This window comes from Pituophis catenifer, unplaced genomic scaffold, assembly GCF_029215685.1.
Source record: "Pituophis catenifer annectens isolate HBS135680 unplaced genomic scaffold, rPitCat1.0.hap2 SCAF_17, whole genome shotgun sequence".
In the NCBI taxonomy this organism is placed as follows: domain Eukaryota; kingdom Metazoa; phylum Chordata; class Lepidosauria; order Squamata; family Colubridae; genus Pituophis; species Pituophis catenifer.
In genome coordinates, this window is record NW_027256897.1 from 12,539,608 (window position 1) to 12,608,899 (window position 69,292).

Sequence of the window (69,292 nt, forward strand, 5' to 3'; positions counted from 1 at the left end):
CCACGTTCCAATAATATTGGTGCTTTCCATTTGTCTGGATATTAACAGAGTTGGAAGGGACCTTGGAGGTCATCTAGTCCAAACCCCCCCCCCCCCCGTCCAAGCAGGAGACCCTACACCATTTTCTGAAAGATGGCCGTCCAGTCTCTTCTTGGAAGCCTCCAGGAATGAAGCTCCCACTACTTCTGAAGGCAACTTCTGTTCCACGGGTGGATTGTTCTCACTGTCAGGAAATTTCTCCTTATTTCTACGTTGAATCTCTCCTTGTTCAGTTTCCATCCATTATTCCTTGTCTGACCTTCGGGTGCCTTGGAAAATAGCTTGGTCCCCTCCTCTCTGTGGCAGCCCCTTAAATATTGGAATGCTCTTGATGCTCTTACAGTCAGGGCCAGAAACCAGATTTAGTTCTTGGCACGTCTGACACTTTGTTGGAGACCCAAACATAACATACAGTGAAGAACTTTCATCTCTTCAAAAACAGAATGTAGTGTTCAAACCAGACATGATGTTGCAATTTCACATTAAAATCTAACATTTAAATGCAGCTTCCAATTGCGTTTAAAAATACAAATGGAAGCCGCAAAGGGAAGGACTCTAAACTGGACATAAGTTTCAATTCTGATTAGCATTTTTGAGCTGCTCTTTGCTTTGGGAGGAAGAGATCCATGTGGCACTTACCTTCATTCTCCTTTATTGACACATTAACAGATATCACCAGTGGGAGAGAAGGTTTAAATCTCCCCTCTTCATGTCCGTTGACAATATTGTTCTTACCCCAATCTTGGACTGCTGTTTGATTTTATAAATTCAGAAAGCACTTGTAGACCAGCAGCTTCTATAGAAATGCATCTGGAGGAGCCAAAATTACATAAATTACAATGATGATTTCAGTGGGATTCCCCTACTGTGAAATATAAATGCTGTAATCAGAATGCTTGGAGGAGTGAGCTATGCAGAGGGTAAAACAGACATGCTAAACCAGGAAAGCTGTCAGGCTAATAAATGTTGCTTAACATCTCAGAAGACTTGGATGGGGCTTATACCCATTAATTTTCTTGTACAAATTAGGGTAATGCCATGCGAGCTTCATAAAGGTCATAACAAGCCCATCTTCTGGAGATGCATGACTGCAGATGCATGACAGCAGGACTTTTAGCTTGCAACAGGACTGCAAGATCTCTGAAGATCTCTCTGCTTTAAAATGCTCAAGAACACCCATGTAATCCAGGGACAGTTTGCAGCAAAAATGATCAGATCTAACAGAGCTGCATGAAATTTTAGAAGGCTGTTTTGGACCTGGGGGTTGAAAGTAACTCTTTATGAATGGATTGAATTTGATCGCAACCAATCTAGCCAGCCCTAGAAGGCTACTAAGAAATGCTGAAAACACATCCAAACAAAAGATTTGCAATTTTAAGGAACAGTAAATTGTGGAGAATGTTTAATGTTGGAACTGGGCCCAAGTAGCCTTTTGAAACTCTCTTCAATTTTTTTCCAGGGGAAGAATACATTCTCCAAATGAAGTCATAAGCAAGTTATCCCTTTTGTAACAACAGAAGTATTTGTAATAGTCACCAGCAGGATATTTATTTTAGCATTGCTCTATGGTGCTTCCACCAACCTGGAACTCTTAAGTTTTCAACGGGATTGGAATGGTGGGGAGTGTCACTGCTCTTGGCTGGTGGACAGAGAAATAAAATCAAGTCTTGGGAATAGATCCTTCGCATCAAAAGCTTCTCATTTCTTTTCTCATTCTCAGCTTCCAGTTCCTGCAAGGATTAAAAAAATTCAGGAATCTCAGCAGTCACCAAAGCAGAAAAGTTCCTACATTTCTTGCTCAACCGTCAGATATAACCAAATTGATCTGCTGGTTTCTGATCTGTAGCCAGAAGCAATGAAGCTCCCAAATTCGTCCCAGAAGCTTCAAAATGTTCTTGCTACTTTTTTTTGCAAGCAACGTGTCTCATTCCTTCCCTGGGATGAGGGGAATTCCTCCAATGGCTTTTGGGCTTGGAAATATTCATAAATAAATGGTGCTTCCTTTTTCTTGTACTTATTGCAACTCACGCTGAGCGTGGACTCATCTTCATGGAGGTAAAATCTTTTTTGAATGTGTATCATTTTTCAGTACAGAGATTGGATGGTTTTGCACAACGTTTCACCTGATTGCTCCTATTTTTCTCGATTCTTAATTGTACATTGAACCATAAATTCAGCCAGTGGGCTAGCATTATTGCTTGGGCACACATAGAAGACAAATCAAGGGTACCTCTAAGCAGCTTACGTAATTGTGTGAATGCATCCAGGTTTAATTTTTAGGTTATTTCACAGTTGGCTTATTAAGAACTGGTAGGGGAGGAGAAATATAAGTAGCATATATTTCTACTGGACGGTGTCACTGACCTCAGGCTGGCAATCCTTGAGAGCAGGCTTACTCTAGAACAGGGGTCTCCAACCTTGGCAACTTTTAAGACTTGTGGACTTCAACTCCTAGAATTGGAATTGAACTCTGGGAGTTGAAGTCCACAAGTCTTAAAAGTTGCCAAGGTTGGAGACCCCTGCTCTAGAACATGGGTGTCAAACTCGATTTCATTGAGGGCCAAATCAGGGTTGTGTTTGATCTTGGGGGGCTGGAGGGGGACATGGCCAGGGTGGGCGTGACCAGCTCAACATCACTCGTGTCAGGGGCCCTTGTGGTGGCCTGAGCGCCCTGGGGGTTGCAGGAGGCCATCGCAGCCGAAAACGGAGCTTGGGAGCTGCGCATGGCCTTCCCAATCTCCGTTTTCGCTAGCAGAGGCCCTACGGGCTGGTCCGTTGCTGTTTCCAGGGCAGCCCCACGGGCCAGATCTAAGCACCTCGCAGGCTGGATCTGGCCTCCGGGCCTTGAGTTTGACACCCCTGCTCTAGAAAGAGAAATGGAAGTTTATGGAAGTGTAGGGAGAGATCCAAGGAGCAGAAGCCCTTGGCTCCAATGGCATGCAAGAAAATAAGATGCTGGATGTATACCACTAGGATGGCCAGTTTGGTGTAGTAGTAAAGCCACCAGGCTAGAAACCGGCAGATGGTGAATTCTTGCCCCTTCCCCTTGGGACAGTCACATCCACAAAGCTCTAAGAAAGAGGCAATGGCAAACAATTTACAAGAAAGCTTTCCAAGAAAACTTGTCCGGGCAATTGCTGAAAATCAATTATTGGCTGACACATAGATCATTGGAAGGAGAAAAAAAAAAGAAAAAAGGCAGGAAGTTGACTGAAGTATGAATTTGTTAATTAATAATTAAATTTTAATGATAACATTTATTACCACTGATTATAACCTTCCGTGATGGAGTACCCACAACTTCTGGAGGCAACCCTTCCACTGATTAATTGTTCTTGCTGTCAGGAAATTCCTTCTTAGTTCTAGGTTGGATCTCTCCTCCAGCTGTTACTTCATGTCCTGCCCTTAAATGCTTTGGAGAATAGATTAATCCCCTCTTTTTTACACAACCTATCACATATTAGAAGCCTGCTATTATGTCATCCATAGTCCTTCTCTTCATTAGGGTAGACCAGGTCCTGCAAGTGTTTGTTATATTTATTTTTCAAATAAAAAATAATAATAAACCGAAAAGGGACACAGGCAGGAAGTGGAAGATGGACGCAGGACTCAAAAAAGTTTCCACCTTTGGGATATACGTTTCCCAATTTCTGTCCCTCGGCCCACCCTGGGAATGGCAAACCAAAATCCCAATCCTGCTCTTCAAAAGAAGAGCGGAGAGTTCAAGAAGAAAATCAATGTACAGGCAAGTGACAAATGCCAGGAAATAATCTCTCTACTGTTAGCCTTGGTTTGTTGAACTATGATTTACTAAATGGACGACTGTCAAGGTTCATCATGCTGTCAATTCTCCAAGCCCACATTAACCTTGACTCCAATAAGTCAGAAACAAAACGGGAGAATATTTATAGCTCAGGGATGACTTGACGGAGTCCTTGGTGCTGTCTGAGCTTGGTTGTTTTCCTTTGCTATATAGACGTTTCATGACCCAACTAGGTAACATCATCAGTGCTAGAGTGGAGGGGAGATCAATAGGATCCCCACCTGTTCAGAGATTGGAATTATGAGGTCCTTGGTGCTCTCTGAGCTGGGTGGCTTTCCTTGCAGACGTTTCATGACCCAACTAGGTAACATCATCAGTGCAAGAAGGCAGCGGGGCTTCCTCTCATTTTATAGTCCAGTAAGGCGAGCCACTTGCATTAAAACAAAAAAGCCAACTTCACTCCCTTGCAGCACTGATGATGTTACCTAGTTGGGTCATGAAACGTCTGCAAGGAAAGGAAAAACGAGACCCCCTCAAAAAGCAAAAGCGGAGGAAAGGGCGCCATAGGGGCCTGGGTGGGTGAATGCAGATAGGAAAAGGAAAGGAAGGAAGGAAGGAAGGAGGGAGAGAAGAAGCCCCAGGAGGGGAGGAGAAGGAAGGAAAGAAGGAAGGACGAGAAATGGAGGGGAAGAAAGGAGGGGGCGGGTCCGCCAGGCCGGCCGGGAGACTAGGCCCGGCCGATGGCCTCCCGGTCCCGCCCCCGTCCGCCCGCCCGCCGCCGGCCCTCCCTCCCTCCGTCCCCGCGGGCGGCGCCTGTCCTCGCGGCTGCGGCGGATCCCGCGAGGCGCCATCGCGGCCCGGCAGGTGAGCAGGAGGAGGCCCGGCCGGGAGACCGCGGTCGCCATGGCAACGGGCCCGCCACACGGGCCGGGTCTCCAAGGCGGCGCCCTGGGGGTGTCTGTGGTGAGGAGGCCCCGCCGGCGGTGTCGGGAGAGGGGCGGCTGGGGTCCGGCCCAGCGCCGCTTCACCCGACCTTGGTGGGTTGCAGGGAGGGCCGGCCAGCAGCTGAGGTGGCCCGGGGGGCTCGGAAATTTTCGGCCGGGGGGGGGGGAAGCTGAGTTACGGGGCTGGGTCTCCTTCGCAAATTGGGGGAGGGGGGTTTCTGGCTCACCTGCGCTACAAGGTGATTTTAATTGAAATAAATAAAGGGGCAAGGAAGGTAGGCTGCCACCTTGGCATGCATAGGGGTGTGTGTGTATTTTTTATTTTGTGTATGTGTTTATATATATGTGTGTGTGTGTGTGTGCGTGTATGTATATATATATGTGCATTACTGTTCTAGCCATATATATATGTGTGTGCGTGTGTGTATATATATATGTATGCAAGTTTTGGTGTATTCGGGTCTTTTCCCGTGTAAAATTGAGAGTATCTCAATCTTACTCTCAATCTTACATGGGAAAAGACCGAATACACCAAAACTTGCATACCTCTACCCATGAAAATCTATGAAAACAAATCTATATGTATATGTATATTTATATATGTATATATATATGTGTGTGTGTGTGTGTGTATTACAAACTATTCAAAAAATACGAGTTCCAGGTATATTAGTAAAAAAAAGAAGCAGACATAGTGCGAACTCCGGAACTTAAGATTTTAAAATATATAAGAAAATAAGACCCTGTCTTATATTTTTTTTGAACCCTGAAATAAGCGCTTGGCCTTATTTACAAGAAAGTCTTATTATTTTGGGGCTTATTTTATTGCATGAGCTCAAAAGCCCAATTGGGCTTATTATCAGGGGATGTCTTATTTTAGGGGAAACAGGGTATATATATATATATGTGTGTGTGTGTGTGTGTGTGTAAAATAAAAAATACACATACACATGCATGCATACATACATATATATGTAAAAATGTAACCGCAACATCTAGCCTTCTGTGCTTTGCAAGAGTGTCTTTGTGTTGGGGGGGGGGAGAGGCTGAGTTGGCTTTTACCACGAGCCAGGCAACCATTTTGTGAGTGGGCACAGCTTGGCAACCAGGTGGCAAAGAGGCCCACAATTTTTGATGAGGGGCCACCACGGCCCAAAAGACCCAGCCTGGCAGTGTTTTATTTCCCATTAGAAATAACTTTGGTCTTGGCGGCAAAGAGCGAGGGATCCCTATTAGCATGTGCTGAAGGTTGAACCCATGTGCCAACCTAGGAAACAACGCATCATCGTGCCAGGGTCAAATGCAGGGAGGCTGTTGTGGGTTGAACAGGGATGACACCTCTGATATACCTGAAACACAATTCTCAGGGTTTCCTGGTGATGTGTTGGGTGTTGTACTCCCCAAATTCTGGTTTGCTACAAGTGACTTTCTGAGAATATATTGTGTGAACACAGCCAGTTAGATCACAAACTGTGATTAAAACAAACCCTGGCTTAGCACACAAGTCCCCCAAGCGTTTTAATTGCAAGTGTCGGAGTAGCTTTCTGAGTTGTGTCTATTGAGAAGAAATTTTTTTCCAGTAACCATTTAGCTTCACTGATTTAGGTACTACATGTTCTCCTTGGCACAGTTTTATACATCTCCTGCCTATTCACTTTAAGACTTAAAAGTTCAGGAAAGTTCCCCAGACGCTGGACTAATTCGTAATCTCATTGCCACCATATATATGTTTGTACTGATTTCTATAGAGTTTGGAGCCTTTTGATAGCTCTTTCGACTTTTCTTTTACCAGTCCCATTATTTTTACATGTCTTTATTATTTCTGTTTAGTTCCCGGGCATTTCACGGTTTGGGATTTTCTTTGAGTTAATTTGCCCATAAAATAAACTGGATAAATGCTGAGGTAGTTTTTGATCAGTTCAGCAGGTTGTAAATTGCCTCCTAGGAGTAAAATCAAAGATTTCGGTTCCTCTTTTTATTTGTATGTGGCTGTGGTTGTGAAAGATTAATAAGGTATAATAATTACTATGCTACTTGAGGTTACCCAATTTCTCGATAAACAAGTATTGATTGGCAACTGTAGTAATTAAAAAAAGCACGGACTAAAGATTTCACATATTTGATAGGAAAAACTTAGTGCAATTCTTTATGGTACTACTTAATTACTGTTATTTACATGTTTGTTTTTATTTTAATATAACTCTTCCTCCAGAATAAACCCAGAACAGAAGAAAATTAAAATTATCTAATAGATAAAGAAGCTCCCATAAATGATTGTTTTAATTTAGTCATGTTACTTCAGATAATATAATGCAAAGTTAATGTTAAGAGAAAATCTAATCTTAAATCTTAAAATCTACTCTTATCCTGCAAATACTCAAGAAATATTTGTGTTTCTGCAGCTGCTTTATCCACATATTTTTTTATATTTTTACTAGAATGGAGGAGCGGGTTGCCTGACACACAATTTTCCAGCCTTCACGTCACCCAAGAGGATGTTTCTCATGAATACTTCTCCTTTGGTGGCCCTTCCGAGAAAATGGGAGCCCTTTCCTCAGTCAAGGAATTGCAGGTATCCGGTCTGTTTCTCAGAATCTGAAGAAGATCTGGCTAGAACAGCTGTCAATGCCAAAGTCCAGATGATCATAAACAATCTGCAAAGTGAAGAAGTCGCCCTGGGTGCCAGCAGCAAATATGGCTGCATCGTACAGAAGAAACAGAAGGCAGCAAAGGAGAGAGGGCACAAATTTAGGAGGAATGACCAACTGCTACAGGAACATATTAACTATACCCTTCATAGCTATCCAACAGACTCGGATGGAATGGACATGGAAGAGAGCGCAGAGTTTGGGCCTCTCGCCTTGAATTCTGACAGTGATGATTCTGTTGATAGAGATATAGAGGAAGCCATTCAAGAGTACCTGCGAAACAAGGGCCAGAACCTTCCCTCGCTACCAAATAACACCAAGAATTTGCCTAGTAAGGATGAAAATCATCCAGTCCAACAGAAATTCCCTTCACATGATGCCGCTTGTCATTTATTTCCAGCTGGTTGTGGCCCCGTCAGCTTGGCCCAGCCGTATGTCGTTCACAGTCACGTCGAAGATAATGTTGTCCGGTGGGCCTCCTCCCCTTGTAGTGTGAGCAGTGACGACTCTTTCGAACAGAGCATAAAAGCCGAGATTGAACAATTCTTAAAGAAAAAGAAACAGCAAGCAAGAAGGAAGATCCCGAGGAGGAATAAGCCGTTTCACCAGAAAGAAGAGCTTCAAGAGAAGCTAGGCCTCAGTCAGAAAGGCAGCATGAACAGAGGGAATCAAAGTTCTTTAAAGCAAGGAGGCAAGGCGTACTTCTCGAAACGGCATCCTGAACTACAAAGCATTGGCACAGCTACGTGCTTGAAGTCAAAAACCAGCGAAGAGCCTCCAGCCTGCAAAACAGAAAGGCAAACAGGCGTTTCAACTCCGACAGTTCGTGATTCCTCCTGTCTGGAAGAAAGCAAACATAGTAGGAAAAGGCCGATCCTTTGCAACGCCCGGAGAGAGGAAAGAGTTGAGTGTACAGATTTATCTGATTCGAGCAGCGATGACGGGATCGAAGAAGCTATTCAGCGTTATCAGCTTGAGAAGATGAAGAAAGCTGCGGAGTCCAGAAAAGGCTGTGTTTCTTTGCAGAAGGAAGGGTTCAGCATCAACAAGGCAGAGAATATCCCTCCAAGTCTGACAAGTGCCTTGCCAGAAATCACTCAGAAAGCTCAGCGCTGCAAGAGGAAGGATGCCAGCATGAAGGCAACGGCGATAAACAGGCCTGGCACACCTTGTAATCATCTGGGGAAAAGCAGAAGGTTTTCTCCTCCAGAAAACAGTTTTGCCAAGTGTGCAGTCACACTTCAGGCTTCGTGTCGAGTAGACACAGCTGCTGAATTAATGTGTGCAGAAGCCATACTGGACATTTCCAAAACTATTTTGCCTCCCCCGACAGCAAGTGATCATAAACTATTCTCAACTAGTCCTTCCTTTTCTTCGCAGAATGCGCTACCTTCCCAGTATGAAAGCGACAACAATATTGTAGACAGCGATGATAGCATTGAGCAGGAGATAAGAGCTTTCTTGGCTGTCAAAGCAAGGACCAAGCATTTGCTAGCAAAATCCACTTTCCAAGTGCCTCTGTCATTGGGGCAATCCAGCGAGCGGACTCAGAGTTCCAAGAGAACATTCCCCAAATGCCTAAAACTACCACTGAATCACAAAAAGACGCTTAGGAAAAAAAGTGAAATAGCCCCCCAGAATGAAGATGCACAATTAATCTCAGAGGTGGACTATTTGGATAAGAATCTTCCAAAATCCTCTATGACCCAACCGAAAAATGAAAGAACTGGAAAGATGGTTATATATCCAAAAGGCACTCAAACCCTTATTCGTTCTACCAGTGTCCCATGCCCTTTGTCCCACACACCTCATGACTCTGGAAGTCTGGTAGAAAGTATAGCACTAGGTTTGCAGAAATACGGAGCAGATGATAAAAGCAGCTCATTTGATAGCGATGAAGATTTGGATACAGCTATCAAAGATCTCCTAAGATCCAAACGGAAACTAAAGAAAAAATCCAAAGACCAAAGAATTCACTGCAAAAAGAAAGGCCCATTTGGTGACAATGAAATGCATATTTTTTATAAGAATGAGAGAGACGGCCAATCCGAAACTCCCACCTTATTAAAAAAGTGTCTTGTACGTTCCAGGAGAGACATTAGAGAGGAGAATGTAAAGAAAGGGCCTCTGAGAAAACCGAAAAGTACCATAGAGTTTGAACCTGAATGTAAAAAGGAATACCAGACCAAACTAGTTTCTAGAGCGGAAATCCAACAGGCCACAAAGACCCATTCGTGTCTGTGGGCTGTGACATCCTTGACAGATGAGAGCAGTTCCATAGATAGTGATGACAGCATTGAAGAAGAAATCCAGAAGTTCTTGGCTGAAAAAGCAAAAGCCGCTACGAGGATAGGGGGATTACCAGATGCCACTGGAGTTGCTGGGACTTTGGGAGCTAAGAAGCCCCAGGCTGCTCTGTTGAAAGCAGAGTGGCAACTATTCGGGCAAGGAAGCCCTGCCTCAGAGAAAGAGGGTCAAAAGGTGGGCAGGTTGGACCCACCAGGCTCTGAGGTGAGCAGCCATCGGAGATGCGCAGGAGAGAGTGAAGAAAACGCATCTCACCCCAGTGAACAAGCCAGACCATTCACGGAAAATGGGGGCAGCCAGGCTCCAGTGGAAAACCCACCAGCTGCGGACACCAAGGAGATGGAGCTGCCTGTAAGAAGAGCTGCAGTCCAAAGAAAGGACATTTGGGAGGACAGGATTGATCAAGGGACTCTCTCCTCCGGGAAGGGCAGAGCAGAGGAGCGTTGTAAATGGCAAAATTATTTTAAGGCCGCGCCCCCTTTCGAAAGGAAGCGCTCGCACGAATTCAAAACATCCAGCAAATTTCTAGCAGGTCTCAAAGGGGGTGGGAATAAGAGGAAATCTGAGCTTTTAGGCAAAGGACAACAGGACATCAACCTTTCTTTGCTCAACAAGCATGGAGGGACCTTGGCAGCAAATTTGTTTGGGGAGTGGTCTCTGCCCAAAGAGATTGTGGGCTGTAGAAGTGAGGCAGGAGTAAGAGAAGCAGATCAGAGTCCCAGGTTCCAGGCAGGAAGTTTGCATACCTGCAAGCAGGAAAGAAGGGATGGAAGCACCCAGGAGACCATCATAACCACTGAAGTGATGAACTTGGTCAAACATAATCATGTGGAAAGCCACAAAGGAGATGCCAGCCAAAGCCTCCTTTTGCAAAGGCCTGGCATAGAAGAGACCACGATTAGCCTAGGGGTACCATGTATTGAAGTCCCTGTTAGGAGAGGGAAACCCCTGGAGTACAGCCCCAGTTGGGCAAAGGGCGAGGTTCCCGAAGGCCCTTGTGATTTATCCCTGAAAGGAAAGATGATCAGCCAAGGTAGGACAGCAGAAGAGCAAACCCAGAATCTTCTAGAAGGAGGTTCTGCAGAGTTGGGCCAGTGGGGGAATAACCCACTGTCTCCTGAAAACAATTCCAGTTCTTAACTTCTTTATTTTATGGGGTTGGCATTCTAAAAGGCAACTAAATCAAAAACTACCTTCTAACTTAATGCTTCTCACCCAAAACTTAGTATCTGTGTTGGAAGAGATAATATGCAAAGAGTGATCCAGGTTCCTGTTGCATTAAGAGCTCAGATCATCCCTTTGTAGTGAATGAAAATAAATACCTCTTGTCACAGAGATTCGTCTGCGTTAGAGAACACGATGTCATGATGGCAGAGCAACCAAAGTGATTATATTTTAGAGAACCTGAAACTGACAGGAGAGGCAGTGACCATAGAGGTACTATCCATGATGCCCACACTTACAAAGAAATACATCTCCAATTACACCTATCCAGCTTTTATTGTCTCTCTTGATAAGAGTGATTTTTTTTTAAATACAAAAGGGCAATGCTGGAAGGAAACCTTTATCTGACAATTTCTACAGCATGCTTAACTGTGGTTACCGTGGATTTTCATAGCAGACGAATACCGTCACTGTGTTTTCAGGCCATTTTCTAGTAAGCTTTCCAGGTCTGCGGAGCTCTTTGCCCTGCAGCCTTCCTGACCCCAGCTTGCAAGATTTGGAGAGACAGGATTATTATGGGAGCCGGTTCAACGAAAGACCATCAGGCTGGATACAAAAGGAATGCTAGAATTTGAAGTCCTCTGGTACCCTCTTAAAACAGTTATCAGCAGTAGAGAAAGTGTTACAAAAGAGGCAGAACTGTGAAAACGAATGGGCCACTTGTAAAAACACTTTTTTTTTTTTTTAAAAAATGTGTTTTTATAACTGAAAGTCATAACAGATTTTTTTTTTAAAGAGTCACATAGAGGCCCCTTTTCTGTTCTGGAAACTTCCTTCAGTTCAAAATAACCAGCATCCTTGATAATGCCAAAGGGAGGGGGTCCCAAACTGGAAGCACCTTTTTCTTTCAGATTCTTTGGAAGAAAAAAAAAAACCCTTCAGATTATTTCTTAGCTTGATCAACTGAAGGGTAACGATCTTAAAAAGAGCAGCCTTAATTCCAAACTGAAATTTAACCTGATCTTTTTCTAGTAGCACTGTTTTTCCTGTCCATGCTCCTTTTTATAGGATTGAAGTCCTGTGTTCTGTCCAGTTAATCTGTTTCTTCTTCGGGTAAACCCTACTGAACATTCCTCTCACGGTCATCCTTAGGGATTGGGGTGTTTGTTGGAGCCTTCTGTGTTCACTTCCTGTTGAATTTCAAAACTTTGTAGCTTGTAATTTCAATGCCCCTTGATTGAAGATGCACTTTTTAAATTAAGAAACCTTGTTTTGTATATAAGAAATGGTGTACATTCGTACATTTATAAGATTTAATAAACTGAGTTCAGATCATGGACCGTTGATCCAAACCCCTGTTATTATTTTTTTGTCATATAATTTGAAGAGGGATCCCCAACTTATTTTTCAATCGTCCATGTTCCAAAGAGGATTCAGGAATTCTATTTTTTCAGGCAGTGGCTGGGTGACCCCTGAATTTGAATTCTGCATTAAGCTGCTGGTTGGGTCCTTTCAACTTTAGAGTTCTGTGAACATTTTTGTCCTGCTTGCTCTGGTAACCTTGGCACTCCCTGCAACCCTCACAGGGTCTTCTCTGCTTTAGGGAATCTGGACAAGGCCCCAAAAAAAGGAAAAATCTTCCCAAAACATGGATTTCGCATCAGGTCTCACCTGGAAAGCCATGAGCAAAATTCTCTTTGGTCCAATCACAGAGAGGAAAACAGTAATTTTTATGGGAATTGAAGATTGATTCTGTAAGAGTGTATTTTGACATTAAGCCAGCACCCTGTCGAAAGAGTTCATTCTTAAGCTAAGCCCCAATTTTCTTAGCTGTCATTTGTTTAACAAATCTACATTGCCTGGATTCTGGGTTGGCAAGACCACAACAGTGGAGTCACAAAAAAAATGGAGATGGGACATTTTTGCCGTGATCTTGAATCCACAGCACTTTCACTGGCATTGCCTGTAACAAGCTTTTATCAAAGCTGCTGCACTAAGCGGTAGTAGTTTGCGTAACAATAGTTTGTGGAATACACTAGTGACTAGCTATTGGGGCTTCTTGCCACTTGCTTCCATATCCTTCACTTCTCTTTAATTTTGGTGGTTATAGGGTCACACATATATGCATGGTTATTTCTACTCTTCTAGGGCATCGTTTGAAGGGACTAAATATCAAAATTGTTAGCAGGAAGGAATATAAAGTTGGTTTATTGGATCAAATTTAAAATAGATATGTTATCTCTGTAACCCTTAATGGTCTTTTGTTGATCAGTACTGAAACTGACAGCTTTAAAGATTTGTTTATAGATAAGAGATGGGATATGGGAAGAAAAACTCGTGTTTCATTTTAAAAGGAGGTGATATTTTGTTAAAACTATTCATACCTTTTGTGATGAAGAGGGAAGTCGTTTCTTTACACATTTCTTTTTCTTTACTATGTTCTTACTTTTCCTTTCTTATATTTTCTTTTCTGCACTTGCTATTTTTCTTTTTTATCTTTTGTTTTCATTGGTTTTTATCTGTTTAACTGTGTAAAAACTTCCAGAAAGGAAATATAAACTTTACCAGATTTTCACTTGAGAGAAATGGATGCTTAGGAAAGGTTGGCGAGACTGCTTCAGGGTTGACATTAGAGAGATAAATGGATATTAAACCCATTGCGCAAATGGCAATGCTGTGATTTAGAGCTCTTGTTGAGCTTGACCAGTGTGGAGTTTCCCTCCTTTTCAAATATGCCTTTTCGTACAACATGGAGACACCCGCGGGGGCTGGGAGAGACCTGGGAAGTCGTCTGGTCCAAGCCCCTGCTCTAGTCTTAACCATCCTGCTCTACCAGCCCAATCAAATGATTGTCCAATCTCTTCTTGAAAACCTCCAGGGATCCACAACTCCAGGAGGCAGCTGAACTATTCCAGTATTTGAGGGGCTGCCACAGTGAAAAGTGGGGAGGGGGGGGAAATTCAACCTAAATTCCAAAGCACCAGAAGGCAAGACAAGAAACGATGGAAACTAATCAAGGAGAGAAGCAACCTGGAATTCAGGAGAAACGTCCTAACAGGACAATTAACCAGTGAACGAGCTTTCCTTCAGACATTGTGGGTGCTTCATCACAAGGTCTTTAAGAAGAGACCAGACAGCCATTTGTGTCAAATTGTATAGGGTCTCCTGCTTGAGCAAGGGGTTGGACTAGAAGACCTCCAAGGTCCCTTCCAGCTCTATTCCGATTAATTTTTCTCCTTATGCACTAACCTCCTGGCTCCAGAAAAACACCTATGAGTCCTGGGGTACTAGCAGGTTGCAAGGAGGTGTTCGTAAGTGTTGAGTGTCCTCACGCCCTCTCCATTTCAGAGCCACCAACAGCTCCCCCGATTGCTCCCACCCACCCACCCACCCACCCACCCACCATTCCTTAAAGCAGCTACATCTTTTTCTGGGGATTTAACAAATTGCAGTCAGGGGCCATGTGTGCACCTAACAAGTCCCAGCATACCCACTTGGCTTCATATCTGAAGCGCTGCACTTCCCTAGTCAATGTACTGAATGATCAGATCCAGATTTTCTCTTTTCCCCCCAACTCATTTCTCTTTGGATTGCAGGCATCATTCAAAAGTGAGACGGTCCTCGGCCCAGCAAAAGCGGCTGCCACAAAATTAGGAAACTGCCTTGAACACAGAGCTCTGGTTGATTCATCTCAATGAGGGGAAATTTTCAGAGCTGTTCCTACGGCGTCCTCGGTGCTCTCCGAGCTCAGTGGTTTTCTTGCAGACATCTCATTACCAAATTAGGTAACATCCTTAGTGCTAGACTGACAATGAAATGTCTGCGAGAAAACCACCAAGATCAGAGAGCATCAAGGACCCCCGAGTTCAAACGTGAGCTAGAAAGATTCTCTTCTTATCAGTTGCTGTGGCTTCTGTGGGACAGATGCGGAATCCTTGACCGGCAAAGTAGGTCTTGAGCTAATTTTGGAACCACGCACAGAGACCCAGCGATTCCCAACGTTTTTATGGCAGGTAATGTTGCTTTAACATGTTCATCGTATTAAGAAAGAGGTTAAGACTGTTTTTGCAAGCTACAAGCCCCCTTAGGAGCATTTTGGAGTCTCTCTGGTGCAAGCCACCTTTGGAAAAAAAAAAAATTCCAAGGAAAGAGGGGGTGGGGGCTTTACAAAGATTTCAAGGAATCATTTTTTTGGTCTGGTGGTTGGAACGGTAAAAAGCTAAAGGAGAGCAGGAAGCCTTCCGGTGCCCCTCACTCCGAAAGGGAGGGTCCTTTAGTTCGGTAACTGGGGTGGAAGTTGAGGGTATCCAGGAAAGTGATGAAGTTGTCGGGGCCAGTCACGTAGCTTTTTTCCATGACAGTGTTGATGCCATGGTTCCTATACATGCCGAACGTGATGAGACGGTTCGAGAAGGCATGTGGGCTGACATGGAAGCTGGTCTGCGAAGAGTCAGAAAGAGGAGGGCAAACTTTTAGTCATCAGAAAAGAGGCCATTGACATCACCTGGAGCATTATAACAATCACATCGGCCTCATGGTAGGTGCCAGAATCCCCACAGGTGTTTGTAGGCCGAATAAGCCCCAATTTGGGAGGCTTGAGCCTCACCTGAAAGAATCCGGATGGGGTAGTGAGAGGTTAGATAGATCGGGAGATCGAGATGCAAATCTCCCTTCAGCCACATGAGGCCCCTTGTTCTGATCCAGCTCCCCAAATGCGACAAACCCTCTGAAGTTAACTCAGAAGATTCCGTTATTAGGAATGCCGGCAGCCCCTGTAAAATGTTCCTCTCGTAGGCTAACAAGTCCATCTGTCCGGAAGATGAATAGTTGTCTGCCACACCTATTCATCTCCGCCCCCTGCCTTTTATCCCCGGAGCTAGGGTGGGGGCTTCACTAGCAGTGATGGCTCTTCCCTACCAAGGACTGGCCCATAGATTTCCACTGCTCTCCTCTCCTCTGCCTTCTATGCATCCGCGCATCAGGCACTGGACCCAGCTGTTCCTCCTCTTCCTCATCAGCCACCTCCAGATCTGGGAGCTGTTGACTCTCCATCTGAGGGCTGAAGGATGTGCCAGGCTCCACCTCTGTCTCCATCTCTGACAGCTCCATTCCCTCTTCCCCCTCTGAGCTCTCAGCTTGCCCTGATACTGACCCTGACCCCCACGCCTCCTCCTCCTCCTCCTCTGATTCGGCTGCTGGAGGGGCTGGTGGTCAACAGGCCACAACACCCTTGGAGGACTTTGGCTGGCTACTGCCCCTCAGCCCAACATGCCCCGCGGGAGATAGAATGAAGACCTCCATGGAAGAGGACCGACCCTCTTGCAAATGTTTAGAAGCATGTCAAGACTGAACAAGGGATGGTAGTCTACTTAGCCTAGCCAATATTGTGTCAAGAGTTAATTCAAGGGCCATCAAGTTCCTTCTCCTTCTCAAGGCTGGAGCCATATTCTTTTACACCAGGGGTGAGGAACTATTTATTATTTATTTATTTATTGGTTCAATTTATATGCCGCCCTTCTCCGGAGACTCAGGGCGGCTTACAATGCATTAAGCAATAGCCTTCATACTTTTGTATATACCTGCTTAGTAGGGCTTTCGCCCCCCCCCAAGTGGTGTTCTTTTTTATACAAAGTCAGCTTATTGCCCCCACAATCCGGGTCCTCATTTTACCTACCTCGAAAGGATGGAAGGCTGAGTCAACCTTGAGCCTGGTGAGATTTGAACTTGCAGTAATTTATTTATTTATTTATTTATTTATTTATTATTTTATTTTATTTTATTATATATATATATATATATATATATATATATATATATATATATATATATATATATATATATATATATTTCTATACCGCCTTTCTCCCGTAGGACTCAAGGCGGTGTACAGTCAAGAAAAATATAGACACACAAACATCATAAAATTGCTAATTAAAATTATTACTTAGTTTGGTCAATCAAATAAAACCCAGAATTAGATCACATTTAAAAAATCATTCACATGTTTGTATGTTTAGCCCCGCTTGTTGGAACATCAGGGTCTTGAGGGCACGGCGGAAAGCACGGAGATCAGGGATATTCCGTATCTCCAGCGGCAGTTCATTCCAAAGGGTTGGAGCCCTCACAGAGAAGGCCCTCCCCCTGGGAGTCGCCAGTCGACATAATTTGACTGACGGTACCCTGAGTAGTCCCTCCCTGTGAGAACGAACTGGTCGGTGCAGGCATTGCACTTGCAATGTCAATTATCAATTGCAGGCAGCTGGTGCTACTTAACAGCACTGTAGTCTGCTGTGCCACCAAGGCTCTGTTATGGCCAAATAACACTAAATTAAGCTGAAAGGAGACTAGGGAATTTGAGGTGTAGCAAATTGTAGGAACCTGCTTGCATTCACATCACATGCCATGCTAAGCAAATGCATTAAAAGCTGGTTTATTTCCTCGCTGAACCAATTCATGAGCTTCCTGATCAAGGACCAGCCACCCATAATATTCAGATCTCAATACTAACCGGCATCTCGTGCACTGTTGGTGGTTTAGCTCCGTAATCCATGTTGGTCGTCCTGAACAATGGGTTGCGTTCTTTCACTCTGAAATGACAACCACCACCTCAGCCAGTAGGATTCTTTCTTAATACTTTACTAATTTTAATGGAGTAACATCGAGTATCTAGAACTAAGGAGAAATTTCCTGAGAGGGAAAACAATTCATCAGTGGAACGACTTGCCTCCAGAAGTCGTAGGTGCTCCAACGTTGGAGACAAGACAAGATTGTTTTAAGACAAGATTATAAGGTCTCCTTATACCTGATGGTTTAAGGGCAGGGATCTCCAAACTTGGCAACTTTAAGACTCGTGGACTTCAGCTCTCAGAATTCCCCAGCATAGCATAGCTGGCTGGGGAATTCTGAGAGTTGAAGTCCACGAGTCTTAAAGTTGCCAAGTTTGGAGATCCTTGGTATAAGGTCTCGTCTTGAGCAGGGGGTTGGACTAGAAGACCTCTGAGGTCCCTTCCAGCCCTATAATCCTATTTCTAAATGATTTCTAAATTTCTATTTCTAAATTATTTCTAAATTTCTATTTCTAAATGATGTCAGGTGGTTAAGCATTCAGCGTCTTCTCTCATCCCTTCTCTGCTTTCAAGAAGAAACTGGACTGCCCTCTGTCAGAAATGGTGTAGTCTCCTGCTTGGGTGGGGGCTGGACTAGATGACCTACAAGGTCCCTTCCAACTCTGTTCTGTTATTCTGCTCTTTTTTAATTTCAGAAATAAATCACTGCCCACTCTCCTTTTTTTCTTCTTCGGAATAAGTCTTTTCCCCCCCTCAAAGGAACCAGTTTCACCATCAAGGGTTCCGTTCACACATACCTAAACCTTCAACCGGCAAACCATGTTACCATTATGTTTGAAATTGTGTTCTGTAAGCCCTTTGCAAGCCAGTTCCTGTACACCTTGCCCCTTAAACCACTCCTCCTAAACAGAAAAAAGGTCCAGATTTATTGATTTTAGATTAAAGTTTTTAAAAAATCTTTTATAATATTGTTTTGCTGGATTGTAAATTGCCCAGAGCTGCATAACAGCAACATAGGCAGAATATACATTTAATACACACACACATACATACATACATACATACATACATACATACCAGTGGTGGGTTTCAATTTTTTTTTAGTACTGGTTCTGTGGGTGTGGCTTGGTGGACGTGGCATGGCTTGGTGGGTGTGGCAGGGGAAGGATACTGCAAAATCCCCATTCCGTCCCCAATCTGGGGGAAGGTTACTGAAAAATCCCCATTTTCTCCAGATCAACTGGGACCTGGGAGGCAGAGAATAAATGGAGGCAGAGAATAGACGGGGGCGGAGCCGTCAGAATTTTTACTACTGGTTCTCCAAACTACTCAAAATTTCTGCTACCAGTTCTCCAAAACTGGTCAGAACCTGCTGAAACCCACCTCTCATACATACATACATACATACATACATACAATAAATACAATAAATAAACTTTTCCAGCCTCATTCCCTCCAGGAAGACTCAGGGGGCTCCTATAAAGTATGGTTTCCTAACCTGTACAGATGTTTTTACTAACCACAGTGGCTGGGTTTCCAAATCACGCTTAGCCAACACCCAACTAAGGACTCTGCCCTTTGGCTTTGTGCCCATCAGGTTGGCAGCTATGTGCCCGTCTGGGCCGAACTGAACCAAAACGCCCCTCCTGCCGCATCTCAAATGCATCTGCCCCGACCTTGCCAGCTCCACCTGCTTCTCTAACCTGGTGCTCCAACGGGCTCTGGGCTCCTTCCACTCACCTGTAACCCCGAAACCATCCTGGGTGGTTAAACCGAGCAGGTAAGTCCTGGCTCACCCGGTATTGATCGCTGGTTCTCTGGCCTGCGCAACTTTCCTCCGTGCTGCGCAAGGCGGCAGCGGCGGCTTCAGGATCGGGCTCCTCGGCCATGGGAACTGCTGGGCGGGTGGGGGTCGCTCAGAGCAAAGCCCCTCCGTCCGAAGGAAGAGAAGAGCCCGGTGGAAGACCAGCCTGGTACCCACCCGCCGGCTTTGGCGTGGAAACCAAGCTCAGGTTGCTAGGAAACCAAACCCAGGTTGCTAGGAAATTGCTTCAGGCATTCTGGTGCATTTAAAGCAACAGCAACATACATGCATTAGCCTGCGCTTGATGGGGGGATGGGAAGGGCAGAAGTCTGCATCCCCTTTTCTTCCAATTTGACAAAGGACACTGAAACCCACCCACCTACAACCTGTTGCTCGATGAGCAGGAAGCGAATCCATCACAGGAGACCCAAAAGTGAGGAGGATAGAATAGAATAGAAAAGAATGAATAGAATAGAGAAGAGAAGAGAAGAGAAGAGAAGAGAAGAGAAGAGAAAACAGAGTAGAGAAGAGAATAGAATAGAATAGAAAATAGCATAGAATAGCATAGAATATCGGAGAATAGAATAGAATATTGGAAAATAGAATAGAAAATAAAATAGAAGAGAAGAGGAGAAAGAGAAGAGAAAATAGAGTAGAGTAGGGAATAGAATAGGATAGGATAGGATAGGATAGGATAGAATAGAATAGAATAGGATAGGATAGGATAAGAAATAGAATAGAATAGAATAGAATAGAATAGAATAGAATAGAATAGAATAGAATAGAATAGAATAGAATAGCTCTATCAGTATTTCCCAAAGCTGCCTGCAAATTGTAATTTTCAACATGACCAACAACGACGGATGGAATAACTGCATTAACCGTAGTTACACTATATATGCAGTAATTCCACTTAAATTAGTCAGATTTAGTCTCATTCTGGGGCTTCCCTTCCTTCATGATATTACCCTTTTAAAAGGCGAGAGAAGCCTTCTGAATGCATCTTTTCTTGAACAGAACTTGGCCTGCGTGGACCCCCAAGACCCCAAACCGGGCAGAATCCTCTCTCCTCTCCCCATTTGGTGGTGGGGAAGCCCTTTTAAGTTTGCAATCTGAAACAAAAATGACGCAGCCCATTCCTTAGTCCAGGCCTTTTTTTAAAAAAATTAAAATTTCGCTTTTCCAGGTTTGGCAGCAGGTGAGGCTGAATGCTGAGGGTGGGATGGGGGGGGCAAGACAGACAGCCCCCACCCCCAGAAGACAGCCTGCCCAAAGCACACCTCGACAAGAGTAACGGGGCGCCCCCCTCCAGCCCTGCACCAGTTCACCCCCCAAGTGTCCAATCTGGGGGGGGGCGGGGAAAATCAGGGTACGACGCTTCGGCCGTCCGGGATTCGAACCCGCGACGTTGCCTAGCGACGCCCGGCCGAGGCCAGCCGACGTCGGCCGAGTTCGTGGCCGCGTAGGCGGAGCCATGAGGTGGGTGGGGCGGAGCCTCTCCGGCTCGCCCCGCCCGGGATCCTGGCGCGCGGGGAAGGAGAACGAACTGCGCCTGCGCCGCAGACCAACATGGCGGCCTCCAGACTCCTCTGGCGGACAGGTGGAAGGGAAACCGCGCTCAGGGTGGGGTGGGGGATGACTGCGGGGTCGCGCTGGGACGGGGCTCCGGCCTTTGGCCCTGGGGCAGACGGGGCTTCGGCCCCGAGCGGGGTGGGGGTCCGCAGGCCGGACGAGTCGGAGGTCTCTGGCGCTGGCTTTCTTGGCGCATAGAGCTAGTCCTCGACATACGACCACAGTGGAGCCAGAAATTTCTGTTGCTGAGTGAGACCATTAAGTGAGCTTCGCCCCGTTTTGCGACCTTTGCTAAGCGAATCCCCGCAGACGTTAAGTTAGTAACCAGGTTGTTAAGCGAATCCGGCTCCTCCCCCCATTGACTTGGCTTGCCAGAAGGTCGCAAAAGGGGACTGCAACCGTCATAAGTACATGCCAGTTGCCAAGCCTCCGGATTTTGATCACGTGGCCATGGGGATGCTGCAAGGGTCGTGAGCGTTGTGAAAAACGGGCACGAGTTACACTTTTAAGTGAGGTGGGGAATTTGAACGGTCCCTAAATGAAGCTGTTGTAAGTCGAGGACTACCTCTATTTGCCCAGCCTGCCTGTCTCCCCCCCCCCCCCCAGCCCACTTTAAGATGCTGGACTCTCAACTCCCAGAATGGCCCGGCCAGTGTGAAGTCTAGCATCTTAAAGCAGGCAAGGGGGAGACACAGGGAGGGGGCTGCAGTATGGCAGGCTTCAAGAATCTCTATGGTTGTGGGGTTCAGAAACTGGTATCCGCCCCCCCTCCCCCAATCCTGTGATTGACATAAGGCACTTTGGACTACAGTGTCATCTCCTGCTTGCTAAGAGCTCACCCCCTTCACCCCTCGCCTTCTCTCTCTTCCCTACAGCAGCCCTTCTTCGACCCAGCAAGTGTGGGACCGTCGCAAGATCCACATCCGGATTCCTGAGGCATCACGGGACCCTCTCGGTCGCAGCAGCGAGCCAGCCAGAGGATGGTAAGTCTCTCTAGAGCTGGGGGCTCAAAACCATGAGGAAAGCAGCAGAGGATCCTTGAGCAAGATGTGGGAGATGGAAGCTGGAATGCTTGCCCGTGGGGTAACTGAGGTCTGGTTCTAGTGGCTGCTTCTCCTTGGAGCTGTTCTTGGTTTTCCTCTTGCAGGTGTACAGGTATACATCTGAATTAGAGTGTGTTGTTTCTCTGTGTCATATAATATATATGGGTATATGCATATTTTTTTATTTATTTTGTCATGTTTATGTAGTGTATATTGGAGGTGGTGACCCTTTGAAAGCTGTATGCAACGGAATTTCATTTTAATGTATGCCGATGAGTGTACATTAAAAGTGACAATAAAGTTATTCCATTCCATTCCATTCCATTCCATTCCATTCCATTCCATTCCATTCCATTCCATTCCATTCCATTCCATTCCATTCCATTCCATTCCTTATTCTGTTCTGTTCTGTTCCATTTCTATTTCTATTTCTATTCTAGATATCGAGGAGAAGCTTCTGCGGGAGCCATTGAAGCATGCGGACTTCTTCAATCTTCAGGAGCTGTTTTCTCTGAAGGAGCTCTTCGACGCTCGAGTCCATCTTGGCCACAAGAAGAGCAGCCGCCACAGGTCAGTTCTTCCCCAGGGCTTGCAAACCATGACAGAGAAAACTCCCTGGCTAGGCCCACACAAAGCCTCAGCCCGGATTGCCAAAACATAGTTGCCATGTTTTGCTTAGGTCCAAAGAAATAAACCCTGAAGGGTTAAATAGACAGCATACGGCTTTTGTACCTGCATTCCCACAACTATGGTTGCCACCCACTGTAGCCTAGACTGGCATGTTGTTTGAATCCAGCCTTTGGGGCAGAGCTTCGGAGCTAAGCTTTTTTTTTTTTTCCTAATTGTGTAAATTTTATTCTGAAGATCTTAACTTAACTGATGAGCCAAATTGACTTAATTATTTTAAATTGCTTCTATTTCACAATTTTATATATATGTTTATTTTGACTGTTCACCGCCCTGAGTCCTTCGGGAGAAGGGCGGTATAAAAAATTAAATAAATAAATAAATAATAAATAAATAAATAATAAATAAATAATAAACAAACAAACATCGCTCACACAGCTTTCTTGCCTTTCTAACTAGGATTGTCCTCAGATTTTCCCTGAGATTCAGTTTGGGACTTTCAGCATGTAACTGACGGGTAGATGTGTTTTACTTCCTTCCTACTCCACTCACTAAGATAAAATGTAGTTGGATATTTTGGGGGCTGAGATGTTAGTTATCTCTGTTAGATGTTAACAAGGTTCAGTTATAGCTGTGTGAATAGAGTATTTCAGTGAAGCGTAATTTGGTTAACTGGGAATCTCTACATAGAATATTATATACAGCGCAATACGATCTTGTCCAAGGGCAAGATTTGCATATTCCTGGGGAAACACCATGCTGTTTATATAGCTATTATCCACCTCCTGTTTTTTAGCTCTGCTGACACTAATTTTAAGCTTTATTTAATCTGAAACAAATCCATTTCTTCCTTGTACAGACTAAAAACTGCTCAAACACGGACACTTTTAAAGCTCATTGCTCAGTATGGTTGGGCCTGCTTGAGTCAAGAGCAGGAAGAAAACATGTGATGAGATGCTGGCTACCAGTTGGCTGCCTTTCAGATAGTGAGGGAACTGTAACTGTTCCTGCAGGCTCTCCCACCGCCTGGGTGTGATGCCCACTGAAGGCAGACTTGTAGGGTTCCTGGCACAGATGGCTGGCCACTGTAAAAATAGATTGCTGGACAAGAGGAGCCAGGGCTCCCATCCAACTTGGCATTGCTTTTCACTTTTCTTTCATTACCCAAAATTGTTTACCAGTCTTTTTTCCCAATGTAGGTAAAACACTTTCAAGTCAATGTCCCTGTTATAATTGTATAATGGGTTTTGGTATCATTACCCCAAAAAACTCATTTTTACCCAATTTTGGGTGATTGACCCAGATTTGGGAAGCACTGACTTAGGTTCTTATACCCGGCTGGTTGATTTGGCTTCTTTGCAAAAACTCAGCATTGCTGTCTGGTAAAATAGAAATACGGAAGATGTTCAGTTTGTCTTCGACTTATGACCAGAATTAAGGCCAGAAATTAGTTGTAGATTGTTGTGGTCATAAGTCGAGTCACCATGTAACCACACTCAATTCTGCGACTGTTTTTTTCCCAATGTCTGTTAAGCAAATCACATAAGTCATAAGTTTGAACCCAGCTTATCTAATGGTGGTTTTTGTGGGGAAAATGTGATCGTATTTAATGACCAGTCATAAATGCAAGCCTGTTGCCAGATTCCCAAAACGTGATTATTGACCGTCGTAACTTCGAGAGTGGGTTGTAAGTAATTTTTTTTGAGTCTGTTGTCACTTCAAATTGAAAATCAACTACCTGTAATGTAGGAGTGGATGACCTTGGGGACGAAGGGAAAGAGTCCATCGGTCTCTGGGTTTTTCTCAGCCCTTCAAGGTAGGCCGGACTAGGAAGCCAAAGTCATACAGATCAATATGACTTTTAGAACAGTCTTAAAGTCTCAATATGCTTCCCCCACCTTGCTTTTATCTTTGTGACAATGAGGGAGGGCCTTGCTGAGAGGCTTTCAAAGGTTACATCCCTGTCCTAGCCTCAAATTTCTTTTATCTGCCTTGGTAGCGACTTTTCCCCTTGTCCTTCAAGGCCCAGACCTTCTTCCCACTAAAGGTAGTCCTCGACTTACAAAAGTTCATTTAGTGACCATTCAAAGTTACAACGCCCTGAGTCTCCGGAGAAGGGCGGCATATAAATTAAAGCAAAAAAAAAAAAAAAAAGGCAGTGAAAAAAAGGTGACTTAGGACTGTTTTTCACCCTTAACAACTGTGGAAGCATCCCCTTGTGATCAAAATTCAGACGTTTGGTAACCAGTTCACATTTATAACGGTCGCAGTGTCCGCGGGGTCCCGTGATCTCCTTTTGGGACCTTCTGAGAAAGCAAATTCAATGGGGAAGCAGGGTTCACTTAACAACCGTGTTACTAGCTTCACAAATGCAATGATTCTGTTCTGCCTCAGCTACGGACCCCAAAGAATGCAGCAAACACAAAGTCCGTTCAAACCTTAGTTTACTAAATAAACCAGTTTTTACAACAACGTCTGTTAATTAACTGCATTAACAGCCACCAAGAATTCAAAGAATAATACTGAAAGCTTACTGTGGTTGGCAGAATGCCCAGAAGCAATTTGCAGGAAGCTGATAAAATAAGCAAGACAAGACACAAAGGTATGTGAATGGAGTTGTTACCTGCAAATTGCTTCAGTCTGCCTTCCTCCTTAAATAGGCTAAGGGAGTGGCCAATTAGCCCCAAGCCTTACTCTCGAGGAGACTTCCTCCTGAGGAGCCACTCCTGCCTTTTGGCAGCACTGCGTGCCCGTATATCGAGAAGAGGCTCCTCCTCTTCGTCCTCTTCACTTAAGGGAGCTTCTGGAGGTTCTGAAGGCCTTGGCTGAATTCCTGCCTCTGGCACCACATCTTCTCCAGCCTTATTGTCTGACTCGAGTGCCAGCTGCCCAGGCTGCTGGCGCAGCACCACACCAGCTTCCTCGCTGTCGGAATCAGCTACTAGCTGCACAGGCCGCTGACGGGCCACAACAGATTCACTTAACAACGGCGGCAAGAAAAGTCGTAAAATGGGGGCGAAACTCCCTTAACAAATGTCTCGCTTAGCAACATAGATTTTGGCCTCGTTTGTGATCCTAAGTTGAGGGCTACGTGTACAGCCGCCACCTCTTTCACGGGGGGTGGGGGTGGGCATCCTCAGATTGACCCCTTCGGCCAGTAGTCCTTGTTTGCCTCTTTCTCTGGCCTGGGAACAGCTTCAGACTGGCTGCTTGTTTCCTCTGCAGATACATGGTGCCGTATCTCTTTGGCTGCCGCCTGGAGCACGACATCATCGACTTGGAACAGACGGCGCAGCACCTCCAGCTGGCCCTCAATTTCACGGCCCACGTCGCCTTCCGCAAAGGCATCATCCTCTTCATCAGTCGCCATCGCCAGACGTCCCACCAGGTGGAAAACGTGGCCAAGGAGTGCGGGGAGTACGCTCACACCCGCTACTGGCAAGGCGGCTTGCTGACCAACGCCCCCATCCAGTACAGCGCGGGGGTCCGCCTGCCGGACCTCCTGATCTTCCTCAACACTTTCAACAATGTCTTTGAGCCTCACCTGGCCATCCGGGACGCGGCCAAGATGAGCATCCCCACCGTGGGCGTGGTGGACACCAATGCCAACCCCTCCCTCATCACCTACCCCATCCCGGGAAATGACGACAGCCCCTCGGCCATCAACCTCTACCTCTCGCTCTTCAAGACCACCATCCTGAGGGCCAAGGAGAAGCGGAGGCATCTCGAGGCTTTATTCCGGCTGCAGAAGAAGTCTGCCAGGCCCAAGGCCCCCCTCCAACGCCCAATTCCTAGGGTGGATGAGGACAGTGGGCATCCTGACTCTTCAAGCTAGGATTAGGAACGCTGGGACTTGTAGTCTCTACATACCCGCTGGACTGTAACCTAACCTCTCCCATTTCTCAGCCTGCCTCTACTACAAGGTTGGGAAGCAGAGGTTGCAGATCTCAGACTCTAACTATTAGGGATGCTGGGACCTGTAGTTAATCATTAGGAGGGCCAAAGGTCCCCCACCCTCCTCCTGTTCTATGCGTTGCCTTCCCACTTCAGTCTTCTCTTCTTTTGAGCTGCTAATTTTTTAAATTATGAATGTTATTGGATGCACCAGATGCTCAAGAATTGGCAGCTGAAGGAATAAATTGTCTGGGCGGTATTTTGGTTTCGCCAGTTCATTGGTTTACATCTTGGCGGTCAAAATGCCAATTCAGGAGTTGTTATTAAATTATGATTAAATGATTCTCCAAAGCACCAAGAGGGCAGGACAAGAAACAATGGTTAGAAACTAATCAAAGCAACCTGGAATTAAGGAGAAACTTCCTAACGGCGGGGACAATTAACCAGTGGAACAGCTTGCCACCAGAAATCGTGGGCGCTCCATCACTGGAGGTTTTTAAGAAGAGTCTAGACAGTCACTTATCTGAAATAGTGTAGGTTCTCCTGCTTGAGTGGGGGGTTGGACTAGAAGACCTCTAAGGTCCCTTCCAGCTTATCCTATTCTATTCTCTTGAAAAGAATATGGAGTGGAGACCCAGTGGCTGCCTGCTACCATTAAAACCCATTGCAACCATTTAGCTTTGCTGATTCCCTGGAGAGCAAGTTTTACCTTAATTTGTTGAATGAAGCCATGTTTTTCCCCCAAAGTATATACAGGTAGTCTTTGAATTATGACCGTAATGGAGCCTGCCCATTACGGTCAGCAGTCGTGACGGTCATAAAGCAGAACATCTGCATGACCATCCCAATTTTGATCTTTTTTTTTTTTTTTGCAGTGGTTAAGGAAAATGCTGCGGTTGTTAACACAAACCTTCCCCCCCCTTTTTTTTTGCTATTTTTTTGCCAAAAAAATTGAAATAAATGCTGGGTTTTGGCAAAAAAAATGTCATAAAATGTGGCCACATGACTTCTGGGCACTGCAAACAGCTCTAAATATGGGCTGATGGCTGAGCATCCAAAAATCACATGAGTGTGCAAGAATCCTGGCTGTTGGAACTGGGTTGTAAGTGTCTTCTGGGGCAGAAGTCCCCAGCCCATGGGCCATGGCCCAGTACCAGGCTACAACCCATTTGGAAGTCGCCACAGAACTGGCGGGCGAGACACACCATGCACCCAGTCAACAGAAGCAGCGAGCGAGCGCAGACACAACATGCAAAGCCGGAAAACTGGGGATTATTGTTCATGGGGCTGCATTGTAACTTTGAACGGCTATTAAGTGACCAGTCATAAGTGGAGAACTATCTGTAAGTAGCCACAACTCAAAAAGAGTTGGGACATGCATTCTGAGTATTCATCCAGCTGTGCTGCATATTTCTGGCTGGCTTGCTTCCTTTCTTTCTATGGGAGGATTTTTGGTATCAAAATGTTATTCCACCTCCCCAAAACTTCTGGTGCTTTCCATCTCTTAAGGCAAGGGTCTCCTCAAAAAAGAAAATCAGTACAAAATGTTCTATAGGTGGCATTTAACACTGGCGAGATTGGCTAAAATGTACGCAAATATGAAACCGGACTCCTGGAAGTATAAATATAAGGATGGAACATTTTATCACGTGTGGTGGCAATGCCCCAAAGCAAAGAAATATTAGGAACAGATAAGGAGATGATTACAGGAGATAACAGGAGAACAAATTGAATTTAAACCTGTATTATTTTTATTAGGAATAATTAATCAAAAGATAAAGAAGCAACTCCAACATATTTTACATATAGTAACAGCAGCACGAATTGTTTATGCCCAATGTTGGAAACTTGAAAATATACCAGCCAACGAGAGGATTATTCATAAGATATTAGAATGTGCCGAGATGTATAAGCTCACATTAGAAATAAAAGGCAAGGAAGAAACAGAATTTTACGAGGTTTGGGATAAGTGGTATAAGTGGTTAGAACAGAGAAACAAAAATGTATAGAAATAAATGTAGATAACTGTAAGAGACACATGACACAGTACTGTTAAAAAATGCTTATGTAAATTGGAAAAATGGAAAATAAAAAAAAAAAAAAAACGAGTCTCCAATCTTGGCAACTTTAAGACTTGTGGACTTCAACTCTCAGAATTCCTCAGCCAGCAATGGTTTGCTGGCTGAGGAATTCTGGGAGCTGAAGTCCACAAGTCTTAAAGTTGCCAAGATTGGAGACCCCTGTCTTAAGGAATCTCATTTGTGGCAAAACAACAACAACCCCAATTCCCTGGAAATTTGAGTTTAGTTCCCAGGAAACTCTCTTTGCTTGTGAGCGATCTCTGAAAGCAGAAACTGCCATTTTAGTTTACATTTTTAAAAAAAATTAAAAAAAAATTGTTAAAGATATATACATAGCTATTCAGATGGAAAGAAAAAAAAACCTGTGAGAGGAAAAGTGAGCACCCATGTTTCCATCTTGAGCAGCTGTGCACATCGTTCAACAAAATATCTGAGACATGTTTTGGTTTTCTAAGCTGTGTTGTTTTTGAATTCTAAATCAGTAATAAAATCTAATTTCTACAAAGGTCCACATCTCCATTAATTAGGTGTTTTCTTTCTGAACTTCAACCTCCAGGAAAGGCAAAACCTAATCTGGCTCAAAATCCATCTTGGGAGTCCTAGTAGACCAGGGATCTTCAAACTTGGCAGCTTTAAGACTTGTGGACTTCAACTCCCAGAATTCTCCAGCTGGCTGGAGAATTCTGGGAGTTGAAGTCCACAAGTCTTAAAACTGCCAAGTTTGGAGACCTCTGTACTAGACCATCACTTAAACAAGAGCCAAGAGCGAGTGGCAGCTGCCAAAAAAGCTAGTAGAATCCTTGGTTGTATAAACAGGCATAGAATCAAAACCTGGAATATTGCATCCAGTTTTGGTCACCACATTACAAAAAAAGATGTTCAGAGCTTTGGAAAAGTGCAGAGAAGAGCAACTAAGATCATCAAAGGCCTGGAAACTAAAACATACGAAGAACTGCCTGACCAGGTGGCTCAGTGGTTAAGACACTGAGCTTGTCGATCAGAAAGGTCGGCAGTTCAGCAGTTTGAATCCCTAGTACAGGCTGGCTGCATGAGCAGGGGGGTTGGACTAGATGACCTCCAAGGTCCCTTCCAGCTCTGTTACTGTTCTATAAGGATTTGGGTTTGGCTAGTCTAAAGAAAAGAAGAATTAGGGGTGACATAATAGCAGTATTCCAGTACTTGAGGGGCTGCCACAAAGAAGAAGAGGGGGTCAGATTATTCTCCAAAGCACCTGAGGGCAGGACAAGAAACGATGGATGGAAACTAATCAAGGAGAGAAGCAACCTGGAATTAAGGAGAAATTTGAGGAGAAGTAACCAGTGGAACAGCCTGCCACCAGAGTTGTGGGTGCTCCATCACTGGAGGCTTTTAAGAAAAAACTGGACAGCCACCTATACTATAGGATCTCCTGCTTGAGCAATGGGCTGGACTAGAAGACCTCCAAAGGTCCCTTCCAGCTCTATTCCCGATTCTATTCCATTTCCTCCCATCTGTAATTTCCCCCAATATAGTAAGTTAACAAAAAAAAAAAAAATGGCGAAACAGGAGGCCTTTTGTTCCTCGAGGTTTTCCGTCGAGCGCGCGAGCGCTCCTCCGTAGCTCCGCCCACTCCCCCCCCTCTCCCTATATAAGGCGGAGACCACGTGCATTCGGCCGTTTGTTGCTGGGTTCGGGAGCGAGCGCAGGTCAGTCCGCTGCTGGTCGTATAAAACGCTTTCGCTGCGAATTCTATCGAGAGCGCCTTTAACGTGCTCCGGCGTTAGGAGGGCGCTTGTCGGGGATGGTGCAGGCAGGGGTGTATGAACTGCAGCTCCCATCGTCCCCAGCCGGCTGGGGAAGACGGGACCCGCTTTGCAATTAAAGCAGGCATGCGTGGGGGGGTGCTCCCTCCACGCCCACCCACCCACCCGCGCGGGATCTTGCCTTGCAGGAGAGCGGAGAATGAACCGGCGGCTCCCTCGCCTTTCTTGCTGCTTTTGACACCTTCTGCGGGGGGGGGGGGCGGGGAGAGAAGCCCCTCTTGAAAGACCCCCATCCGATTTGGTACACTTGGGGAGGAAAAAGCAGCTTGAGCTAGAAATTGTTCGGAGTTAGTAGAGTAAACTAAACTTGTCACTTTAAATGGGGAGAGTGGGAGACTTCTTGGGCTGGAGCTTCCTTGCAATCGAACAGAATAGAGCTGGAAGGGTCCTTGGAGGTCATCTAGTCCAGCCCCCTGCTCAAGCAGGAGACCCTCTACTATTTGAGACAAGCGGCTGCCCAGTCTCTTCTTAAAAGCTTCCAGTGATGGAGCACCCACAACTTCTTGTGGCAAACTGTTCCACTGGTTCATCGTTCTCAAATGTTAGGAAGTTTCCCCTTAATTCCAGGTTGCTTCTCTCCTTGATTAGTTTCCGTCCATTGTTTCTTGTCCTGCTTTCTGGTGCTTTGGAAAATAAAATTGGCCCCCTCTTCTTTGTGGCGGGCCCTCAAATACTGCAATACAAGTCACCCCTAATTCTTATTTTCTCTACACTAGCCAAACCCAAATCCTGCAGCTGTTCTTCTTATGATTTAGCCTCCAGGCCTTTGATCATCTTAGTTGCTCTTCCCTGGACTTTTTCTAAAGTCTCAACACCTTTTTTGTAATGGGGTGACCTGTCTTCTCCAGCTCCTTCCACAGTTCAGCTCAAAAAACCTTTGCTTCCTACTAGGCTCGTTTCCATCCTGTTTCTGCTTTACTTCTGTCAGAATTGATGGCGAGATCTTCAGAAAAAGAGAGTTGGAAGGGACCTTGGAGGTCTAGCCCGACCCCCTCCTCAAGCAGGAGACCCTCCATACCAGTAGTGGCGAACCCATGGCACACGTGCCCGAGGGGGCACTCAGTGCCATCTCTGTGGGCATGTGCACCATTGCCCCAGCACATTTCGGCAGAGTTTGTTACTAGAAAGCCAGAGGGAAGCGGGGCCAGACTGCTTCCGTCCCCCTCTCCACGCATGCCCGAGGACATTTCTCATCACCTGCCCAGCAGCCCAATGGGAGTGCTTCCTCCCTCCCCTGTCTCGGGTAAGGCGGGCAGCTCACATGCGCCATGAGGGTGCGAGTCTGTGGCGAAGGTGATTCCCTTGGTGGGGGTTAGGTTGGAGGGGAGCAGAGCGCTTCGGGCCACGGCACAGGCTTTGCAGCACCTGCCTTGTTGCTTACACCTCCCCTTCATCTTATTTCCCAAGTAGGCCCAACACATGTACAGCGGAGGTGAATCAAAGGTAGGAAATGCACTCAGATGCCCTTTTTCAGAGCAGGCCAAAAGCTGGTGGTCAGTGGAGCATTGTCCCCTTGCGCTGGTGGTCAGCAAATTCAAAAGGAACCCCCAGCTGAGAATCACTGCCGTGGATGGTTGATTCAGGGAATAGCCATTTCTTTAGTGTTAGCTATTTTTGTTATAGGGATAGATTTGTATTGGGTGCTTCATTTTTTTTTTTTTTTTAAATTTTGTGTTTTTGTAGACTCCCAAGTCTTGAACCACCCAAAAATGAGTGCAGCAAAAAAAGCAAAAAGAGATAGTGGAAGATCATTCCAAGAGGCCTGGACAGAGTCGTTTGGAGTGATTGAACACAATGGGAAAGCGTTATGCGTTCTGTGTAATGAAAGTGTTGTATGTCGCACATCAAGTGTCAGACGGCACTTAGACACCAACCACAAAAGTGTTGCCAAACTTGGTGAAACTGAAAGAAGAGAGTTTCTTGAAGGGAAATTGAGGAAATATTCCCAGGATCTTAGTTTTTGCGACGATCTTTCTAGAACGAACCACCTGACAGCTGACAGTTTTCAAATTTCACACTGCGTAGCAAAACATGGCAAGCCCCTCTCTGATGGGGATATTATCAAAATGGCCATGTTGTCTGGAAGTAATGCCCTTTTTCATGATTTCCCAAACAAGGATAAAATCATTCGACGCATCTCTGAGACGCCACTTAGCAGAAAGCCTGTGAAGGATCGAGTCCAGCGGATGGCAAGTGATGTTGGTCAGCAGCTTGCCACTGACCTACAAAAGGCAGCCTGTTACTCCATGTGCTTGGATGAAAGCCCAGATGTAAATAATCGTGCAAGGCTAGCAGTAATTCTGCGTTATGCTGTTGGTGACAAAATGAGAGAAGAGCTGGTGAAACTGGTGTCTTTGCCTGAAAGGACACAAGGGATCGATATCTACAATGCTGTGATGGAGGCTTTTTTGTCACACGACATAAGGCCAGAAAAAGTGGTTTCAATTACTAGTGATGGGTCACCACCTATGGTGGGGGCAACATCTGGTTTCATACAATTCTTTGTTCAAGAAACAAAACATGAAGTCATTCAGTTCCACTGTATTATACATCAAGAAGCTCTTTGTGCCAAGGAAAACAGCAAAAAATTTGACAATATCCTTAAAGATGTCACAAAAATGGTGGATTATATCATGGCTCGTGCTCTGAATTTTCGACGGTTTCAAGCACTTATTGAGGAGGTTCAGGCACAGAATAATTGTTTACCTATGTACAATAATGTCCGGTGGCCGAGCAGAGGACGAGTCCTGGAGAGATTTGTAGCCTGCTTGGATGAAATTAGGCTGTTCATGAATGAAAAAGGGCAGGAATATCCACAGCTCACTGATATGGCCTGGCTTACCAACCTCATGTTTTTTACAGATTTTACACTACACTTCAATGTGCTGAACAAACAACTACAACGTGTAGGGAAAACAGCAGAAAGGATGTTTTGTGATATCAAAACGTTTGAGAGAAAACTGCAGGTTTTTGAAAGAGACCTTGAAAGTGGGCAGCTGAAATATTTTCCAAACCTAAAAAGGCATTTAGAAAATTCTACAACATTTGCAGACAATCCTACAAGCCATCAGGAAATCTACAAGGAATTTTCTAGCATTGTAGCAGCTGCAAAGGTGAATTTTAGTAACAGGTTTTTACAGTTCCATAAGATGGAGACAACCCTGGCTTTTCTTACTTCTCCAGATAAAGCCAAATTTGAAGAACTCGATCTTTCCTGCTTACACTGGTTAGATTTAGAGAATCTGGAAATGGAGCTATTGGAATTTCAAGAAAGCTCTATCTGGAAAAATAAATTCTATGACCTGCGTGAAACACTTGAGAAGATAGAAAGGATGACAAAGGACAGCACAGTTAGTTCTGACACGGTTGCCGGTACTTCTGAAAATGAAATCCTTAAAGTGTGGAATTCTTTGCCAAATAATTTTAACTCAATGAAAGCGCTTGGGATTGCTTTCCTGACTTTGTTTGGTTCATCTTATGCTTGTGAGCAGCTGTTTGACACCAAAATGAAATCTTTAAAGTGTGGAATTCTCTGCCAAATAATTTTAAGTCAATGAAAGCACTTGGGATTGCTTTCCTGACTTTGTTTGGCTCATCTTATGCTTGTGAGCAGCTGTTTGACACCAGAAACAGATGACTTTTGAGTGCTGCATGTCTTGCTCTCAAACTTACAAGGTTAGACAAATTATCAGCATGCATACAACAGGAAAAATCACATTAATTGTTCAAAAGCGAACTTTTACCTTTCAATAAAAAGTTGTTTGTATCATTTGAAAGTTCTGTTGTTGTGTTTTTCTTTTAAGGCAAAAGATGTTAATGTACGAGTTGTTTTTTTCTAAATTAAAACCTCAGTATTCAGGTTAAATTGCCATGTTGGCACTTTGTGACAAATAAGTGGGTTTTGGGTTGCAGTTTGGGCATTCGGTCTCTAAAAGGTTCGCCATCACTGCCTGGACAAATGGCTGTCCAGTCTCATCTTAAAAGACCTCCAACTTCTGAAGCTGAGTCCGTCCACTGGTTGGTGGTTCTCTCTCAGAAAACGTCTCTCTCATTTCTAATTTGAATTTCTCCTTGATAAGTTGCCATCCATTGTTTCCTGTCTGGCCTTCAGGTGCAATTAAGTTTCTTCAAGTGTTTGTGCTATGAAGCCCCACTTGGATTATAGACAATTGTGGGTTTGGACTCATTTTTTCCTCCCTTTTCATTCTACTGTAGGATTGGAGCTAAGAAGCCTCCATGGGTCCAGGAGAGCCCTCCCTTGAGCAGAGGTGAGTCTGTGACTTCCCGGGAGATCCTTGCCCCCCAATTCGGGGGTTGCACTGCAATTGTTCCAGCTAACCACCTTTGCAGAAGTAACCTCTGCAGAAAAAGGAAATTGCAGCAAGGCCTTGGCAGTGCTGGTAAGGCCAGCTCACAGGATGGGGCTGCTGAGGCTTCATAGCAAAATGAGAGGTTTTAAAAGAGCAGAGACAGTGTCACAACAACCTGCAAATATGTACAGTGACTAAAGCAAGGGAGGCCCCTGCAGGTTGTCCCCTCCTCAAAGGCATTCCCGGGTTGGGGGCTGCCCCTACGAGGCGTTACAGGCATGGCTTCTGTGCTGTGTTTGTGTCAGTAGGTGGCACAGAGAAGCAGGCTAGATCTACGCTCAGTGCTCTGATGGGTGGGCACTCAGAATGATTACTAGCCTGACAGAATTTGCAAATTTTCTTTTGATCCTTTGTGGGGGTTGCAGGGTCTGATCCCCAATATTTGAGTCTGGATTGGATGCCAAGAAAGGAAGAGGACTACGCTTGTAAACTGTTTCTGAGGGGTATTAAATTCAGCTTATTTTTCAGATGAATAGGAACACTGCCATTTCTAGTACGTCACTGCTCTTAACTTTAGAAAATGCAGGTCAATCTTAAAAAGAGTATTTTTCAGGTTTCCGTTCATCCACGATGTTAGGAATTTTCAAAAAGCATGTTTTTGTCGAATCGTTAGGACAATGATTTGAATCCAAATTAACTAAACCACTTTGTTTATAGGGACATGATCCTGACTCTTCAACACATGTTTAAAATGAGGTCTGAAAGGTAAGATTGTACTGTAGTGTTATAAGCGTTCAAATGAATTTGGAGGCTACAATAACTTGACAAAATTTGTTCTTGGCAGATTGTGCATTCTTTAGGACAGGGACATTTGAATTAAGCACTCCCCCCTGCAAATTTAGTGTCTTCATCTGTTGATTTGAAGCCTTTATTCTTTTGCTCATTTTCTGAGCACTATAAGGGGTGTTAATGAAGTAGAAAATGCTTCATTTTGAATATGGAAATTCAATTCCAATGGTTCTTCTCAACTGCTTTCGGTCTTCCTCAGTTCAGCAAGTCGAAAACTGACCTGATCCATGCTGGCAAGACAGGTGTTGAAGTCCAACCTTGGCAACTTTTTAAGAACTGGATTTCAGCTTCTATAACTCATCAACCAGGCATGCTAGCTGGGGAATTCTGGGAGTTGAAGTTCACAAGTTTCAAATTTGCTGCCTGTGTTCATATTTATATATGCCTCTATTATAAATTTGCTGCCTCTATTTCTATGTACCTTCTCTGAAGAGAAACCTGCAAACAGGTTTTTCTTTCGCATCTTTGCAGAGTAGTTTTTACGATGTAACATCTGCCACAAAAATTCTTGCAATTTTAATAGGTCTAGAAGGAAGAAACATTTACAGGAAGAAAAGTTAACAATATGCACTTAGCTGGAGCATTTCATCTTTTAGTTGTTTTACTTCTTATCTCTCATCCCTCCTTTATTTTGCCTTGCTTCCTTGATGACTTAATGAAGACATATTTATAGACAATTCTGTAATGTGACTCTCTACTTTTCTAGTCATGGGCCAAAATGAAGATGTTTTGTCCTGAGCCTTACAAGGGAGCAGAGAAGTCATGAAGTCCAACTCCTAACCCTCGGAGGATTCCTGTTGTGGCATCACTGGCGATGGAGGTCAGCATTCCCTTGGACAGGGTTTATTTTATTGAAATGCAACACTTTTATTATAAATAATTAGTATGAAATTTATTTGATGTTCCTTCTGGCCAGCAGCGTCATGGGCGCAAGCAACGGGAACGAGATGGGATGCAGTTCTGAGAGGTTTCCAAGGAGTCCGGCTCCATTCGTCCTTCAGTGACCTTCCTCTTCAGTTTCACTTCAATTCAATTCAGCGTGGGTTCTTTCCTCTAGCCTCAATGTGCACTTTTGGAGAACCATCACTTGGGAGATGTGATTTCGAGTGAGCCATGTTCTGAGCCTCCTTGAGAGCGCCAGCTTGCTTGTGTTCTTTAAGCTCCTTTGTCAGCTGAGCTTAGTGGAGGGTATACAGGTAATCCTTGAGTTATGAATGTAACCCAAGGATTCGTTTGATTGAATCACGTCAAATGAATGTGATCACTCCCTGCTTTCCCCAATGCATTTGTTAATCAAATGAGCAGGTCATTAAATGCACATGAGGTATCTCAGAGTGGGGAAGAGATGTGGGACATCCTCGAATCCACTGAAATACTTCATACTCTCCTGGGGTCCCCACAATTACTCCCCCTCCATCCTCCCCCGCCTGCCTTGCTAGCGTCCCGGATTCCACTTACTCCTCCCCACCCCATTTCCCATGGATTACTTACGTTTTGAAAAGGTCCAGAAGAGGCTGACCCGCTTGCAGAGAAGCCAAAGTGTTTTATTCAGATGGTGGCGAAGCTGTAAGAATGTGAAATCAAAGGAAAACATTTTTGCCAGCTTCTGAGAAAAGACTTCGGCTTGGGGCCGTGTCTCCAGCAGGCTTCTGGTAGTAGAAAAGGCCTGGGCAGGACCACAGCAGCCTTCTGCTCCAAGACAGCTTCAGGGATTGAGACAGCAGCAGCAGCCGCCAATCTCATTTGAACTACTTGCAAGCAGTAGCAAGCAGGAGCCTGGGCCCAAACTAACCTGCAGGCACTCAGGGCAGAGAAGCCGGTCTTTTATTCAGATGGGGAAAGCTGTTTTCTCTCTGTGGTTGTTTGTATGGGTGAACAACTGCTGTGGTGCTGCAAGATTCATCGTTTTGGGCCTTGTTTGGAAATACTAGTGGGGTGCTGACCATGTAGCTTCAAATGTTCGCTAAAGGAATGCTTGTAACCGGGAGATTAACCTGTACGGAGCAGCTGTCTGAAGACAGAGGTGCCTCCAGGTTTACTGCAAATATTGAATCCAGGAGCGGCCCCAGAAGCCACCCAAAAGGGAGATGGCAGCAGATCCGCCCCTCGCCCGGCCTGGGTTTATTGTCCTTCCTCAAATAGACATTCTGGAATTAAATCCAGTATCCTAATGAAAGCTGGCCAATGCAGAATAGAAGAGAAATATTATAAAGAAGTTGCAAATAAAGTTTTCCTCAAATCAGAATGGCCTCTCTGTTTTCAATGACTCCTGCAAGTTTTGATTCGGCCCAGTGCTTATCCTACCTGGGCTTCTTTCTAGGTAGGGGGAGGCTTCAAGAGGGGATGGGAGGTTGCAATGGCTTCCGTGAATGTGGCTGGCTCACATGGGGCTCCATCCTGACTGCCCCCCCCCGACTGACATGGGTCTCACCAGCTCAGTCCCTGAAGAAAGGGGGAGAACAGGTATCCCCCAACAACAGCCTTGTCCCCCCTAAAATGCCTTTTGGCTGCAAGAGAATTTTCCAAAAGTCTCTTGACAAGCCCATCCTCCAATAGTTGGTTTATTTATTAGATTTTTTATCCGTCTCTTACTAATTTATAAGGAATTCAAGGCAGCAAGCATACTACAGGCAGTCCTCAACATACGACCACAGCTGAGCCCAAAATTTCTGTTGCTAAGTGAAACATTTTTGAGTTTTGCCCCATTTTACAAACTTCCTTGTCACCGTTCGTTGTTCAGTGAATCTAGCTTCCCCGTTGACTTGTCAGAAGGTGGCAAAAAGAAGCCTGGGACACTACGACCGTCATAAATACGAACCAATGGCCAAACATCTGAATTTCAATCACGTGATCACAGGGATGCTACAATGGTCAAAACTGAAAAAGGGTCACAAAGGACTTTTCAGTGCTGCTGTAACTTAGAAAGGTCACTAAATAAACTTGTAAATCTAGGATTACCTGTCCTGTACTCCTTCCTCTATTTTCCCCACAACAGCCCAGCATAATCTGTACCAGTGGTGGGTTCCTCCCGGTTCGGCCGAGCTGGTAGCGGTGACGATATGACGTAACCAAACCGGTTCTCTTTGTTCGGGAGCTGCCCCCCCGCGTTATTCTTACCTTTTATTTGGCCCCGCCCCCAATCTCCGCTGCCTCCCGAGTCCCAGCTGATCGGCTAGAAGGAAAAAAACTTTAAACACTTGCAGCGGGGCTTCAAAGGGCTGCCCTACAGCTGATCAGTGTTAAAAGGCAGTGTGGTGGTAGACCAGTGCGCTCGAAAAACAATTGGGTAGACCGGTGCCTCGGAAAACAATTGGGTAGACTGGTGCTGGTAGTAAAACATTTTAGAACCCACCCCTGATCTGTACCCTTAAGTGGGGTGAGCTGAGCATGTCAGAATGCCTTATTTTAACAGCTGGTACCATTCCATATGCAGTTACAAATTTAAGTTTAAGCTCAATCCTGGAGGCACAGAGGAGAGCCCAGAAGGTGATGGGCCACCTCATCCAAGGATTGGGAGGGATGCCTAGATGGACAGTAACCCCACTGTCCTCATACTTATGACTGCACCTTGTCACATGATCATAATTCAGGCACTTATCAACCAGCTTGCATTTATGATAGTTACCACATCCTAAGGTTAGGTGAGCCACGGTGGTGCAGTGGTTAGAGTGCAGTGCTGCAGGCTACTATTTCTGACTGCCGGCTGCCTGCAATTTGGCAGTTTCATTTAAGAATCGCCCAATTCATTTAACAACTTGGAACAATTTGCTTAATGGTGGCAAAAAAAAGCAGGGGTGAAATCCAGCAGGTTCTGACAGGTTCTGGTGAACCGGTAGCGGAAATTTTGAGTAGTTCAGAGAACCAGCAAATACCGCCTCTGGCTGGCCCCAGAGTAGGGTGGGAATGGAGATTTTACAGTATCCTTCCCCTGCCACGCCCACCAAGCTATACCATGCCCACCAAGCCACGCCCACAGAACCAGTAGTAAAAAAATTTGGATTTCACCACTGCAAAAAAGGTTATAAAATCGGGTATGTCTCACTCAACAAAGATTACGTCTACAGCTGGCTCAGCTCTGCTTCCTTCCAGGATAGGAAGTTAGAGCGGTCATCTTTTTAAAATAGATGTGAAGGCCAGCACCATAGATGGTTGAGGTTGAAATGCCTGGGTCTGGGGGTCAGCCTGGAGGCAAAGCCAATATTTTTCTGTCGTGTGTAGAATTCCTCCTGTCGCTTTGAGCAAGCCAACAGTGTGCAGCGGCAGCCAAAAAAGTCAATGCAATCCTAAATTGCATCAACCGAGGGATACAATCAAGTTCATGTGAGGTACTAATACCACTCTATAAAACCTTAGTAAGACCACACCTAAAATACTGCATCGAGTTTCAGTCACTACATTATAAAAAAAGATGTTGAGACTCTAGAAAGAGTGCAGAGAAGAGCAACCAGGATGATGAGGGGACTGGAGGCTAAAAGATACGATGGACGGTTGCAGGAACTGGGCCTGGCTAGTCTAGGGAAGAGAAGGACCAGGGCAGACAGGAGAGCATCTTCCAATACTTAAGGGGCTGCCACAGAGAGGAAGGAGGTCAAGCTATTCTCCAAACCACCTGAAGGCCAGACAAGGAACAATGGATGGAAACAACAAGGAGAGATTCAACCTGGAAATGAGAAATTTTCTGACAGTGAGAACAATCAACCTGTGGAACAGAAGTTGCCTTCAGAAGTTGTGGGAGCTTCATCACTGGAAGCTTTCAAGAAGAGACTGGGCTACCATTTGTCAGAAATGGTGTAGGGTCTCCTGCTTGGAGAGGGGGGACTAGATGACCTACAAGGTCCCTTCCAACTCTGTTAATCTGCAAACTCTAAGTAGTCTCTATCAGCAATGGATACCATACACCGGATTAGTCTATTTAGGGCCTGGTGAACGTGTGGCCTGCTACTGAGCTGAAAGTGAGCCTGTCTCCTGAAGCTAAGGAACCTAATTTTTCAGTTCACTGCAAGGAACGGGTGTCTGGTCAGACAACTGCCAGCATTTGACTTCATCACACAATAAACCTGATTGTTGGATTAACCTTATTTTTGGCTGATGCATTTCAGTTAACTAAAGGAATTGAAATCCACATATTATAAAATTATAGTTGTTTGAAGCCAGCCTGAGAGTTGGCAGCATGGCTGTCACAGAGGATGTTCAACCTTTGTTTTGAACTGGCTCCCCCAGTGAAGGATCAGCCATGTCCTTGAAGCAGAATGCACAAGAGCGAGAGAGAGAGAGAGACCATTTATTTACATCAGATAGACAATTGTCCTCTCCTCATCCCGGCTACACTCACCTGGAGATCCCCGTCAGTTCCACAAAAACTGCTTTTCTTTTTCATCCCTTCCCATTCCAAAGTTCTCTCCCGTCTGTGGCGCGCAGAGCCACCTTGCCGGGCACGCCTACCGTCGCCCGTTGCTCTTCCGATTTCCAGCACGCAAAGGCGCACCGGGTCTTCATGCGTGCATGCACACCAGAAACCACAAGACCAGGTGACCGGTGCACATGCGCCCGCTAGAAACCAGAAACTCAGCTTCCCAGCGCGCGCATGCAAGCTGGGGAACTGCTCTTCCGGTTACCGATGCACCATGCGTGCGCGCGGGGAGCTGCTCTTCTGGTTTCTGGCGCTCCCCCGTGCACATGCTCCCGTGCCGAAAAGGTTCGCCAACACTGCCTTAGACCGAGTTGGGAAGAGGGGAGCCCCCCCCCCGGCCTTGTCCTTGGGCTTCTCAGGGGCCTCTAGGAATATTGCGTGTTGGAAATTTTCTTCCACAAGAGGGTCTTGAGGCTGTTGAGCACCAGCGAGTGGTGCACCTCCATTTGGCTGGCCAGCCCGCTGAGCGTGGTGCACGTTTTCAGCTGCTTCTGCAGCTCCTCCTTCAAGTCACTCGGGGCCCCGTGCAGCAGGTACTCCAGCAAGAGCCGACACACCTTGGCGAGGTTGGGCTGGACTACGTCGCTCTTGCATTGCTTCATGAGCTTATCACACGGTGCCACGCAGTCCTTCCCGTAGGTGCAGTCCATGTTTTGCTCGCAGTGACGGCCCTTAAGGAACCTCTGGATGGTCATCTCTGCGGCCACTGTCCTCAGGTCCACCATTTTGAAGTCGTATCTGTTATTGTAGCCCATGTTGCTGAAGCTGGCCTCACAGATGTAGAAGTTGCCGTAAGTCCCGTGGAAGATCTCCTCCACGAATTCCAGAAGTCCAATGGCGATTTTGGCTCGCCGGGGCCAAGCGGGGGAGAACCACTGGCGGATGACTCTGAGGACGGCGGAAGGCAGCAGCGGCTGCAGGAAGGGAGGAAAGTCCATGGTGTGAAGGGAGGTGTGGTGGATCTTCTCCGTGAGATACAGATCGCCGCAGTGCCCCAAGAGCCTGGGGGTGTGCTCCTTCTCGTGCAGGGAGAAGGTCAGCAGGAAGTCGTTCAGCTGCAGAAGGGCCCAGATGGATTTCGCTTCGGCCAAAGAAAGCTTCCCGTCCCGATTGACGTCGGCCATGGCGATAATCTGGCTCACTAAATTGGTGAGGGAGGCTTGATCCCCAAGGCCAGCCTGTGAAAAGAAAGAGCAACCCAAGACATCTTGTGAGGATCTCACATTACAACATGGAACAGCAGGGAGGAACATTTACAGTAGGATAGAGCTGGAAGGGACCTTGGAGGTCTTCTAGTCCAACCCTCTCCTCAAGCAGGAGAGCCTATGCCATTTGAGACAAGTGGCTGCCCAATATTCCAATATTTGAGCAATGTTCCAATATTTGAGGGGCTGCCACAGGGAGGAGGAAGGGGCTCAAGCTATTTCCCAAAACACCCAAAGGCCAGAGAAGGAACAATGGATGGAAACTGATCAAGGAGAGATTCAACCTGGAAATGAGGAGAAATTTTCTGACAGTGAGAGCAATCCACCCATGGAACAGAAGTTGTGGGAGCTTCATCCCCAGAAGCTTTCAAGAAGAGACTGGACTGCCATTTGTTCCTAACCCCTTCCCAAGATTCTAATAGGATTCTCCGAAGGTAGTGTCTCTTAAAATGTCCACATTTCTTGCCCCTCTCTCTCCATAGGAAGTGGTGCCAACCTTGACACAAATCAAAACTTCCACTGATTAAGCACCCACAATTTCTGGTGGCAATCTGTTCCACTGGTTAATTGTCCTCACTGTTAGGAAGCTTCTCCTTAATTCCAGGTTGCTTCTCTCCTTGATCAGTTTCCATCCATCGTTTCTTGTCCTGCCTCTGGAAAATAATTTGACCCCCACCCTCTTCTTCATGGCAGCCCCTCAAATACTGGAATGCTGCTATCATGTCACCCCTAATTCTTCTTTTCTCTAGACTAGCCAGACCAAAATTGGACAACTGTTTGTGGCTTGGGGAGACTTTGAAAGCTGAGAGGAACTGTTAACCATGGGTATTTGCCAAATGATGGAATGAAGAGGAGCTTGGCTCTGTTTTCACCTTGAGAGCCCTCCGGGCCAAGTTATTTGGAGACCTCTTATCCCAGATGGCTTCTACCTGTCCTACTAGATGCCAGATGGGCTTCCTCCGGCTCCAAACCATTTTATCCCCACTGTTCTTATGTTAGTTGAAATCTGTGGCACATAAAAGAGGGATGTATCTATTTAAGAAATTTACATGGATGCCCGCTTTTTCTACCTATGGGTGGCTCACGGCAACAATAATAACAAAAAAAACACACAATAAGACACACACAACCCAAAAATTCAACATCTCCAAAAAAGCTGGCACCCTACAACAATATTCCCTGATGCATAGATATCCACAGTGCCTGGGCTCCAGCCTCCCAGAATCCCACCCGACCCCTGGGAAGAAGCCAACTTTTTAAAGGTCTTCCTAAAGGGTGGAATCTGGTGGGGGGTGGGGGTTGCACAGAACGAGGGCCACAACGGAGAGGGAGCACTGACCAAGTCCTAATAGATGAGAGGCGGGTGCTGGAGTTCTCCCACTTCATCCGGCCTGATGGAGCTGGCAGAAATTCCCAGGGAGAAGCGGTCGTAGAGACTGCCTGGCTCTGTGCCAGACAAGGCTTTGAAGGTGACAACTATCTCCTTGAATTGCATAATGAAGCAACCCTGGGCTTGTTTCTAACTGTCTCATCCTGCAGTCTTGGATGAAAGAGATGGATCATTTCATCATTTCCAAGATGGCCCTTTAATCTGGAAGCTCCTCCTTCCATGGGGCAGTTGCAGTCCCCCTTAAAAAAGGCCTTCTCTCTGAATTTGAATTCAAATTCAAACCTTTATTGTCAGAGTACAACATGTGTACCGTGTTTCCCCTAAAATAAAGCCGGGTCTTATATTAATTTTCGCTCTGAAAGATGCATTAGGGCTTATTTTCTGGTTAGGTCTTATTTTGAGGGAAATACAGTACTAAACGCCTCCATCTGTTTGAGGATCTTAACTGGGGCTTATTTTTGGGGTAGGGCTTATATTACAAGCATCCTGAAAAATCATGCTGGGGCTTATTTTCCTGTTGGGTCTTATTTTCAGAGAAATGCAGTACTAAATGCATCCATCTGGCTGACACACTTATTTAGGGCTTATTTTGGGGGGTAGGGCTTATATTACGAGGATCCTGAAAAATCATGCTGGGGCTTATTTTCCGGTTGGGTCTTATTTTCAGGGAAACAGAGTACTATGAGATTGGCTGAGCCGTCCTTTGTGCACCTCACCAACACAATACAACTCACAGTGAAAGACAAAATAAAATAAATAAATAAACTCAACACGCTCCTCTGCCCATCTGCTCACACATTCTGTGGCAAGGGGCAGCCTGCCACATTGCAAGCCACAAATGCATGTGCGAATCGGCCCCTTGAGAGCTGGTCCAAAGGTCGTCTCCTGGGAATGGAGAGGCCACTCACTTTCAAGAAATTCAGAAGCATCTCCCGGAATTCATCCATGGAAGTCCCCCTCGTTGGCTTGTTGAAGAGGACCACGTCTCTCCTAGGGTCTGTATCTGGGTTGCTGTCGGCCTTCAGGGCTTCTTCCAGGCCGCATTTGATAATCACCTCTTTCTCTTTCCAGAGGCCGCTGTAGACCTGCAAGATACAACAAAAATGGTGCCTGGGAACTGTGTTAGTTACCTTAACCTCAGCAGCTGGAGACTTACAATGTACACTGTCCCGACTTACGACTGTGATTGAGCCCAGAATTTTGGTTGGTAAGTCCTGACAGTTGCAAAGTGGGTGTCATCAGGTGACCATGCCCGATTTTATGACTTTTTGTAATGTGGCCATCGTTAAATGAACACGCCAGTTGTAAAGAAAATGCAGTGGTGGTTAATTGAACTCATTGTACACTATGGGGCATTGTTTTTTGCAAAAACGGAAAGTACATGCTGGTTTCTAGAAAAAAAACCTGCGAATCACAGTCACGCGACTGTTTCAGAGGTGGGTTTCAGCAGATTCTGACCAGTTCTGGAGAACCGGTAGCGGAAATTTTGAGTAGTTCAGAGAACCGGTAGTAAAAATTCTGACTGGCCCCACCCCCATCTATTCTCTGCCTCCCAAGTCCCAGCTGATCGGGAGGGGAAATGGGGATTTTGCAGTATCCTTCCCTTGCCACGCCCACTAAGCCAAGTCCACCAATCCATGCCATGCCACGCCCACCGAGCCACACCCACAGAACTGGTAGTAAAAAATTTTGAAACCCACCACTGGACTGTTTCCCTGTATATCAACCCTGTAGATGACATATGTATAGCCATATTTTATTGTAGCTTTCATATTGCATTTTTTCTACTAGCTTTTAGGTTTGTAAGTGTAAAATTTAATACTACCTCAGGCACACTACTTTCCAACTGTTGCAAGGGAGGTTGTAAAGATAAAGGGGGAATGTTATGTCTAGGTGGCATTCCTTTCCCATGGGAACAGAGAAGAGGCCTGCAGCTGGACGAAGGTGGAGTTTGAAGTCACCGGACTGTTGGACTGGGAATTGGTTGGAGATTGTGGCTAAGGGAGGAAAGTTTCATAGTTTTGCTTTTATTGGGTGTAATTCCAGATCCGGTTCAGAGTCGGAATTACACGAAGTCCTTGCCAGTTTAATGTGCACCTAATAAATACATCTTTATAAATGTATATAAATTGTATAAATACAACGAAGATGGATGCTTTGGATTTTATCTTTTGGGGTATGTTACTTGGAGGTTTGACACTGTATAAATGTGGGCTGGTTGCCGAATGCCCCAAACACAATCACATGATCATGAGGAGAAGGATGTCAGAACTTTGAATCTGTGTCACAAGCCCCTTTTTTAGTGTTCCCCTGGCTCTGGAAAGCAGAAAAACCACTTCATTTTCAGATCCGAGCTTTCCCAGAGGAGTTAGCCCAAGGCTGTGATGGCAAACCTATCACATGCGTGCCACAAGGTGGCATTCGGAACCATATCGGTGGGCACGTGAATGTTACCTTAGTTCAGCTCCAGCACGCATGCGCGTACTGGGCAGGTGATTTTTGGGCCTTCCGGGCCCACCAGAAGTCGGCAAATGGGCCGTTTCCGGCCTCTAGAGGACCTCCCGGTGGGGAAGGCAGTTTTTGCCCTCCCCAGGCTCCTAGAAAGTCTCTGGAGCCTAGGAGGGCGAAAAACGGGCCTACCGGGCCATCACTTGCCAAAAGTGGGGGGACTCAATGCGCAGGGTGCATTGAGATTTATTTATTAAATTTGTATACCGCCCTTCTCCTTTTGGACTCAGGGTGATGAACAGCCAAAATAAAAAAACATTTGTACAAAAGTTAAAATAAATTATTTAAAACTAGTTAAATAGAATTTGGCCCATAATTTAAAACATATAAATTAAAATCAATATCAACGTTAAAACCAACATGGAATCAGGCCAGCCCGGCTAGCTGAAAAAAGTAAGTTTTTAGGGCCTGACGAAAAGTCTGGAGGTCTGAGATCACTCGTATCTCTGGAGGTAGATCGGTTATGAGTTATGGGTGTGAGAGTTATGGGTGTGGGCACACCCGTGTGCGACCCCCTGCGTGACCCCCGCTTTTGGCATGTGACGGCAAAAAGTTTCGCCATCACTGTCCCAAGACATATCTCAGAATTGGTGATAGAACTCAATTCAGTCAGAAAACTTGAGTTTTGAGGCGGAGCTCCAATTTGAAAAAAAAAACAAACACATATTCAAGTTCCCCTGGCTCTGGAAAGCAGAAAAACCACTTCATTTTCAGATTTGGGGTTTCCCTGAGGAGGGAAAAAGTCAAGGACTCCTTGTATAGATTTCCTCCCACTTGGGGACCTCTCGGATCCAACTTGCTTCTGCCTCATCCTGTCCTACTTCATATGTAGTTTAAACCAGGGATCAGCGACACGTTACTCTGAGCATCTGGATTTCTATGATGTCCTTATGCAATGCTCTCTACATGGGGCTCCCCTTGGGGTGCACCCGGAGGCTCCAGCTGGTCCAGAATGCGGCTGCGCAGGGGATTATGGGAGCGATGGGGCACTTCCATGTGACACCTCTCCTGCATGAGCTGCACTGGCTCCCGGTGGTCTTCCGGGTGCGCTTCAAGGTGTTGGTGACCACCTTTAAAGCGCTCCATGGCTTAGGGCCGGGATATCTACGAGACCGCCTTCTGCCGCCAATAGCCTACCACCGGCCAGTACGCTCCCACAGAGGGGGCCTCCTCAGGGTGCCGTCCGCCAGACAATGTCGGCTGGCGACCCCCAGGGGGAGAGTGGCACCTGCCCTCTGGAATGACCTCCCCCTAGAGATATGCATGATACCAGACCTCCGGACTTTTCGTTGAGCCCTGAAAACTCATTTATTTCACCTAGCCGGGCTGGCTTGATCCCATCCGTTTCGGTTTTAATTTGAAATTGGTTTTAATTGGGTTGTTTTAAATTGTGGGCCAAAATTATTTAATTACCTTTTAAACTGTTTTCTAAATTTTGTATGCTCTGTTTTATCTCGGCTGTTCACCGCCCTGAGTCCTGCTGGAGAAGGGCGGTATACAAATCCAATAAAATAAATAAATAAATAAAATAAATAAATAAACAGCTGTAGACCCTGAATATTAACTTTTTTTTTAACAAATAGAATAGCACTATAACAAAGTTGGAAGGGACCTTAAAGGTCTTCTAACCCAATCCTCTGCTTAAGCAAGGGACCCTGCGCCATTCTGTACAAATGGCTCTCCAATCTCTTCTTGAAAACTTCCAGTGATGGAGCAGCCACAACCTCTGGAGGCAAGTTGTTGCACTGTCTTAACTGTCCTCACTGTCAGGAAATTTCTCTTTTATTTCTAGGCTGCTTCTCTCCTTGATCAGTTTCCATCCATTGTTGCTTGTCCTGCCTTGAGGTGCTTTGGAGCAGTAGTCACCAACTGGTGGTCCGTGGACCACTGCTGGTCCGTGAGAAAATTTTGATGGTCCACAGAAAAATTATTTGCATTTTTTATATTGCACTAAATCAGGGGTCCCCAAATTACAGCCCCTGGGACAGATATGTGCAATGAATGTTTGTGTTGCTGCAGAGAGTCTCCCCCTTCGGGGTCTTTTTGTGTGGGTCAGAGGGGGAGGAGAAATTCCAACTTGGGGTCTGCTTCGGCCTCCTGGTGTGGGGCTTTGGGCGAAGGCTGGAGGGAAGCACCGCTGGTGGCAAAGAGCCGGACGGCCTCGTTCCAGAGGGACTGCATCATGGCCTGGAACTGGCTGACCATCTCAGCCTGCTGAGCCTCCAGGTGCCAGTACCTGGCCTTGCACTCCTGCAGTTGTTCCCTCTGCTTGGAAAGCCTATGCTCATAGTCCTCAGTGAGGTGCTTCTGCTGAGCCTCCTTCTCGGTCAGATCCAATTTGAGCTGAGCTGTTTTGCCAACTCTTTCTCATGCTTAGCTCCAACAACTGCTTCCTGTTGGGGCCCTAAGGAGCCTGGGCGGGCAGGCGAGGACTGGCTGGGAGGGAGGGGCGAGTAGAGGCTGGCGAGGTGCCCCTTGATGTGAGTAACATTGAGTTGGCCACACCCACCCAGTCACATGACTACCTAGCCACGCCCACCCAGCCGGTCATTAGGCAGATCATATTAGTGGTCCACGGAATTTAAAATTATGAATTTAGTGGTCCCTGAGGTCCGAAAGGTTGGTGAACCCTGCTTTGGAGAATAGCTTGACCCCCTCTTCTTTGTGGCAGCCCCTCAAATATTGGAAGATAGTATTATGTCATGGCAGTCTTTTTAAGGGAAAGATTTCAGATGTAACCCTGGAGAAGAGATCATGAAAGCTCCCACACTACACAGACATGCCAAAACCCCAGAGAATTTGAGTTCTCTTAGAAATTCCAAGATAATATTATCTTGGATAGAGTTCCATATCAACCAGGCTACCTTTTCTTCCAGTTCTCTGAAGTTATTTTTTCTGAAAAAAACAAATTTTTCACATTTTTCCAGAGACAGCCCAGCCCCTGTCCGAAACAAGGAACTTGTCCTCAGCATAAAGCACGTGATTCCCCAGGACTTACCTGCTGGGTGGGAGAAGGTGACAAGCAGTGTTCAAACACCAAGGTGTGGTCCTCACAAAGGTCTTTGCACATTGATCCCGAAATGATGCCTTTGTTGTATTGATCGCACTGAGAGAGAGAGAGAGAGAGAGGGAAATCCTGAGCATCTCTTTGGCTGGGATGACGAGGAATCTGGAGCACTTCCTGTCTTTATAAACTCAGGCTACGAATATTTTATCTACTTAACAATACTGAAAAACTGCTTCCCATCAATTAAAAAGAAAAAAGGACTCTGGGCAATTTATTAGTTATTAAATACAGGTCCTCAAGTCCTTATAATAAGGAATTTCTTCCTTATTATATAATGGCCCCTCCAGTAGCCGAATCAGAGAAGGAGGAGACGTGGGAGTTAGGGTCAGCATCAAGGCAATCTGAGAGCGGGAGAGGGAATGGAGCTGGCAGAGTGTGAGAGAGAGACAGAGGCGGAGCCTTGGCCGTCCGTCAGCCCTCAGATGGAGAGTCAACAGCTCCCAGGTCTGGAGGTGGCTGATGAGGAAGAGGAGGAACAGCTGGGCCCAGTGCCTGACACGCAGCTGCACAGAAGGCAGAGGAGAGGAGAGCAGTGGAAATCTATGGGCCGGTCCTTGGGACGGAAGAGCCACCGTTGCTAGTGAAGCCCAACCAATAAGCGCCTCGGTGGTGCAGCGGACTAAAGTGCTCTTAAGTGCTAGTACTTAGCTGCCAGCTGCCTGCAATTAGTGCAAGTTCGGATCTCACCAGGCTCAAGATTGACTCAGCCTTCCATCCTTTCGAAGTAGGTAAATTGAGGACCCGGATTGTGGGGGCAATAAGCCAACTTTGTATAGAACAACACCGCTTAGGGGCCCCCGAAAGCCCTAATAAGCAGGTATATACCAAAAAAAAAAAAAAAAGTATGCATAATGCACTGTAAGCCGCCCTGAGTCTACGGAGAAGGGCAGCATATAAATTGGACTAATAAATAAATAAATAAATAAATAAACCCTAGCTCTGAGGATAAAAGGCAGAGATGAATAGATGTGGTAGACAACTATTCATCTCACGGTCGGACAGACTTGTTAGCCTGCTGTGTGAGAGAGAAACTTTTTGCCGGGACTGCTGGCACTCCTAATAAAGCAAAGGAATCATTGCTTCAGCTACAGAGGATTTGCTGTGTTGCGGTCCCTCTGGAAGCTGCCCTGCCCTCACTTCTCTGCTGGCTGGAGGAGCCCCTCCCAAGAGAAACACTCACAATGATCGCTTGGCAGACGTGTCCCCGGCAGAGCTCGGAGTAGGATGAATAATGCATGTAGACCATCCAGCTGCCCACAAAAATGCCCAGCCAGGCAAAGAAGAGGTACTTCACTTTGATGCCAGGAAGGCGGCTCTGATAGGAGAGAAACAAAGCGAAGGGGGTCAGCACGTTCCAACAGCTACAAGGCACCAGTCTGGACATCCCTGGCTGCAATGGAGGGTGGTGCCACCTGGCATGCCTTGGCTGGTCTCAGCAGCTAAGCCAGATGGGGCTAGTGAAAGACCAGTAAGAAAGCTAGGTAAAGGTAAAAGTTCCCCTTGTACATATGTGCTAGTCATTCCCAACTCTAGGGGGCGGTGCTCATCTCCGTTTCAAAGCCGAAGAGCCAGCGCTGTCCGAAGACGTCTCCGTGGTCATGTGGCCGGCATGACTCAACGCCAAAGGCGCACAGAACACTGTTTCCTTCCCACCAAAGGCGGTCCCTATTTTTCTACTTGCATTTTTTTTACGTGCTTTCGAGCTGCTAGGTTGGCAGAAGCTGGGACAAGTCACAGGAGCTCACCCCGTTACGCGGCACTAGGGATTCGAATCGCTGAACTGCTGACCTTTTGACTGACAAGCTCAGCATCTTAGCCACTGAGCCACCGCATCCCTTTTAAGAAAGCTAAGAAGTGCAATTAAAAGTTTAACTGGGAGCATCTTCACCTTTGAGTTGTGATGGAACGCTCTGGCTAGGATTCATTCCTAGTATAACTGTCAGGTTTCGAGGTCGTCTCAAATAAATTGCATTTCAAACAAAGTCTTTGAAGGAAAACTCCTATTTATTAAGCACGACATTCTAAAATCCGACTCCATCGAAGCCAACACTGACTTCCAGACCCAAAACCCTCCCTTTCCGTTCCCCACTTCCCTGCACTCATTGGCCATCTTCCAAGTCATTCTACCCCTAATCTACTGCTCCAGCTCAAAGGAATTTCCCCCTCCCATCCCATCTCCTAGGGGATATTATCTCCAGGGAAAATAAGTAGGTAAAAAGTCAAACGTCCCTTTCCAGATGCCTCCCTTCTCCTTCTTATGTCAGCACTAGAGTAAATGCAGCTTGAAGTGCTGACAATAACATAAAATAAATGTTGGAAGGGACCTTGGAGGTCTTCTGGTCCAACCCACTGCTGAAGCAGGAGATCACTCTGTCCAATCTCTGCTTGAAAGCCTGATTTCCCATCAAACAATCACAAGAACCCCCAGTTTTTCCCTACCTAGTGTGTTGTGTGAACCCAGTCCTTGTGCCACACAATTCAGAAACTGCAGCGGTTTAATGCCTGCCTTTGAACTGATTAATTGCTTGATTAAATCACTTTAAATGTAATTTGCATACAAAGCAGGAGGCCTCCCTAGGGGACAGATGTTAAACGAAAAGCAGACAATGTGTTCTCTCAACAGAGGAATGCAGAAACATTCAACCAGCTCTCCTGGCAGCTTGCTTCCCTCCACAGATGTCCACCTGGTGTCTATACCACAAATCTTTATCCAGGGTCCATCCGGATAACCTTGTGCACAGCAGGAACCACAACCTGCTACAATGAAGATGACACCCTTGTACCAACATGCTAACGATTGTAGGTTTTATTTGTAGGTCGCATAAAGACAGGTTTTCCTAACCTCTCAGCTGTAACCCCAAAAGCCCTTTGAATGAATTTCAATGTAGAGAAAAGCAAAGTTTTACATTTAGGCAGGAAAAATCAAAGGTAAAAGTACAGATTAGGTGAGACCTGGCTCAAAATCAGTAACTGGGAGAGAGGAACCTTAGACTCCTAGTGGACCATCACTTGAATATGAGCCAGCCGTGTGCAGCACCAGCCAAAAAAAGCTGATACAATCCTGGTTTGTATAAACAGAGGCATAGAATCAAGATCACGTGAAGTATTAGTACCGCTTTACAAAACCCTAGTAAGGCCACACCTGGAATACCGCAACACAATTTCGTTATGTTGGATTTGCAAAGGAGACCCATTAAAGTTTTGAAAGATTTGGTGAGAAGAGACAAAGAAAAAACAACTAAGTTCTAGCTAGGACAGTATTGGCGAAACTTTTCAGCACCAAATGCCAAAATGGGGGCACGTGCGCATGAGCACACATGTGCCAGAAACTGGAAGAGAAGCCACCCGGTGTGCATACGCGCACCGGGAAGATGATCTTCCGGTTTCCAGCACGCGCATGCCCGCTGGCCACTTGGTCGTTTGGTTTCTAGCACGTGTGAAGACCAGCTGGCCGGGGTGTCGGAACCCGGAACAGCAACGGGCGACAGCTCACGTGCCCGGAGTGTGCCACTTCCGGAACGCATGCCATAGGTTCGCCATCACGGCCCTATACCAACTCAATCAAATGTCCAGTCTCTTCTTGAAGGCCTCCAGTGAATGAGCACCCACAATGTCTGGAGGGAATCCGTTCCACTGGTTAATTGTTCTCACTGACATGAAATTTCTCCTTAATTCTAGTTTGGATCTCTCTTTGATAATTTTACATGCGTTACGTCTTGTCCTGCCCTCAGGTGCATTGGAGAATAGGTTGTCTCCCTCTTCTTTGATAGCCCCTCAAATATTGTAACACTGCTATCATGTTACCGCTAGTTCTCCTTTTCACCAGCTGTTCTGTCCCTGTCCCACACATGCACCCCCACAGACGGCCCGGAGTTAATAAGCCACACGACAAAGTCTTTGAAGATAAAGCTGGCAGCAACCCAGTGGCTAGCTGCCAATTCAGACTTTACTCACACAAAACAAAGATTAGACTGCAAGCATTCCGATAAAGCAGGCAAAGTTTCAGCAATACAAGGATTAGTCCAAATGCAGTCCGACAAGGCAGGCAGAAGTCCAGTAACGCAGAGATCATGGATTATTTCTAGTTTTTGCTCATCACAAACTGAACCGGCCACCACACCCACATTTATACCCTGTGGAGTGTGGTCCAGTGACTCAGCTAATCTCTGGCACGCCTTCCTCTCTGCTGCGCACGCTTCTCCCTGCGCCGCTGTCGAGGATCCAGCCAGCACTTATCTCCTTTGTCGCTGTCCACCTGTGGCTGCGGGGACGTGCTTGGCTCTGAGCCTATCTCTTGGCCTTCAGTGTCCTCCGGAGGCATTGCCAGAGAGGAGGGTCCTGGAGAGGGAGGCCTTGCCAACTCCTCTCCCTCACTCTCAGTGTCTGCATCTGTCGATAGCCCAGGCTCAGGCAACGGAGCCACAACACCAGCCTAGACATACCCAGTTCTTGCAACTGTTCATCATGATTTTAGCCTCCAGCCCTCTAATTTCCCTCTGGGTCATAGGCCCCATAGTCAAACTGCTCTTAATTGTTTGAGAAGAAGGTCTGTAGAGATTCTCAGTCATGGTTGACCTAAAGATGTTTTTTTTTCCAAAGAGGCAACTCATCTTGGTTTTTTCTTTGAAGATGTTGAATCAGTTTTGGAAGCCATTTTTTCTTTTAGCTTCCTGACTGCCACAATTTTTTAGCCTGGGAAATTGGGAGGGGGTATTTTGTTGGAGTGGTGGAAACTTAGCTACAACATTCCTTACTCTGGGAGTCAAGGACATTTGCCTGCGCCTGGATGGGAGTGGCTGGGAATGGATTGGACCATGCGATGATCTTGTGGGTGTGCAGCAGAGTTGTGAACTTTCAACTGGGTGGGGGAAACCTGGAAGCTTCAGATTCGGGTTTTCCCAGATGTGCCAACATGACATCTCTAACAAAGTAGAACTTTTGAGGAATCTATTGCCTTGGAGTTTTATTTCGTTGGGGTTGTTTTTTGGAACCCCGACAGATGTTTTGCTTCTCATCCAAGAAGCTTCTTCAGCTCTGACTGGATGGTGGAAAACGGAAGGATTTCGCTGAGAAGTGAAACGTCTTCAAAGAAAAACCAGAAAGTCCAGTTGCCTCCTGAAAAAGCCTCTTTGGGACAACCAGGACCCAGATGACTGAGAAGCTCTACAGACTTTTAACTGTACAATTTGGGATGAAGACACTTTGAATGGTGCGGGAGTAGGAATGGATTTCCAGAGAGAATAACTGCAGACGGCAAGAACCATTTGCACCACTCAGGTGATCCTGAGGACACAGAGAAACCTACAAGTGCTTCAACGACCCTCTAAAAGGATGCAAATGACCAGCTGTCTGCAAGGAGTATAAACCATTCCATTCCCCACCACCAGCCAGTCAGAGCTGAAGAAGCTTCTTGAATGAGAAGCGAAATGTCTTCAACAACAGCAACAACAAAACCCAAAGTCCAGTTGCCTCCTGAAAAAGCACTTTTGGGATGTTTGAGAGAAGGCTCTTCTAGCATTCACCTGCCTGAGAGTCCCTCATTCCGTGTTCTGCATGCAGGATCACAAGACACCATGAATCCTTTCAGGTGTTTTGAGAAGGCTGCCTCCCAGAGTTACCTTTTCCAGCCTGGATATACTCATTTCTTTTCAGAGGACATCACTGCCTTCTCTGTTCCTCTCAGTGTCTCTGAATCCTCCTAACAGGGTGGATTTGATTTAGTAACAGTAACAGAGTTGGAAGGGACCTTGGAGGTCATTTAGTCCAACCCCCTGCTCACCCAGGAGACCTGTACTAGGGATTCGAACTGCCAACTTTTCTGATCGACAAGCTCAGTGTCTTAGCCACTGAGCCACCTAGTCAGGCTTTTAAATCAAGTTGATTTAAATCCGATTTAAATCGTGATTTAAATCACTAGTAAAAAGGCTTGATTTAAATCAGCTCGATTTAAATTATAATTTTTAAAGAGCAGCGTCTGTCCCGCAGTAGCTTCTCCTCTGACCCACTGTTGACTCACCGACAGTCCCAATATTGCAGAATCTGCAGCCTCCTCATGCTACATAACTAAGCTCCATTTCATGATGAATAAACTAAATTATTAATGTATCTTAAATAGAAAACTATCTTTAGATGGATTTTTTTTAACTCCCAAAGCATTTTGTTAAAATAAATTTGATAAAAATAAAAAAAAAATCCGATTTAAATTTTTTAAAAATCCAATTTTTTGATTTTTTTTAAAAATCATCAACTTTTATCCACCCTGCCTCCTAATGGTGGTGCAGTAGAGTAAAGTGCTGTTAAGTAGCACCAGCTGCCTGCAATTATTGCAAGTTCAAATCTCACCAGGCTGAAGGTTGGCTCAGCCTTCCCTCCTTTTGAGGTAGGTAAAATGAGGACCCGGATTGTGGGGGCAATAAGCTGACTTTGTATAAAAAAGAACACCGCTTGGGGGGGGGGGCAAAGCCCTACTAAGCAGGTATATACAAAAGAATGAAGGCTATTGCTTTACGCATTGTAAGCCACCCTGAGTCTCCGGAGAAGGGCGGCATATAAATCGAACCAATAATTAAATAAATAAAAACAAACAAACAAACAAACAAACAAACAAACAATGCAGAGCCCAAAAGTGCAATATTCACAATGGGATCTGATTAAAGCAGAATAAAGTGAAAGGATGATTCCTCGCGATTTGGAAATGCCACCTCTGCTGTTGCAGCCCTAAAATTACATTTGGTTTTCATGGAGCCAGACAGCAGAGCTGACTCAATAGAGGTGTGGGGTCAAGCCAGGGGCATATTCCATCTGAGGACACCTGTCCATCTGAGGCTGTCCTTTTAGCTAAGAATTTTGCCTTTGATTTTTTTGGGGATGTCATTCTGTTCCTTTCAAATTCTCTCTCTAAACCTCTGAAGATTGTTCTGAGTATCATTTCTGCCTGCTAGAATGGGAACCATGGGAGATTTTTAAGATGAGGTTAGAGAACCATTTGTCCAGAATGGTGGGTCTCCTGCTTAAGCAGGGGGTTGGATGAGAAGACCTCCAAGATCCCTTCCAACTCTGTTCTGTTAAGAGAAACAAAGATGATCATGTTCTGTCCCCGTCCCACACGCACACACACCAACAGACGTCCAAGAGTTAAAAACCAAACCAGCTGACAAAATCCTTTTCCTTATGATAACGGAACTTGGCAGCAACCTAGTGGCTGCCTGCCAAGAGTTTATTACTCATGAAGAGATAACGTCTCTCCGCTTCTGGTACATCAAAGTAAAATGTTCAATAATTACAGAGTAAATCAAGTCCAAATATAATCCAGCAAAGCCTATAGCAAAAGTCCGGCAATGTAGAATGGCGTGGAAGCTTTCAGCTTTGTTCATCACAAGGTTTGACTGACCACCACGCTCCCTTTTATACCCTGTGGGGTGTGGTCCAGTGACTCAGCCTAATCTCTGGCACACCTTTTCTTCTGTTGCGCGCGCTTATCTCTGCGACGCTGTCGAGGATCCAGCCAAGACTCATTACTCTCATCACTGTCCACCTGTGGCTGCGTGGACGTGCTTGGCCCCGGCCCTATCTCTTGCCCTTCAGCGGACACCGAAGGCATTGCCAAAGAGGAGGGTCCTGGAGAGGGAGGCCTTGCCAACTCCTCTCCTTCACTCTCGGAGTCCTCTCCTGCCGATGACACAGGCTCAGGTAACGGAGCCACAACAGATCAGGAGTCTGGAGGCTAAACTGTATGATGAATGGTTAAGGGAACTGGGCATGTCTAACGAAGAGAAGGACTAGGGGTGACATGATAGCCCTCTTCCAATATTTGAGGGGATGTCACAGAGAAGTGGGTGGGGGGGTCGACCTACTTCCAGAGCACGAGAAGACAGGACAAGAAGTAAAGGGATGAAAGCTTATCAGGGAAAGAACCAACATAGAGCTTCCTGACAGAACAATTAACCAAAGGAATGGCTTTGAAGAAGAGATTGGACAGCCATTTGTCTGGAAGGTAGAGGGTTGGACTAGAAGACCTCCAAGGTTCCTTCCAACTCCGTTATTCAATTTAGAACGAATCAGCTGGAAGGGACCTTGGAGGTCTTCTAGTCCAGCCGTGTGCTGAAGAAGGAGAGAACCTATACTATTCAGAATGCTCTTTCTTAATCTCTCTACCTTGTTGATCACAAATGTGACTGAATTGAGTTTCAGCCAAACTATAGTTTAGGGGGAAAAGTCCTGGCATCATTTAAATAGGCCACTCTGCACAGTGTAGAAAGTTAGCACCCACCCCTCTCCTAGAAGAATGAAATATTTTGGGAAATATTAAAAAAGGCAGAATATTATATTGTCCTAAAGGAGAAACATACTCTTGGAGAGCAGCCCCCACCTTTCTAAATAGCCCCAGCAGGACTGGGCCAGCCTATCTAGAAGACAAAAGGCCCTCAGCTCCAGGGTGACGGGATTATCCTTCAGGGCAAAGCCATTCAGCCACAATAGGAACTTCATTGCATCAGCTCAATTTTCAACCAAGCTTGACTCAGAAAACCTACCAAGTTAACTATGACCCCTGTATAGCCCCCTGGGAGTCTGACAACCAATAGAATACGTTTCTTGCACAGCAACAGGAAGCTCAAGGGCAAGGCCCAAGAGAGGTTATAAATAACATTCACTCTTCACTCCATGTGGTCAGCTGCCCAGGTCCTGTCCATCAATAAGCCACCTTTCCAATCAGCCTCCATGTTTCCAGTGTCTTTCTCCCCACTTGGAACTGAACCAGATGGATGTGTCTTCCAACAACAGCAACCTTACATTTTTCAGAGCAATCTTCTGGATTCAGGACAGATCACAAAGCCCCATCCCAATAGGCTTGGTGTGGACAACAGGTTACGTATTTTTGGGCCAAAAATTAACCTCACGGATCTCAGAGGAGATAAAAAAAAAGAGAGAGAAGGTTTTGAAAGGATTCCTCCAAAATTAGGGTCTGGGAAAAGGTTCTGACTCTAAAACCACTTTCCGCAGCAGAAATACACAAACAGAAATGTCCCTGAGCATACGTGGAGTACTTTTCACTCACCAAAGAACTACAGATAGTCCTCGACTTATGACCGTAACTGAGCCTAAAATTTACGTGGGACTTTTGTTAAGTAAGTTTTGCCCCATTTTACAACCTTTGTTGCAACCGTTGTTAAGTGGATCACGGCAGTCATTATGTCAGTGACACGGTTGTTAAGTGTATCTGATATCCCCCATTGACTTTACGGTCAGAAGGTCTCAAAAGGTGAGCCCGGGGACATCACGGCCCGTCATAAATATGAAGCACTTGCCCAAGCATCCAAATTTTGATCCTGTGAGCCTGGGATGCTGCTGCAATGGTCGTAAATGTGAAAAACAGTCATAAGTCAATTTTTTTCAGATTCTGAACAGTCACTAAATGAAGTGTTGTAAATCTAGGACAGTGTTTCTCAACCTTGGAAGCTTGAAGATGGGTGGACTTCAATTCCCAGAATCCCCCAGCCAGCAACGCTGGCTGGGGGATTCTGAGAGTTGAAGTCCACCCATCTTCAAGCTTCCAAGGTTGAGAAACACTGATCTAGGATTATAGGTTTTGATTCCTCTCTGAGGAATTTTTATCCCTAAAAATAATAGGGATAATTTCCAGACAAGCACGGGCCTGGTAGCTCAGCAGACTAAAAGCATTGTGATTAACACCAGCTGCCTGCAATTACTGCAGGTTTGAATCTCACCAGGCTCAAGGTTGGCTCAGCCTTCCATCCTTTCTAAGGTAGGTAAAATGAGGACCCAGTTTGTGGGGGCAATAAGCTGACTTTGTATAAAATATACAAAAGTATGAAGGCTATTGCTTAACGCATTGTAAGCCGCCCTGGGTCTCCGGAGAAGGGCGGCATATAAATCAAATTAAAAAAAAAAAATCCTGATCGTTCCCTGGTAGGAAATGCACATATTTTTTTTCAGAATTTGTGGGAGGGAAAGATTGCCAAGGACTCCGTCTTCCTTCCCATTATGACCCCTGCAAAAAGGAAGCATCTTGTTCCCAGGAACAAACGAACTTTATATCTCTACCGGGCTAATAAATAATAGAACCAGGATAAATAATCATAAATAATAGGACCCATGTGGGCTTCTAAACTCCCTCCTGGAAAATCCCTCCTGCTTGCTTGTGGTTTTCCTTCAGCAGGTCATTCCTAGGATAGTCCTGACTTTCATTTCAGCACCCCTCCCCCAACCTCCCCCTACCCCCACCCCCAATCAGAGTATCTACTACTTCCTCTTCCTGGACACCAAAGAAACAAAGAGCTGAGTTGCCTTTGCAACACATTGGATTTTCCACCTAGGTCTGCAAAATATAGCTATATATATATATATATGTATTGCAATCTCAAGTTTTGGGGCCAACTTCAGCCAGCTGTAGAGAAGAAGAAGAGTACAAGAGAAGGATAACAATTGGGAACAATTAATGTTAAGGCTCTTTCCTATCGGGACAGATGCTGCAAAACAGAAAGGCAAAGGGTCTCTTACTCTCTCTTCCCCCCCTTCCCTCCCTCCCTCTCTCTCTCTCACACACCCACCCTTATGAGAAAGAGCATCAGGTGAATTTTTGCAAAGATCAAGAGCCTCTTTGCTCAAGAGCCTTTGGGGCACAGTAGGCTGGGCTCACACAACCCATCCTGAACCCTATAAGATCATTGATTGTCCAATAATCAGACGCTCTCCCAGAAATCATTAAGACCCGCTCTGGTTTGACGAGATGGCCCAGTTGCCCCTCCCCCGGGCAATACGCCCAGGGCCCTCTCCCCCAACGCCGCCCAGCCCAGCCTAGAGGGTCATTGGGGGGGGGTTATGGGTGAGATGTGGGGGGGAGAAGAAGGGCCGATGGCTTCGTCCCAGGTGCGACCGGCAGCATTTCCCAAAGCGGCCCAATGCCCATCCGAAACCTGGGGCTGGCAGAAGGCAGGAGGGGCCAAGCGGCCCTGTTTGCAGCAAAGAACCCCCCCCCGTGCCACCCTCGATCCCTGCTAGAGACCCCTCCACCACTGCCTCCTCATCCCCCTCCCCTCCTCCTCCTCTTCCTCCTCCTTCTCCCCCTCCTCTCCCTCTCCCTCCTTCCCCTCCCCTCCCTTCCTCTTCCTCCTTTTCCTTCCTCTTCCTCCCTCCCCTCCTCTTCCACTTTTTCCTCCTTCCCTCCTCCTCCTCCTCTTCTTTGTCCTCCTCCCTCTTCCTCCCTCCCCTCCCCCTCCCCCCTCCCCTCCCCCTCCCCCTCCTCTTCTTCCTCCTCCCCCTCCTCTTTCTCCCTCCTCCTCTTCCTCTTCTTCCTTTTCCTCTTCTTCTTCCTCCTCCTCCTCCTCCCTCCCCGCCGGCTCACCTGCAGGCCTTTGGAGAGCGGGCAGAAAACCACCAGCTGCACGAACCTCCGGAGCCGCCGCATGCTGGGCTGTCCTGGCCGGCTCCGGCCCCAGCGCTCCGGGAAAGCCCCCGGCGGGGGGAGGCGCGCTGCGCTGCGCGAGGACGGGGCCGGCGAAGCGGAGGGAGGGAGGCGGGCGAGGGGCGAGGCAGCCCAGGCCTCCCTCCGCCGCCGGCTCGCCGCAGCGGCTGCTCCTGCGGGGCCCGCCCGCTCCTCCTCCTCCTCCTCCTCCCCTTCCAAGGGGGCAGAGCGAGAGCGAGACCCCCCGAAAAGGGAGCGACCGCGGCGGCTGTGCGAAGCGCCTCGGAGCAGCCAAGGCTGCGGGTCCCCAGAGGCCCTCCCCCCCCCCGCCCCCCGCCGGCTTCTCCTCCAAGGAGCCTCTTCAGCACCGGCTGGGCGGACGGCTGGCGGGGAAGGGAAGGCTCCGTCCGTGGAGGAGGCGAGGCAGATCCATTCAAAAGAGGTTTTGGAGGCTGCAACATTCCCACCAAGTTTAATTGTATAGCTTGGGGTTTTAAACTGGGAGGCCGATTAGTTTAATTTATTTTTAGTTATCTTAACTTTTATATTGTACGTTATTTTAATTTTCGGCTCTTCACCGCCCTGAGTCCCTTCGGGGACAAGGGCGGGATATATATTCAATAAATAAGTAAATAAATAAATAAATTATTTAATTATTAATTAAATTAATTACATATTTATTTATATGCCGCCATTCTCCCGAAGGACTCAGGGCCGCGAACACAAGTTAAGAAACAAGGACAATAAAATCATAATTTAATCCAAATAATTAATTAGTAGTAAATAATAAAGCCCGGGATCAGTCTCAGCCTATTTGTTTGAAAAGCCAAGTCTTAAGGTCCCGACGGACTTGAATAATAATAAATTATAAATAATAAATAAATAAATAAATAATAAATAAATAAACAAATAAATAAATAAATGTCCCAAAGATTGCCCTGAGTCTTCGGAGAGGGGCAGCATATCAATGGAATTAATTAAATTAAATTAAGGTGCTTTTTGTTTTTTCCCAAGGAGGCAACTGGATTTTCTATTTTTTTTTCTTTTGAAGACGTTTTGCTTCTCATCCAAGCAGCTTCTTCAACGCTGACTGGATGGTGGTGGGGAATGGAAGGATTTATATTCCTTGCAGACAGCTGGTCATTTGCAGCCTTTGAGAGAGTCATTGAGGCCACCTGGAGGCTTATCTGTGTCCTCAGGGTCCCCTGAGTGGTGCAAATGGTTCCTATAGTCTGCAATTTTTTCCCTCTGGAAATCCATTCCCACTCCCACCCCATTCCAAGGGTCTTCATCCCAAATTATATAGCCAAAAGTCTGTAGAGAGTCTCAGTCATCCAGGTCAGGGTTGTCCCAAAGGTGGGTTTTTTTTTCAGGAGGCAACTGGACTTTCTGGTTTTTTCTTTGAAGACGTTTTGCTTTGTTAGAAGAAATATCCTTCTGGGTTCAGCTCCAAGTGGGGAAAAAGACACTGGAAACATGGAGACTGCTTGGAAAGATCACATGGTTCGAGTTCCTGAACAGAAAAAGGGCGAGACGCAGCGAGTCCCCTGGTTTTATGCCCTCTCTGGCTTTGAACTTCCTGGGGCCCCAAAAGAGTATCCTGATTGGTTGTCAGACTCCCAGGGGGTGGGAGTTAGCTAGCCTTGCTGGCTGATGTAATCTTCCCAAGTGCCATGTGGTGAGTTTCTGTCCTAGGTGGGTCCCATTGTGTTGCAGATGATGGTCCTTTGACAAAGATTGAATTTCTGCCTCTGGCCCATTGACAAAAGGGTGGGGGCAGAAAGATGGGAGCTGCTTCCTCTTTAAAACATGCTTCTCCATTTCTCATCCAGGGAAACATAATATTCTGCCTTTTTAATTATTTCCCAAAATATTTCATTCCTCTAGGAAAGGGGTGGGTGCTAACTTCCTACAGCTTCTCATCCAAGAAGCAGCTTCAGCTCTGAAGGGATGGTGGGGAATGGAAGGATTGATATTCCTTGCAGACAGCTGGTCCTTTGCATCCTTCCATTCCCCGCCACCATTCAGTCAGAGCTGAAGAAGCTTCTTGGATGAGAAGCGAAACGTCTTCAAATGAAAAAAAAAAAAAAAAAAACCAAAAAGTCCAGTTGCACTTTTGGGACAACCATGGCCTGTGTAGGAGTTTGCATACGTGCAGGAATTTTCCTAATCTCGAAGGCAAACCTCAGATAAAGGAAGGTTACATGCACGTAGGCACCAGGAAATGGCATTAGAAAATAAGACCCTAAATCTGTAAATAAGAGGAGAGGAAGCGGGATGTATGTTAGACTTTAACTATAGCTAAACATTATAAGTGCTTAAGCAAGCAGTAGTAATGGTTAACCAAAGATCTTATAGTTGCTGGAAGACTTTTGTGAGCCAATGAGATGCTGACAAGTGCTCTGTAGCTGAAAGTAACAAACTATATAATGTCACTATGTAAGGCAATAAATTACCACATATATCTTCACCCTTTGTGTGTGTGGTCATTTACAACAGGCCTGGACGATGGAGGATCTCTACAGACTTTTAGCTATACAATTTGAGATGGACACCCTTGGAATGGGGTGGGAGTAGGAATGGGTTTCCAGAGGGGATAAAATTGCAGAATACACAATTTGTTTGCACCACTCAGGTAACCCTGAGCTGGCTGGGGGATTCTGGGAGTTGAAGTCCACCCATCTTCAAGCTTCCAAGGTTGAGAAACACTGCTCTAAAAGGATGCAAATGACCAGATGTCTGCAACGAATATAAATCCTTCCCTTCCCCACCATCCCTTCAGAGCTGAAGAAGCTTCTTGGAGGAGAAGTGAAACGTCTTCAAAGAAAAACCAGAAAGTCCAATTGCCTCCTGAAAAATGCACCTTTGGGACAACAATGACCTGGATAGCTTGAGAATCTCCGTAGACTGGAATGCCTAAATTCCCTGGTGTAGATCAGAGTGAGCTGAAGGAACGAAGTATCCAAATGAATATGAGGCTTTTGCTATTGATAACCTGATGCAAGAGTGAAGAAGAGAAAGCAGAGGCTGCAAAGCTGGAGCAGCCCATGAGGGGAAGCTCATCCTTCCCCGCCCTTTTAGAGACCCTCCAAGCCCCAAAGATTAGAAAATGGCCATAGAATGAAAGGATGTCATTTGTTTTGAGTTTTTCTGGTGAGAAAAGGGAGGACTGAGTCTTGAGGTCTTCTTTCTTCCTTCTGCAAAGAAGCACCTGCAGTCTTAAGTTGCAGCCCTCAAAATCTAGAATCACAAAATAATGGTGATTCCTTTCATTGCACCCTGGCCAGCCCACACTTCAAATCCTGCATCCGGTTTTGGTCACCACACTATAAAAAAGATGCTGAGACTGTAGAAAGAGTGCAGAGAAGAGCAACCAAGATGATGAGGGGACTGGAGGCTAAAACATACAATGAACGGTTGCAGGAACTGGGCCTGGCTAGTCTAGGGAAGAGAAGGACCAGAGAAGACAGGATAGCAGTCTTCCAATATTTCAGGGCTGCCCCAGAGAGGAGGAAGGGGGTCAAGCTAATTTCCAAAGCACCTGAAGGCCAGACAAGGAATAGTGGATGGAAACTGAACAAGGAGAGATTCAACCTGCAAACAAGGAGGAATTTTCTGACAGTAAAAGCAATCAACCAGTGGAACAGAAGTTGTGAGAGCTTCCTCACTGGATGTTTTCAAGAAGAGACTGGGCTGCCATCTGTCAGAAATGGTGTAGGGTCTCCTGCTTGGGTGGGAGGTTGGACTAGATGACCTACAAGGTCCCTTCCAACTCTGTTAATCTAATAGCAGCATTTCAGTATTTGAGGGGCTTCCAGAAAGAGGAAGGGGTCAACTTATTTTTCAAAGCTCAGAAGGCAGGACAAGAAGCAATGGATGGAAATACTCAAGGAGAGAAACAACCTAGAACGAAGGCGAAACTTCCTAACAGTGAGGACAATTAACCAGAGGAACATCTTGCCACCAGAAATTGTGGGTGCTCCATCACTGGATGTTTTCAAGAAGATCCTAGACAGTCACTTATCTAAAATGGCATAGGTTCTCCTGCTTGAGCAGGGGGCTGGACTAGAAGAACTCCAAGGTCCCTTCCAGCTTCTATTCTATTCTATTCTATTCTATTCTATTCTATTCTATTCTATTCTATTCTATTCTATTCTATTCTATTCTATTCTATTCTATTCTATTCTCTCTTCTCTTCTCTTCTCTTTTATTCTATTCTATTCTATTCTATTCTATTCTATTCTATTCTATTCTATTCTATTCTATTCTATTCTATTCTATTCTATTCTATTCTATTCTATTCTATTCTCTCTTCTCTTCTCTTCTCTTTTATTCTATTCTATCCTATCCTATTCTATTCTATTCTATTCTATTCTATTCTATTCTATTCTATTCTATTCTATTCTATTCTATTCTATTCTATTCTATTCTATTCTCTCTTCTCTTCTCTTCTCTTTTATTCTATTCTATCCTATCCTATCCTATCCTATCCTATCCTATCCTATCCTATCCTATCCTATCCTATCCTATCCTATCCTATCCTCTATTCCTATTCTATTTCTTATTCTATTCCTATTCTCTTCTCTTCTCTATTCTATTTTCTCTTCTCTTCTCTTTTACTATCCTATCCTATCCTATCCTATCCTATCCTATCCTATCCTATCCTATCCTCTATTCCTATTCTATTTCTTATTCTATTCCTATTCTCTTCTCTTCTCTTCTCTTCTCTTCTCTTCTCTTCTCTTCTCTTCTCTTCTCTTCTCTTCTCTTCTCTATTCTATTTTCTCTTCTCTACTCTACTCTACTCTACTCTACTCTACTCTACTCTACTCTACTTTACTCTACTCTACTCTACTCTATTTTCTCTTCTCTTCTATTTTCTCTTCTCTTCTCTTTTATTCTATTCTATCCTATCCTATCCTATCCTATCTTATCCTATCCTATTCTCTATTCTATTCTATTTCTATTCTATTTCTTATTCTATTCCTCTTCTCTTCTCTTCTATTTTCTCTTCTCTTCTCTTCTATCCTATCCTATCCTATCCTATTGAGTATATTTTACTTTGTGAACCACAATGTGGGTCTTTGGCGAGTCCCTTATCTACCTGAAAATGCAGGTAACTTGGAGAACTGCTGTCACACTCCCTGTATGCATGTAAGGGGCCTTGTCTTGCTGAGCAGCAGCTGGGTGAAGTTGGTTTGCATTGTAGAAATCAAATTCACTGGAGGACAGGTGAATTGCTGGACCTAATTTTCTTACCTGGTCCATTGGCAAACCAGTGAGATACAGGCAGCCCTGGACTTATGACCACAACTGAGCCCAAAATTTTTGTTGCTAAGTGAGATATCTCTTAAGTGAGTTTTGCCCCATTTTACTATTTTTCTTCTTGTTAATTGAAACATTGCAGATGTTAGCTTGTTAAGTTGTTAGGTGAATTGGCTTTGCTGGTCAGAAGGTCACAAGAGCTGTCAGAAAATTCCTCCTTATTTGTAGATTGAATTTCTCCTTGACCAGTTTCTATCCATAATCCATAATTTTGGAAAACAGCTTGACCCCCTCCTCTCTGTGGCAGCCCCTCAAATATGGGAACCCTGCCATCATGTCTGACTCTGTAAACTGTACTGTGAAGCAGTATATAAGTCTAAGTGCTATTGCTATTAAGCAGGGGTGAAATCTAAAATTTTTTGCTACCGGTTCTGTGGGCGTGGCTTAATTAGTGGGCGTGGCTTAATGGTAAGGTGACTGGGAGGGCGTGGCTTGTTGGTCAGGTGGGCGTGGCCAAGTCAATGTCACTTCTTTGCCCTTTTTTAACCTACAAAATACAACACAACACAACTGGCTCATCCACAATATAAAAGCAGCTGTGCTAGACCCAAAATGGCCCCTGCAACAAGCAGAAACCTCACACAGCCACAAAAAGCCCCAAAAAACAACTTTCACACTTTACACACACAACACAACACAACACAACACAACTGGCTCACCCACAGTGTAAAAGCAGCTGTGCTAGACACACAAAATTCCACATACAGCTTTGTGAGATTTTGTGTGTTTGTGTAGTTAGAGTGAAACACTACAGAAACACACTAAATCTCAGAAAGCTGCACAAATATTATTTTATTTTATTTTATTTAATTTTATATAAAAGCAGCTAAATTTAAAACTTCCTAAACTTTAAATGGCTAGGTCTGAAAAAAGAACAACTAAAAAAGAAACCCCAATTAATTATTTTTTTAACTCCCAAAGGGGAAAAAAACTTACCCAATAGAACAGGGGTCTCCAACCTTGGCAACTTTAAGACTTCTCGACTTCAACTCCCAGAATTCCTCAGCCACCTTTGCTTTGCTGGCTGAGGAATTCTGGGAGTTGAAGTCCACAATTCCCTGCCTGCTTGATTGCAGGCAGGGAGATTCAGTTGCTTGCTTATGCAATGGATTGCAGGGATTACAGCAAGGCATTGCGACCAGCAGCTAAGGTAAGCAAGCTGAAGGGGAGGGATTTTTGCTACCGATTAGCAGGCAACTCAGCTGAGATCATCAAAGCTTGGCTCGTCAGAGCCATTTAAAAGGAAAAAAAAGGCTCTGATGATCGCGTGGCTCAGCTGGGCATGGGGGGCGGGGGTAGGGATTTTTGCTACCGGTTCTCCGAACTGCCTGCTGCCATCGCTACCTACTCGCCTGAGCCGGTCCAAACCGGGAGCATTTTACCCCTGCTATTAAGCCTGAGAAGAATTATGCAACAGGACCCCAATAAGTGTGCAGGAGCTTTGTGGTTCCAATTTCTGACTTGGCCAATAGATGGCGATAGAGGCCCAGGAAAAGCCAGAAATTACTCAAAAGTTCATGCCAAGTGGATGAAAGGTTGACCCGGATTCCTTTGTTCCTTAAGTATAGCAGGAGTGTCATACCATACTGTTATTTCCAAGTGATTACAACATTGCTCAGGCCAGCCTTGCTCTCCACAGTCCCCTCCTGTAGGTCAAGCTCGGCGTCAGGCTCTGCAGTCAATCACAAGTCCCCGACCTTGGAGCCTTCTCAGTTCTGCCAGTTGGCATCTGCCTAAATCAGGTGGGCAAGAGTGGAGCTGCAGACTCAGCGCTGTGGTGCCAAAAAACCAAGAGACTCTTTGTTCAAGAATTCAGGCCTGGGGGGCTTCTTCTCGTAAAATGATCAAAGGCTTGCAGACTAAAACATAGAAAGAACGGCTGCAGGATTTGGGTTTGGAAAGTCTAGAGAAAAGAAGAATTAGGGGTGACATGATAGCAGTCTTCCAGTATTTGAGGGGCTGCCACGAAGAAGGAGGGGGTCAAATTATTCTCCAAAGCACCAGAGAAACGGGACAAGAAACAATGGATGGAAACTAACCAAAGAGAGAGAAGCAACCTGGAATTAAGGAGAAACATCCTAACAGTGAGGACAATTAACCAGTGGAACAACTTGCCACCAGAAATTGTGGCAGCTCCATCACTGGAGGTTTTTAAGAAGAGACTGGATGGCCACTTGTCTGAAATAGTATATGCTATCTCTAAGGCAGGGGTGAAATCCAGCAGGTTCTGACAGGTTCTGGAGAACCGGTAGTGGAAATTTTGAGTAGTTCAGAGAACCGGCAAATACCACCTCTGGCTGGCCCCAGAGTGGGGTGGGAATGGAGATTTTGCAATATCCTTCCCCCAGGAGTGGGGAGGGAATGGGGATTTTGCAGTATCCTTCCCCTGCCACGCCCACCAAGCCACACCATACCCACCAAGCCACGCCCACAGAACCAGTAGTAAAAAAATTTGGATCTCACCACTGCTCCAAGGTCCCTTCCAACTCTGTCTATTCTATTCTATTCTATTCTATTCTATTCTATTCTATTCTATTCTATTCTATTCTATTCTATTCTATTCTATTCTATTTATTTATTTATTTTAATTTAATTTGTATACCGCCCTTCTCCCAAAGGGACTCAGGGCGGTGAACAGCCAAAATTAAAATACTTACAATACAAAAGTTAAGATAATTAAAACAGATTAAATCAATCGGCCTCCCAATTTAAAACCCCATGTCTATAAAATTTAAAAATCCCATTAAAAACCATTTAGGCTAGGCCGGCTTGCTGGAATAAATAAGTCTTCAGGGCCTTACGGAAGGTCTGGAGGTCCGGGATCAGTCGTATTCCAGGAGGTAGCTCATTCCACAGGCGGGTGCCCCCACAGAGAAGGCTCTCCCTCTGGGGGCCACCAGCCGACATTGCTTGACCGACGGCACTCTGAGGAGGCCCTCTCTGTGAGAGCGTATTGGCCGGTGGGAGGTTATCGGTAGCAGCAGGCGGTCTCGTAAGTACCCTGGCCCTAAGCCACGGAGCGCTTTAAAGATGAGAACCAACACCTTAATAACACCTTATTCTATTCTATTCTATTCTATTCTATTCTATTCTATTCTATTCTATTCTATTCTATTCTATTCTATTCTACTCTACTCTACTCTACTCTATTCTACTCTATTTATTTATTTATTTATTTATTTATTTATTTATGTATTTTTTATTGGTTTGATTTATATGCCGCCCTTCTCCGGAGACTCAGGGCGGGTTACAATGCGTTAAGCAATAACCTTCATACTTTTGTATATACGTGCTTAGTAGGGCTTTTGCGCCTCCCCCCCCAAGCGGTGTTCTTTTTTATACAAAGTCAGCTTATTGCCCCCACAATCCGGGTCCTTATTTTACCTACCTCGGAAGGATGGAAGGCTGAGTCAACCTTGAGCCTGGTGAGATTTGAACTCACAGTAATTGCAGGCAGCTGGCAGCTAAGTGCTACTTAACAGCACTTTAGTCCGCTGCGCCACCAAGGCTCAGGCTCTTCTCCCAGTCTCTTGAAATGAAGAGGAAGGATTT

General features: G+C 45.6%; 5 protein-coding genes, 1 long non-coding RNA gene and 1 other non-coding gene across 7 annotated transcripts; 5 read left to right on the forward strand and 2 right to left on the reverse strand.

Moving 5' to 3' along the window:
• Nucleotides 1–7,193: 7,193 nt before the first annotated feature.
• PPP1R26 (protein phosphatase 1 regulatory subunit 26) lies at nt 7,194–12,217 on the forward strand. The gene has a single exon (XM_070955716.1). The coding sequence runs from the start codon at nt 7,242–7,244 to the stop codon at nt 10,839–10,841; it is 3,600 nt and encodes a 1,199-aa protein (XP_070811817.1). The 5' UTR covers nt 7,194–7,241; the 3' UTR covers nt 10,842–12,217.
• Nucleotides 12,218–15,116: 2,899 nt separating this feature from the next.
• PIERCE1 (piercer of microtubule wall 1) lies at nt 15,117–19,320 on the reverse strand. The gene is made up of 3 exons (XM_070955832.1): nt 19,172–19,320; nt 17,374–17,452; nt 15,117–15,305 (listed from the first exon to the last, which is right to left on the reverse strand). The coding sequence occupies exons 1-3, from the start codon at nt 19,318–19,320 to the stop codon at nt 15,117–15,119; spliced, it is 417 nt and encodes a 138-aa protein (XP_070811933.1).
• A 1,457-nt stretch (nt 19,321–20,777) lies between these two features.
• MRPS2 (mitochondrial ribosomal protein S2) lies at nt 20,778–26,871 on the forward strand. Its single transcript, XM_070955614.1, has 4 exons — nt 20,778–20,835; nt 21,683–21,790; nt 22,291–22,420; nt 25,703–26,871. The coding sequence occupies exons 1-4, from the start codon at nt 20,805–20,807 to the stop codon at nt 26,310–26,312; spliced, it is 879 nt and encodes a 292-aa protein (XP_070811715.1). The 5' UTR covers nt 20,778–20,804; the 3' UTR covers nt 26,313–26,871.
• Nucleotides 26,872–30,124: 3,253 nt separating this feature from the next.
• LOC139325676 (general transcription factor II-I repeat domain-containing protein 2A-like) lies at nt 30,125–34,030 on the forward strand. Its single transcript, XM_070955627.1, has 2 exons — nt 30,125–30,137; nt 31,938–34,030. Exon 2 carries the CDS (start codon nt 31,964–31,966, stop codon nt 33,809–33,811), a length of 1,848 nt encoding a protein of 615 aa, XP_070811728.1. The 5' UTR covers nt 30,125–30,137; nt 31,938–31,963; the 3' UTR covers nt 33,812–34,030.
• Nucleotides 34,031–34,817: 787 nt separating this feature from the next.
• On the forward strand, nt 34,818–34,950 carry LOC139325901 (small nucleolar RNA SNORA17). Its single transcript, XR_011601122.1, has one exon. It is a non-coding gene; the product is annotated as a small nucleolar RNA SNORA17 (small nucleolar RNA).
• Nucleotides 34,840–37,658, forward strand: LOC139325677 (uncharacterized). Its single transcript, XR_011601114.1, has 4 exons — nt 34,840–35,067; nt 35,282–35,329; nt 36,120–36,233; nt 36,330–37,658. It is a non-coding gene; the product is annotated as an uncharacterized lncRNA (long non-coding RNA).
• A 3,065-nt stretch (nt 37,659–40,723) lies between these two features.
• DIPK1B (divergent protein kinase domain 1B) lies at nt 40,724–50,296 on the reverse strand. Its single transcript, XM_070955634.1, has 4 exons — nt 50,174–50,296; nt 48,925–49,032; nt 44,327–44,503; nt 40,724–42,001 (listed from the first exon to the last, which is right to left on the reverse strand). The coding sequence occupies exons 1-4, from the start codon at nt 50,237–50,239 to the stop codon at nt 41,189–41,191; spliced, it is 1,164 nt and encodes a 387-aa protein (XP_070811735.1). The 5' UTR covers nt 50,240–50,296; the 3' UTR covers nt 40,724–41,188.
• Nucleotides 50,297–69,292: the final 18,996 nt, after the last annotated feature.

Excerpts from the sequence above, each read along its gene's own strand:
- PIERCE1 (XM_070955832.1), bottom strand. The coding sequence starts at position 19,320 with ATGGCCGAGGAGCCCGATCCTGAAGCCGCCGCTGCCGCCTTGCGCAGC. Across the intron at positions 17,453-19,171 it reads GGATGGTTTCGGGGTTACAG|AGTGAAAGAACGCAACCCAT; the intron begins GTGAGTGGAAGG and ends TTGTCATTTCAG. Across the intron at positions 15,306-17,373 it reads CAACAGTGCACGAGATGCCG|ACCAGCTTCCATGTCAGCCC; the intron begins GTTAGTATTGAG and ends GACTCTTCGCAG.
- LOC139325676 (XM_070955627.1), top strand. The coding sequence starts at position 31,964 with ATGAGTGCAGCAAAAAAAGCAAAAAGAGATAGTGGAAGATCATTCCAA.
- PPP1R26 (XM_070955716.1), top strand. The coding sequence starts at position 7,242 with ATGTTTCTCATGAATACTTCTCCTTTGGTGGCCCTTCCGAGAAAATGG.
- MRPS2 (XM_070955614.1), top strand. The coding sequence starts at position 20,805 with ATGGCGGCCTCCAGACTCCTCTGGCGGACAG. Across the intron at positions 20,836-21,682 it reads CAGACTCCTCTGGCGGACAG|CAGCCCTTCTTCGACCCAGC; the intron begins GTGGAAGGGAAA and ends TCTTCCCTACAG. Across the intron at positions 21,791-22,290 it reads AGCGAGCCAGCCAGAGGATG|ATATCGAGGAGAAGCTTCTG; the intron begins GTAAGTCTCTCT and ends TTTCTATTCTAG.
- DIPK1B (XM_070955634.1), bottom strand. The coding sequence starts at position 50,239 with ATGGTCTACATGCATTATTCATCCTACTCCGAGCTCTGCCGGGGACAC. Across the intron at positions 49,033-50,173 it reads ACGTCTGCCAAGCGATCATT|TGCGATCAATACAACAAAGG; the intron begins GTGAGTGTTTCT and ends TCTCTCTCTCAG. Across the intron at positions 42,002-44,326 it reads TGCTTCTGAATTTCTTGAAA|GCTGGCCTTGGGGATCAAGC; the intron begins GTGAGTGGCCTC and ends TTCTTTTCACAG.